The following is a 72,089-nucleotide window of genomic DNA, read 5'->3' as shown; positions in this document are numbered from 1 at the left end:
TGCAAAAACACATCTGTCCGGAGAACGTGGGATAATACTAGTTCACCAAAATTATTTTGGTTTTCAGGATGGCTATCAGAATTTTTTTAAGATCGGTTTCCAGAAATAATGGTAATGAAAAATGGTATGGCATTTTAAAAAATAATCTCCCTGATAAGCATTAGGTGCAACTAGGGGGCGAGGGGTGTGCAAGCTGTTTCTGCAACACAGCCTATCTCAGCTGTGGGGAATTTTACCTTGCTACAGTAGGCAACCCCCCCAAAAAAACCCTCATACCCCCCTCTGTCCATTCAGGCAAGTAAGGGGCATTAACAGGGCTCAAGAACACATTCTTGTCAGGCAAAAATACCCAAGGAGGGTGCAAAGGAGGGCTGATAAGGGGTGTGGCCAGGGAGAGGGAGTGTAGCCTGAGGTGATAGATTAGGAGTGGGGAACCTCAGGCCCAGGAACCAAAATTTGCCCTTTGGGTCTATTTATCTTACTCTTACGACCCTGCTTTCTGGCCCAGGTGGGTCTCCATGGCTGCTCATGATAATTTAAAACAACAGGCAATAAAATACAAAAGTGCAGGCAAAGAACAAAATTCAAGCTACTAACTAGAAGATTTCACAAGAGGGCACAAAAGCTCAACCCAGATTAAAGGGAAGTGTTTCTACAACTTCCTAAAATGGCCATTGAAGGAGCTGCAGCCTCCCTGGGAAGGAAGTGCCACAATCTGTGTGCCACGACTGAAAAGGCCCTGCCTGCATCCCTCAATGGATGAGACTCTAAAGCAGAGGTGAGGAAGGGCAAGCAGAGGTGTTGAAGTTACCCATCAACAGGCCCTCGAAGGACAGTCCTTATTTACAGAAGCCACCCCAGTTTCTGATTTGATCCCAGAATTCCCTGCTTCTCCTTAGGATGTCCCTATTTTCATCGGAGAAGCGTTGTGCTGATAGTCAAGGTCACAGATTCGATCCCCTTATGGGACAGCTGCCTATTTCTGCATTGCAGGAGGGTGGACTAGATGATCCCCAGGATCCCTTCCAACTCTACAATTCTATGATACCCAAGCCAAGGAGATAAGTAACTATACAATCTTTAGAAGACATCTGAAAGCAGCCCCACGTAGGGAAGTTTTTTTTTAATGTTTAATGTTTTGCTATGTTTTAATATATGTTGGAAGCTGCCCAGAGTGGCAGGAGCAACCCTGTTAGATGGGTGGGGTATGAAATAAAAATTATCATGAATATTGTTATGGAAGAGGACGTCCCTATTTTCACTGGAGAAATGTTGGAGGATATGCATCAACAATGTCTGGACAGCAGACTGAGCAGGCGCAGAGGGTGACTGATTGCAATATTCCTTGCTATGGTGAGATGATTCAGGACCCGAAGGAGCGTCTTCACCCCCATCGTTCTGCCCGGACACTGAGGTCCAGCGCCGAGGGCCTTCTGGCAGTTCCCTTGTTGCGAGAAGCTCAGTTACAGGGAACCAGGCAGAGGGCCTTCTCGGTAGTGGCACCCACCCTGTGGAACGCCCTCCCACCAGATGTCAAAGAGAAAAACAACTACCAGACTTTTAGAAGACATCTAAAGAAGGCAGCCCTGTTTAGGGAAGCTTTTAATGTTTAATAGATTATTGTATTTTAATATGCTGTTGGAAGCCACCCAGAGTGGCTGGGAAAACCCAGCCAGATGGGCGGGGTATAAATAAATTATTATTATTTATTTATTTATTTATTATTATTATTATTATTATTATTATTATTATTATTATAGCATGTAGAAAGCTGCCTTATATCATCAAGCCAGTGATCCACGCAGCTCAGACTGGCAGGGTCTCTCTAGGGTTTCAGACAGAAGACATTCTCAGCCTTACCTGGAGATGCTGAGCACTGAACTTGGGTACTTCTGCACGCAAAGCAGGTGCTCCACCACTGAACTACAGCCCTTACATTGTATTTTGGCTTAAATTGCTACATACAGGTATCTACAGTCGTACCTTGGAAGTCGAACTGAATCCATTCTGGAAGTCTGTTTGACTTCCGAAACATTCAGAAACCAAAGCACGGCTTCTGATTGGCTGCAGGAAGCCCCTGCAGCCAATCAGAAGCCGCAGAAGCTCCATTGGATGTTTGAGTTCCAAAGGACGTTTGCAAACTGGAACACGCACTTCTGGGTTTGCGGTGTTCAAGAGCCAAAACATCCGAGTACCAAGGTGTTCGGGATCCAAGGTACGACTGTATATGTATAAATTAGCACATGCAACTTTATGCAAATCTGTGTCTTCTTTAGCCTCTCTTTTGGTGATGGGTTTTGTCTTTTTTAGTGCTGTGTAAGTGGTTTTCCTAGACTGAGAGGACACAGTGGCGGCAGCTGTGAAGGGTGCAAGGCTGTTAATGAATGAGGCAGGCAGCTGCTAATACAACCTGTTCCTGTTTTTGGGTGATGAGTAATAGCTACCCTAGCTTCTCATTACATCTGGATTCAGTACCCTGGCCTGTTAAATAGCCATCATTACAAAAAACCTGTATCATAACTATGGTCGGTTAACAAGCCTGGATGTCAAACCACAGTTTGATCCAGGTTTGTTTGAACTAACCGGAGTTGCAATAATAATCCATACTTTCCAGTGGTTTGCTCAAAAGTGAAAGTTTCAGTCACTTCTTCTCAAGGACAGAGGAGACACTCAGGGAGATTATCATAGCTGCCAAGTTTCCCCTTTTCTCACGAGGAAGCCTATTCAGCATAAGGGAATTTCCCTTAAAAAAAGGGATAACTTGGCAGCTATGGAGATTATGAGTCAGAAGTTCTTGAAGGCTTGAGCTTGTGACAACTAGATATGGGAGAGAAATTAAATTCATTTTGTATTTAAAGGAAAACCTACCTAATCTGTACTTTGCAAAACATTAAGCAAGCCAAGGCACAGCCATCCTTCAAAATTCACAGTTCTCTGAATTTTACAATGCAGTTCTCCAACCTTGGAAACCAAGTAATAGGTCAAAAAATGCATATACTGTGTATAATGATGCGTATTTTAGTGAAAGTAACATACAAAAAAATTGCATTGTGTTAGGGGAAATTGCTTTGCAACAATATGTGTATGGCAAAATTGCATATAAGAATGTGCATATTAGGAAAAATTCACACAAAAATTTTCACGAAGACTTTAAAAAGAAATTGTAAAGTGATCTGGTAACGAAGGGAACTGAACTCAAAAATGGGAAGAAATAAGAAATTGAGAACAATTGAAATGGACCAGTTCACCCATCCCTATGAATCTATGTTTTGCTGCTGCATCTGAACTGGACTAGCAGCTGACCTGGGTTTTTATGGGATGGCTGTTTTCCTTATGTGGTGTTTTTCAGCTGGTAGCTTGGCGTGCTATGGTCCATGGGGTCACGAAGAGTCAGACACGACTAAACGACTAAACAACAACATTTCATTCAAATAGAATTATTCTATTGTTTTTAATGATTCCACTAGCTGCTCTGGACCTCTCCAAAAGAAAGAGAGAAGCATAATAATAATAATAATAATAATAATAATAATAATAATAATAATTTGAATGCCTGCACTTGCTTACTTTAGCCCACTGAAAATGGAGGCCTTTTCAGGATGTAAGATCTTCAGGGTTAGCCAGAAGCTGTAAAACATAGACCTTAGCTGTTCATGTGGCCGCTTTCTCTCCCCCTTGCCCCAAGCATTTGAAAAGATACCAACTCTGTTTTTTCCATACCCTCCCTCATTGGGGGAGGGGGGAAATGGGGGAGAACAACCCTGATAATAAAGTTCTTATTTCCAGCACATTTGCCATTTCCTGGTCTAAGTAAAGAGTGTCATAAGAGTGACAAGCTAAAAGCTACTGATTACTGTGGATTCATGGCATTTATTCTCCCAGTGAAAAGAGCAAACATCAGAAATAATGTGGTCCAGCCTGCCTTGGAGCCTAACCCTGCAATTAATCAGCATTCATGTGAAGAAGGTGCAAAGCACATCTGATATGTATGGGGGGAGAGGGAGAGAGAGAGAGTAATTAAAGGCAGATGCTTTGGGGGAGGCAGGGGGGGGATCAAAGAAGGGAAGAGCATCCTTAAAACATGCAGAGGGCTGAAATGCTCTGGAGGCAGCTGCTGATGCCAGCATTGCCTTTGTCCCTAATATTCAAGCACACTATATCGGAATAGCAAGCCCAGATCACTGAGTGAGCATCCTTATTTGGCAAAATGGCACCAGCTACGCACAAGAGAAGATGTACAGTATCAGCAGGCTTAAAGGTAAAGGTAAAGGGACCCCTGACCATTAGGTCCAGTCGTGACCGACTCTGGGGTTGCGCGCTCATCTCGCATTATTGGCCGAGGGAGCCGGCGTACAGCTTCCAGGTCATGTGGCCAGCATGACAAAGCCGCTTCTGGCAAACCAGAGCAGCACAGGGAAATGCCGTTTACCTTCCCGCTGTAGCGGTTCCTATTTATCTACTTGTATTTTTATGTGCTTTCGAACTGCTAGGTTGGCAGGAGCTGGGACCAAGCAACAGGAGCTCACCCCGTCACAGGGATTCGAACCGCCAACCTTCTGATCAGCAAGCCCTGGGTTCAGTGGTTTAACCACAGCACCACCTGGGTCCCATCAGCAGGCTTAGGAGGGACATTAAGGTTTCAGGAGCACAGGAAAACTTTAGATGAATAGCGGAGGGACCACCAAAACAGCTGAAAGAGCTGAAAAGAGAGTCATTGTGGCATAGGGCAGCGTTTCTCAACCAGGGCCCCGAAGGATATTCCAAGGGGGCCACAGGTGAAAATCTCATAAGTGTGGGGGGGGGGCATGGCATAAGACTACAGGGTCACAAACCAAAAACTCAGACAAGAATGGCAATGTTTTGAAGAATATATGGATAAAAACTGTTCCAAAAAAACAACAACATGCTGATATGCTTAAATTAAAAGGAGTAAAGGGAAATAGAACCTATTAATAAATCACACTATAAAGAGAACAAAATGCAACAACCCAAAAGATTGCAATGTTTGGTATCAAATTTAAAGCATACAGAAGTCAAAGTGGGGTGGAGGGAAGCCATGGTGGTGAGTCGTCACCATAGCTGTCAAGTTCTCCCTTTTTTTAAAGGGAAATTCCCTTATGCTGAGTAGGCTTCCTCGCGAGAAAAGGGAAAACTTGACAGCTATGGTCGTCACGGGGGTGGGTACAGTTTTTGTTTATGTAAGTAGCAGTTTACTTTCTGCATGTCTAAGCTCCCCCCCTCCGCTTTATTTATTTATAAAACTCAATAAAAATTTAAAAAATTAAAGAGACTAGAGGGCCACAGAGGGAAGTGAGAAGGGAAGGAAACAGAGAAGTAACCGAGAAAAGAAAGCAGAAAAGAAAAGACGCTGATGTTTCTTTGCAAGAAGTGTTCATAGAGCTACACAGCGACATAGCAGCCAAAGTAAGTTTCAGTCAAGGAAAACACCATTTTTGGATAAAGAGTACAATATCAAAAAAAAATTTCCCAGCTTTGGGATAAAGCGAAATAGTTTTTCATGGCATTTCCTACTTCTTATTTGGTAGAATCGGGTTTTTATGTAATTGTATTTTTATGTAATTGTATTTTGTATGAATTATAAAAATTATGAAGAAGAAGAAGAAGAAGAAGAAGAAGAAGAAGAAGAAGAAGAAGAAGAAGAAGAAGAAGAAGAAGAAGAAGAAGAAGAAGAAGAAGAGTTTGGATATTTGATATCCCTCTTTATCACTACCCAAAGGAGTCTCAAAGCAGCTAACATTCTCCTTTCCCTTCCTCCCCCACAACAAACACTCTGTGAGGTGAGTGGTGCTGTGAGACTTCAGAGAAGTGTGACTAGCCCAAGGTCACCCAGCAGCTGCATGTGGAGGAACGGAGACGCGAACCCGGTTCCCCAGATTACGAGTCTACCGCTCTTAACCACACTGGAAGAAAACATGTTCAATTTACAAAGAAAACATTTAAATAGGGTGGGGGGGAACACAGGAAGGAAACAAGGTCAGAAGGGGGCCACTGTCGAAAAAGGTTGAGAAACACTGGTATAGTGGTTCCGGTGCCAGATTTAGGAGACCAGGGTTCAAATCCCCACTCAGCCATGAAGCTCATTAGGTGACCTTGGGCCAGTCACTGTCTCTGGCTAACCTACCTCACAGGGTTGTTGTTAGGCTAAAAGTGGGGAGAACTATGTATGCCTCCTTGGAGGACAAAAGGTGGGATAATGAATAGAATTATTACTACTATTAATAGTAATAATATCAGAGATTAATACAGGAACATGATGGAATAATGTATGGGTAAATGTGGGACTTAGGAACACAGGAAGCTGCCTGATGGTTCATCAAGCTCATTATTCCCCACACGGGCAGGCAGCTTTCCAAGGTTTTATGGCAGGGAGCTTTCCCACCCCACCTGAAGATGATGGGGATTGAACCTGGGACCTTCTGCATGCAAGACAACTGCTCTGCAACGGGTGTAACTTTTTATGCCGTCTTATCTGAACAATGTCGCAGCTGATGTGCAATGGTTTTTTGCATTTGGCAATTGGCATGTGGTCAATACTTGACCCTGTTTGCAACATTTGCATTGTTCGATAGTTGGCATGCAATGGTAATAGTATGTGACTGTCAGCAGTTTGTGAGATTTCATAGAGGGGTTTTTTAAATAAAAAAACAAAAAACAAATCACATTCAAAATATGAGCTTGAATTTCAAATATGAATGGAGGAAATGGTGTGTTTTGGCAAATGTGCAAAATTTTCAGAAATTCATTTCGGGTCTAACCCCGAACAAGAAGTCATTTTGGGTTCAAATCTGGTATGGGTGCAATTTGTCCCAATTCCTTCACTCTCGTTCCCCACTGATTAACCCCCCCCCCCGGCAGATTGATCTTAAATGAGCACCAGGCAACCTTTGCTGAAATTCCCTGCAGCGCAGACAGACTTGCAGATCAGCCTATATCACAAGGAAAGGTGGAGGCGGGAAGGCCACCCTCTCATCTTCTAGCAAGTCCTTTCCTCTCGCAAAGGAAAACAGGCTGTTTGTTTTGCTAAGTGAACAAGAAGATTTTCAGAGGGACGCTCTTTAATTCAGCTTTCGAATCGATTATCTGAACCTTGTCACAGCTCAGCGGTGCAGAAAGGAGATGTGAGCGAGGATGTGGTCGGGGATAAATTGCTCTCCTCCTAGTCAGGCTGCCCTGCCCTATCGCTGGCTCACTCTGTCGGGCTTGGGGACAACCCCGTAGAGACCTTTAATCCACAGGGATCAGTAAATTAAGCCACTAAAGCATGAAGAGCCTGAGCTGTGTTTAATCGCCCTCTTTTGTGTACTGCAGTGGCTAAATGACCGTACAAAGAGAAAAACCCACATAGGGGTCAATAAGGGATGCAGTGGGCGATTAACCCTCCTAACCTCTCTGTTGCTAGGGCAAAGGGCCTGACCAGGAGCCAAGATACTGCTGGGGAAACAGGACTAGCGGTTGCCAACAGGTGAAATGGGAAAAACTAAGAAGAGACTTGCTGGAGGAAGCCAATGGCCAATCTAGTCCAGTATCCTGTTTTCAAAGCAGCCCAATAGGTGTGTGTTGGAAAGGCCCTAGCAAGACCTGAGCAGAAGAGGAGGGTGATAACAGCATAAGTCCGAGGGCAATAAGAATGATCCTAAACTTGGTTCTCTTGGGTGTGGGTCCCTATGTAGTCAAAGCAGCACCATTTATGCTCAAGGAGGAGGGGGGGGGTCAGCAAGTTAGGGAGAACCCCAAGGTTTGCAGAATTACCCACCAAAAAATAATAATAATTGGGTGAGGAGGAGACATAAGTGGGAGAAAATCCGCAAAGAAACATCTCAATAAGGACTCCCTCTGTGGTTGCCCTAGGGCCCATGGAATGACCACAAGGGGAAGCAGGATGGAAAATAATAATAATAATAATAATAATAATAATAATAATAATACCTTTATTGTCATTGTACAACCTGTGTACAATGAAATTAAACGAGCCTCCCTCCCCTGGCACAATCCCCAGCATCTCCAGGTTAGGCTGGGATAGACTCCCTTCCTAAAACCCTGGAGAGCTGCTGCCACTCAGGGCAGGCAACACTGAGCTGGATTGACTGGTGTGACTGAGTACAAGGCAGCTTCCTATCTTCCTATGTCTTCAGAGAAGGACCATCCTCACTCAGTGATGGTGGATAGTCTGAAAACCCTGCTGTCAGTCAGTGTGGATAGCATTGAGCAAGACAGATTCCTGTGTTCCTTCGTGTGGCCCCACAAGTGAACACCACTACGTGAGCAGCAAGCAACCCACCATTGAAATGCTTCTGTTTTTTTTCCCTTTATTTAAGACAGTTTACTTCTCCATACTCTTGCCAGCCACTGGCTTTGTCTGCCTTTCTGGTGAAAAACGGATGCAATTGTTAAGCCAGAGGGTGGGGAAGCACCAAATCTAAAGCATTGCTTTTAGCCTCTAATGCTAAGCAAGAGCTGCCACCTTCTGATGGCTGTCTGCAATATAAGTTAGCAGAAGAGCTAACTGATCTGTTTTCCTAGGGTTTGGCATCTACAGTCCGTAAACAATTGCAACCTGCCTCCTTATTAGCAGACCGGTCATGAAATCAACCCTCTTTTGTGGAGACTCGTTCTGCCATCATCATCATCATCATCATCATCACCCTTTGCCTGTCCCTATCCCAGCACTAAGAAATTCATCCCCCCCACATGGTGAGGCAGAGAAAAGGAAATTCATGTTATGGAAGCTCAGTGTTCAATGGAGAACATGTTCACAGCTGTGCGAGAAGGAAAACACTTCAACAAAAGAAAGCTTACCGATCACAACATCTAAGGATTGGGGAGGGATTCAATGCAGTTCACATTTAAAGGCGAATCTACCAAATTAGCTGTTTCCGAAACGCTACACAAATTGAAATGCAGCCATCTTTCGAAACCTGCACTTCCCTGAATTTTGCAATGCACTTCTCCAGTAATGTGTACAAAAATGCATAAACCAAAATGCGCAGGAAAATTGGAATGTTCATGAAATTAGCATGCAAAAAAGTGTTGTATTTGAGGAAATGGCTTTGCAAAAACGTGCATAATATGCAAAATTGTATAAAATTGTATGGGGGAAAAATGCAGTGCCATGCTGATGAATTTTCATGGGGACTTTTTTTTAAAAAAAAAAAATGCAAACTGATGTGGAAATATGGAGAACTGGATTTAAGATTGGAAAAATGAGAAACAGAGAGGAATGGGCAGAATCGCCATTCCCTAACCACATCTTGTTGTTAGGGAAACCTGCAACCAGCGCATTTCTGCCCACCATGCCACTTCTAACAAGAAAGGGCAACTCTAATAACTGGTCCTTCATTCTGCAAAATCACAGGCCAATGGGAGTCTGTGGCTCTGTCACTGCTTTGTTCTAAACTGGATCGTAGCATGAATGGAAAAAGCGACATTGCTGGGATGGGCATAGAATTTTGGGAGATTCAGAATGTTGGACCATTCCGAATGCTTCTGAATACCAATAGCTGGAAGCCACAGGAGAGGAGAATGCTCTTGCGCTCATCTCCCGCTTGTGGCATTCCCACAGGCATCTGGTTGGCCACTGTGAGAACAGGATGGTGGACTAGATGGGCCATTGGCCTGATCCCACAGGGCTCTTCCTGTGTCCAGTCATGCTTGCCATATTTTAAGAAGGACATTGATCAATTGGAGGGTACCCAAGGGAGGGTGTCCAGATTGGTGATGGGGTGAGGTAAGCAAATCCTATGAAGAATGTTTTTTTAAAAAAACTTTGAATGCTTATCTTTAAGAAGAGGAGACAAAGGGTAGAAACGACAGAGGTCTTCCCACATCTGAAGGGCAGGAGGTGGAGGCAAATATGTTGACCTCTTCTCTTTCATTTCCTCCTATTTTAGGAACATAGTAACCTGCCTTATACTGAACCAGGCTGTTGATTCACTAGCTCAGTGTTGTCTACACTGACTGGCAGCAGCTCTCCAGGGTTTCATGCAGGAGAGAGCTCAGTTGGTGAGAGTGTGGTGCCAATAATGCAGGTTTGATCTCTGTGTGGAACAGCTGCATGTTCCTGCATAGCAGGGGGTTTGACTAGATGATCCTCAGGGTCCCTTCCAACTCTACAATTCTATGATATTCCCAGCTCTACCTGGAGATGTTGGGGATCAAATCTGGGACCTTCTGCATGCAAAAAAAGATGCTCAACCCCTGAGCTATAACTCTTCCCCTTCTGCCCTTGCCTTCATATTACCTCCACAAACTGGGTTTCTGGGAACAAAGTGTACCCACCAGTGTAGTATTCCAACCTTTGTGATCATTTCTCTCTTTTTCTCTCTAAGCAGCTGGGTATATGCACCAGGAATCCTTTCTTCTTCAGAAAGGAAGGTGCCTGCTTGACCTTTGTTAATAATATCACTATAAATGTTGCAAGGTGTTTCATGAAAGAGGGGAACAGCCACAACAATGCTCTTCGAGTAAACAGTTTTATTGCAATTAAATCATGCACAGATTAAGGAAAGAGCCTTTTGAACCTCGCTGGGAGTGTTGGGCACACAAGCAGACACACATCGCCCATTTAAATCTCTCGTGAAATTTCAGAGACTCGCTGCAAAGTCACCCTCCACAAGTTAAAGCACACTGTAACAAAACAAAGAATATTTATGCCGCAACCAGGAGGCATAGAATATTGCTTTTGAAAAGGAATTCTGAAATTCTATGCCTCCACCCGCCACAAACATGTGTGAGTTATGTATCAAATGTGGGGAGGGGGGACGACGACGACTACATTTTGGTAGTCTTGAATGAAAAGCCTGGTTACTCATCCCCAAAACATCACTGGCCCATCCCCATAGCTTCTCCCTGCCCTTAATCCCTCTCCAGTTTCCTTTAGAAGGAGAATAACCTGTAGTATTCCTCCCTCCCCTTTCTAGAAACTAATGGACTCCTTAAATAGCAAAAATTGCACACTGTAATTAAGATCTTGCTTTTTAAATGATTAATCATTCTAACCCCTTCAAGCAGCATCCCACTTATTTCTCCTCACACGTTGAAATGCAGATCGGAGAAGCGGGGGGTGGGGTGCGGAGAGGCGGGGAGGGAGCTGAGGAGAATGGCTGCAGACTGGAGGAGCAATTATATCTCTCACAGCTGTCCTTCTGTGTGGCAGCCTCTCCAGATGTCCAGTTATCACAAGGCAGAAGGGTGTCTGAGCAGCACCCAGTGAGAGGTGTCGTGTCAGCACGCTCAGCCTGTGCTAGCAAATGGGAGGCCCACCCAGGGGCTTGTCACTTTGTTTTGTGGTAACCAGCAGTTCTCCATCATGCGGCATTGTCACAGATGGGGGTGGCTGCTCCCCAAGTAAGCACGCTACACCTCGTCCGGATTTTCAGAGTTTTGTTGTGCCTGCTATTTACAGTGCAAAGACGTCTCCTGCCATGTCTGCTCAGTGTGGAACAGAACCCTGCAATGGCTTCTGGCGGGCTCTGACCCAGCCTTTAAGACGGGGTACCGGAACGCCCCTCCTCTTGGCTCTACGGTTCCCCCGTGGTCCCAAACCAGGCTCCTGAGGTGCTGTTCTACCTACCCCCTCCTTTCCAGCCCCTGCTGAAGCTAGTTCCGCCCCAGCTTCCCTGCTCCCAACCTGGAGTTGAGCCTCCAGGACTCTGCAGAGTCCTGGACCCGCCTTTTCCCCTTCTTGGTTTTCCCTCCCAGACATGCTGGTGGACGTAAGCAGAGTGGGCTGCTCTCTGCATGCCCTCTCTCTTACAGGCATGAAAAATAATGGGGGCAGGCATGAGAATTCCCTTCCCTAGGTCAATCTGATTGAGGGATTTTGTTTTCTGCGGATCTGGGAGGAAGGGCCTAAGCTCAGTAGTAGAGCTCCTGCTTTGCATTCAGAAGGTTCGATTCCCGACATCTCCAGGTAGGGCCGGGAATGCCCCTGGTCTGAAACTCTGTAAAACTACTGCTATTCGGTGTGTAGACAACACTGACCTGGAATGGCCATTGGCCTGTCTCAATATAAGGCAGCTTTCTGCATTCCTAATATCTGAACCAAGAGGCTCAAACCATAATACATGCTGCCCTGCTGCTTCAGATGGTAATATTTCTCATTGCTTCACTTACTTCAAAATGTGGTAAGCCAGTCCTGATTTGGGTTTGGTCTCTAATGGCACAGATGTCCTTAAGTTTTAAGAGAGCTAATGTGGAGCAGTGATTGAAGCGTTTGCCCTTTGACCTAGGAGACAAGACTTCGAATCCCCAATCCACCATGAAGCTCTCATTGGGTGATCTTGGTGCCAGCCAATAAAAAAGCTAAGAGATAAAATCAGCAGCAGCGAACTGTAGCTGAAAAGGACTAATGGAGGACTAATGCCTGATAACTAAAAAAATAAAAAAAGGTTTTCTTCACCTGGTGCCAGAAAAACCATATTGTGGGCACCAGGTGAGCCTCTCTGGGGAGAGCATTCCATAACCAGGGTGTCACCACCACCATCCCCATCAGCTGGAGAGTCCCTCTTGTGCCTCCTACCACTGCGGGTGGCGCTGTGGTCTAATCCACTGAAGCTCTTGGACTTGCCGATCAGGAGGTCAGCGGTTTGAATCCCCATGACGGGGTGAACTCCTGTCCCAGCTCCTGCCAACCTAGCAGTTCAAAAGCACGTCAAGTGCAAGTAGATAAATAGGTACCGCTACAGCAGGAAGGTAAACGGCATTTCCGTGCGCTCTGATTTCCGTTGAAGTGTCCCGTTGCGCCAGAAGCGGTTTAGTCATGCTGGCCACGTGACCCAGAAAGCTGTCTGTGGACAAACGCCGGCTCCCTCGTCCTGAAAGCGAGATGAGTGCCACAAGCCCATAGTCACCTTTGACTGGACTTAATTGTCCATGGGTCCTTTACCTTTACCTTTACCACTGCATTAGGTGAGGTTGGTTGGAACTAATGAATGGGCCTTCTATATTGCTTCTCTTAAGATGTAGGACCCCCTGCTCTGGAAGATCTAACCAGCTTTTTCCCTGGTGGAGTCTCATTGCCTTTTGAAGGCTTATTTCACCAGATGAGTCCTTGGCTGAATCAATCTTCTAGTCTCTCTTCCTTGGTTCCTTTGTTACTTATTTTTTAACAGATGTTCCCTGTCTGGTTTTGTTTTCAATTTGTTTGCTTTTTAATTTGCTGATGCGAACCTTTTAAGTGGTTCCGTCTGGATCAGAAAAGCCAGGACAGAAAGACTGCAGCATATATGCATGCACTTTAAAAAAGCATATATGCATGTACTTTAAAAAAAGAAACAAACAGCACTGTCCTGCGATAAAGACTAACTAAAATACTGGGGCATAGGATTTTGTTGCGTCTTAAAGATTAAGCAATACATTGTCGTAACTCATACATATAAGTTTAAGCAATACATTGTCATAACTCTACATTCTGAAACCGCACAGAAACCAACTCTGTTTGACTTAGCATCCTGTGACTTCAATGAACATGGAATACCTCCTGCAACAGAACTGGTTGGGTTGTGTGTAAGAGCGCCCCCTGGTGAGAGCCACCTCAAGGAGCACCAAGGCCATCTTTCGCCAGTTGCTTGAGACAATATGTAATGGCATGTGTTTTTTTGCCCAGGCTTTCCCAGACACATAAGATTGAACCCTGCTATTAATGAATTCCTGTTTTTAGAGTGCTGTTTTATGGGGTTTTATGTTGTAGCTCTGTTTTTTTTAATGATAATATTTTACTGTTTTTATGTTGCATTTTTTCTGTACACTACTTAGAGATTTTAAAAATATTAAGTGGGTTAGAAATCAATCAATCAATCAGTAAGAGATTCACTTGGTTTCTAATGGGAATAACATACAATTAATACAGGAAGGAAGGGGAGGGAGGAAAGGAGGGAGGACCCACTTGGAGCAGAAGATTATTAGCAGAGAACTAGTTAGGTGGCAGTTTCAAGACTTGAGTGGAGCTTACTTGCAAGAAATTGGCTGTAGGATTGTATGCTTTACACTTTAGTGCCTATTATTATTTTTATTTTTATTAATACCCCACCCATCTGGCTGGGTTTCCCCAGCCACTCTGGGCAGCTCCCAACAGAATTAAAAGCACAATAAAATATCAAACATTAAAAACTTCCCTAAACAGGGCTGCCTTCAGATGTCTTCTAAAAGTCAGATAGTTGTTTATCTCCTTGACATCTGATGGGAGGGCGTTCTACAGGGAGGGTGCCACTACTGAAAAGGCCCTCTGCCTGGTTCCCTGTAACTTCACTTCTCGCAGGGAGGGAACCACCAGCATCTACTTTAAACAAAAAACCACCAGAATGGAGGGGACCTGTCTAGGTGACAGTCTGGTTTCTTTTTAGGTTGTAAGGGTAACTAGGTGAGTCAGCCAGTCCAGACCAGCAGCAAGCAAGCATCACTTGTCACTGGGAAGTGGGGTCAAGAAGACAGGAGCGGCTGCAACCAGCATCTGGTTCCTGAGGCAATCTGCCTAATGATAGGCCCAGCCTGATCTTAAGTTCATCCTAAACTCTAACGTCCTCCTCTCATTCCATGACAATTTCCCCATCGTCAGATATGTTGTGAAACAGCCTGAAAAGAATCATTCCCCGTATTTGTGTGTATGAAACGTATACATCAATAAATTCATTGGTGATATTTATAGAGCAGAAGAAAGAAGCTCTGTAATTATAGGCTGGAGTTCTAAAAATGATTTCTCTCTCTCTCTCCCCAAGGAGTACAATTCTGAAACAGCCTCTCTCAAACTGTCATGGGAATAAAGAGGTTTGTGAGCTTTAAAATGCTGCTGGATACATTTTGAAGGGTATTTGATTGCGTGATTCATCTGCTTCGTTTGATGGACTCCGCTGAATTTCCCCACACGCCTTTCCTTCCAAACATACCTCTTGGTTCATTGATGGACACAACTTGAGACAGGACCAGTGTTTGCAAGCTTTCTTTATCGTATTTTCCTGGTCTTGTCTGGGCAGGATATTGACAAACTGAAGACACATGGAGGGAAGAGCAAGACAGATGATGAGGGGCATGGAGACTGAGTCCTTTGAGGAAAAGTCGAAAGAACTATGTATATTTAGCTTGGGGAACATACAATTGGGAGGTAATAGAATTGCCATCTTCAAATATTTGAAGGGCTGTTACATACATGGACGGATAAATCTGTCAATTTCAGTTTCTCATTGTTCCAGTCTTCCATTCAGTTCCTCACATTCCCACCTCAGTTTGCAGTTGCTGCTTTTTGAGGTCCTCGCGAAAATTCACCACCATTTGGGTGGAAATTTCTCCTAATAGACATGTTCATATGCAACAGACACATTTTTTGCAAAGCGATTTCCGCCAAAATACTGTGATTTGTTGTATGTTATTTTCACGAATGTGTGTGTTGTTATGCTCACTTTACTCTAGCATATGCATTTTTGTACACATTACTTGAATGGAGACCTGCATTGCAAAATTTGAAGGAGTATGAATTTTGAAGGAATATTTTTGTGAATTAGGTACATTTACCTTTAAAGGTGAACTGAATCAAATTTCTCCCCCATCCTTAGTTACATAGATGGAGGCCATTTGTTTCCTGCTGCTCCATAGCAGGGGCGTCAGCTCCAGGGAGCCGAGCCCACCCACCCCTATATTTTGGGAGTTCGGACTGCCCCTCCCATATTCTAAAAGCACAGAGGTGAAGCACAGAGCCGACTGAATGTCCTCCCTTGAGGAGACCCTGTTTGGATCTTTGCTAAGGTGGCCATGTGTCCTGACTTCCAGAAGGCAACCTTCTGTTTGAAGGAGCCCTCAATTTGGAGAGCTGTCAAGTCCATTTTACAGATAAAAACCCATTACAAGGGAAAGCAGAAAAGGTCTTGAAGTTGCCCGTCAATAGTTATCCTCTTGATGGCAGATGGAGCAGGCAATAGGGATGGGGGAGAAAACTGATTCAGTTCACATGTAAAGATGAACATACCAAATTTTAACTTTCCAAAAACAACATACAAATTGAAACACAGCCATCCTTTAAGTGTTGCACTTTTCAAAATTCCGCAATTCAGCTCTCTGGCCAAGTAACACAATGCTGGATTTGGGGCAGTGCAAGCAGTTCTCCTGCACAGGGTGCTGAGCCAAGGGGGCACCGAGCAAGTGGGTGGAGGGCATGGGAATAAGAACTATTTAGGAGGACACCTAATTTTGTCCTCACTCAGGGTGCCATATTACCAACATCTGCCCCAAGTAATGTGTGTAAAAATGCTTATTGTGGAGGAAATTGTACATAAAAATGCACATTTTAGTGAAAGTCCCACAAACAGGCAGAAGAAGAAGAAGAAGAAGAAGAAGAAGAAGAAGAAGAAGAAGAAGAAGAAGAAGAAGAAGAAGAAGAAGAAGAAGAAGAAGGGGAGTTTGGATTTGATATTCCGCTTTATCACTACCTGAAGGAGTCTCAAAGCGGCTAACATTCTCCTTTTCCTTCCTCTCCCACAACAAACACTCTGTGAGATGAGTGGGGCTGAGAGACTTCAAAGAAGTATGACGAGCCCAAGGTCACCCAGCAGCTACATGTAGAGGAGCGGAGACGCGAACCCAGTTCCCCAGATTAGGAGACTATCGCTCTTAACCACTACACCACATTGGCTCTCGTGTAACACTCAAGGTAACACTGCTTTGCAAAAATGCACATACTAGGCAGAAATGCATACGAACATGTGTTTATTTGGAGAAATTAACAGCAAAATACTGATACATTTTTATGAGGAAGATATATGTATCACAAAGTGCTGCAGAAATGTGGAGAACTGAATTTAAGACTGAGGAAATGAGAAATGGATAGAAGCAAAACTGACAGATCAATCCATCTTTAGCAGGCAGGCAGGCCACCTGGTCACAGTTTGCACACCATGGTGAGAACCAATGCATTTCTCTTTCAATAATTATTTTGAAATTTGGACCTATATAAAGCAACATAGGACAGTTTTATGAACATCTGTGTCGTATTTTGTCCTGTTTTGGTGATGTGTTTCCTTTTGGGGGGCAATGAGTGTGTGGCCACCGTACTCTACGAAGCGGGTGGACAATGGTGGGGTCCATGGAGATAAAAACCCCTCAGTGAATGCATACAAGGAAGTCTAGAATCAAATGGTATATAATGACTTTCTTTCACCTTCTTCTTCCATTGGTAGTTTATCTGCTCCTCGGTGGGAGTTCCCAGTAGCAGGATCCCAGACTGGGATCCCTTGTTTTGTCTGACCGGTCTGTTCCTGTCAACTCCATTGTGACTTGACCAAAGTTGACTGGAATTTTTCCCCCCTTTTAATTTAAGCCTTAATGTAGTCAGAATGGCGATCCCAATAGAGCGGCGGGCGGGTTGAGACTTTGCCTTTCATTCCAACACTAACAAACAACATAGATGTCCTTTTCTACTGGGCCCTTCATTGCCCAAGCTCCAGACAACACGCCCTGGCCTAGACTAAAGTAATGCCAAATCAGTATGCAGAAGTGGAAGCCACGCCAATGGATTAGCATAAAGCACTCTAGGAGGTAAATAGACATACAAGCAGCCACTGTGAGCCATGAGGAGATGCCCCTTTGTTCCTGGACTTCTATTGTCACGGTCCCTGAAGAACAGTGACAGAAAGAGGCCTCTGTGTTGGTTTCTTACACTTTTGACTGCTGGATAAAAGGTGGGGGGACATAAAGGAATGGGGGAGAACTTTATTTCAATTTTTTTAAAAGTACAGACGAAGTTACGGGCGTCTGTTAAACGTCAATTATGTCTGGATAAAGACGTCTGCTTAAGGCTTAGTTATGGCCCTTTCTCCCACAGAGATTTTTTTTTTTAAAAAAAAAAACTAAGGCTAGCCAAGGATGCCTTTGGCAACCTAATTTGGAGATTGTAACTCTATAAACAAGCCCAGTATTAATGGAGGCTGGCAAGAATGCAAATGAACGAGAGTCCGTAGCTGTGGAAGAGGCGACAGTCTTGAAACTTCGAGGGTGAAGGGTGAGAGAGTAAATGAAAGGAGAGAGTGGAAAGGGGTCATCTCCAATGTTGCCTGGAGCTATAGACATTAGGGTACTATATTCTTCTGATTTTCATATTCACCCTCTGGGTTCTTGGGCTCATTAGAATATTTAGAAATCACAGCTTAAGTTGTTAATGTGGTTGAATTAAGAAGAGCAAGTTTTTAAATTCAGACACTAGCTTATGTGTATTTACAAACAGAAAGGGTTTTTTTTGGGGGGGGGGTAATCTACAGTCAAGGGACAATTTCGTCCCAATCCCAAATATGGCAATCAAACTGGATGACTTCCAATTGTGGGAGCAATCCAAACTGAATATTCACAAGCATGAGCAAGTTGGGATCCTGTGGATCTCTGACCCAGCTGGCCAGTTCATGGCACCATGCTGGCATTAGCCCCACATACTTGCTCAATCGCAGATACACCAGTGTAACTCTCTCATCCCGGCTCAGCTGGGGCTTAGCCAGCTGAGTTGAACCTGGTTGAATTTTATGCTGGTGCAAACCCTGAAAAATTGGCATTCTGGGGAAGAGGTGGGGATGAGACCAGGTGTTCTTTTTTTTACACTGGATCCTATCTTGGTTCGGCTCGGCCATATGACCTGACAACCCAGAGGAAATCAGCACCAGCAAAACAGGTGGTGTATCAAACTCAAGTTTAAAGGATTGTTTCCCTCTGTCAGACTTGAGTTGACTGAGCAGGCAGTAGCCTCACTCCTGATACAATCATATTTTACATTGACTTAACTTAAACTGGCATAGATTTCACTGGCATTATTATTATTATTATTATTATTATTATTATTATTATTATTATTATTTACTAAGCCTTCACCCTATGGTCCACTGAGCATGCTCAGTCCTCATTGGGGCAGTTTTGCTTGTTTGGATTTTCTTCACAGCTTTGGGTGTCCTATATATTGAGATATTAATGGTTAAGAGACCTGTGCTCTGTGAATTTGTCTAATCCCTTTTAATGGGCATCACAACATCTGGCAATGAATTCTATAAGTTGATATGGTAGCGTTTCCTTTTCTTTGTCCTGTATCTATTTCCAGCCAATGTCATTCAATGGTCTTGGATTCTTGGGTGTGTGGGTGCGTCCCATCTGCAGAGCATCATACCACTTTTAACAGACATTCATTCCCCCCAATGAATCCTGGGAATTGTAATTTGTTAATGGTGTTGGGTGTTGTTAGGACACTCCTTTCCACTCACAGAGCTACAATTCCCAGAGTTTCCTGGGGAAAGGGATCGATTGCGAAACCACTATGAGAGTTGTGAGAGGAATAGGAGTCTCCTAACAACTTTGTTGTTGTTGTTTAGTCGTTTAGTCGTGTCCGACTCTTCGTGACCCCATGGACCATAGCACGCCAGGCACTCCTGTCTTCCACTGCCTCCCGCATCAGTACCTTTTACAAACTACCACACCCAAAATTCTTTGGGGGAAGCCATGACTGTTTAAAGTGGTATAATACTGCTTTAAATTTGTAGTGCAGATGGGAGAGAGAGAGAGAGAGAGAGAGAGAGAGAGAGAGAGAGAGAGAGAGAGAGAGGAAGATGATAATGTATTTCTGTTGACTTCTCATGATCTCCACATTAGTCATCTTATTTTCTAAATGAAAAAGCCCCAATTCTTAAAGCATTTCCACACACACACAGTATATATAAAGCCCGCCATGGTATAAGCAACTGAGGCTGCCCTGGGACTGAAGTAAAACCTCAGTGAACTCAAAGGGACTCACTTTTGAGTTGATATGTATGGGATTGCACCATTGCACTCAGTGGGGCTTACTCTCAGGCAGGCATATATATGATTGCTGCCTTAGCTGCCATTTTTAATACCATTTTTGCAATGCGATTTTTGGAGCAATTTTTGTAATGGCACCACACACAGAGAAGAGAGTATTTCGCATGTGAGAGCGACATAGGTTTTCGATTGCTTTCATTTTTGTTCTCAAGACTAAGACTGCCTTTATTTTAACACTGCACTGAGCTCCCTGAAGGAATTTGACGCTTTCATGGAGTGGGAAAGTCTACCTTTGTGGGAATGGAAGGGAACAAAACAGCTGTTCCTCAGGGAAGGAGCCTTATCAATCAAAGCCTGGAAGTTTCTAACTGGGTTCAAACAAATTGTTATTCATGGCAAGCCTCCTCACAGATTCCTTTTTACGGTCATTGGGGAGAGGTAGGGAAGTGACACCCACCCACAGACCCCCAATACCGATGTCTCCACATTCCCTTCTCTAGCCCCATAACTGAGGAAGCTGTTGTGATTATCTGGGTTGGAATTCAAGGCGAGATGTTATCTGCCAATCAAACGCCAAGGAAGAAAGAAACTCTACAAAACAAGATGTTTGGTCTGAATCTCCTCATCCCGCTAACCTGAGGCCTGCCAGACTAGGCCCTGGCCTGCAACCGCCTCGCCTAGCAACCGGCCGCCGAAACAGCCTGAGAGAAAAGGCCCATTCTTGTCTGTGAAAGATTCATCGTTTGGGCTGAAAGTGGTCCCTCCCCTCTTTCAAATACTTGTCAGCAGGGAGAATACAGCTTAGATACGAAGCCGATCAGATCATGGCTAATGGGTTATTCGTTGCCATTAAAACTGCCAGCAGACTTTCAAACAACTTTACTGAGAGAGAAAGTGTGTGTGTGTGTGTTATGTCTGGGATTGAGACAGAGGGAGGCAAGAACGAAAGACAATAACGTCTGCTGAAGCCATATTCTGATTCTCATTTATTCCCTTCGGTGTCTACATTTCCAGATTGTTGCTCACCCACTGCATGAGTCTTCCAGTGAGATATCGCCATAATCTTGCCTCTGGCTTGCAACGTAAATCATGAACGGTTAACGTATATTATTGACGCTACTTTAATGAAAAATGGAAAGGGGGCTGAATATTGTGTCCCATTACTACCAAAGCTAGGAGGAAACAGAAATCCAAATTAAGCAAATTCAACCTTGCAAATAAAGGCAGAAAAGTTGTTAGTCTGAACATTCTAGCGTCTAGCCCATCTCTCTGTACAATGGGAAAGGTGTTTGTTTTGTACTTTCAGGCTGTTAACACACCAGCTGAAGTTATCTTTGACTATTAAGTGCTTGGGCGTATGGAATAACAAGCTCCCTTCCCATTTACAAACACTTTTCAAAGCTGGTTGCCTGCAGTACTTTTCTATTCGCCCCAGGCAAACATACAAGCAGCTATTTACAAGTCTTGAGCGCATTGATGGGGCTTGTGACATCTTTCTCTTGGTTCAAAAAACAGCAATTTGAACATAGAAATCATGTAGGAAGTTGACTTTAGGGAAGGTATGCCTGCTTAGACTCAGCTGCCTTGAAAGCCCAACATCATGGGAAAGTGTTTGTTCTCTCTCTCCATCCCTCACCCTATGAACAACCTAATATACCAGAGAATCTTTATATTTGTCAAGCAATAAAACCAGTTAGGTTCAGGACTAGGCTGGAGGCAACAGAATGTGCCGAGTGAATGCTTGGAGTCATGAGATGAAGGCAGCAGTCGGGAGCAAAGGATAAGTCACCACTAGGGAATCAGAGAATTCCATTGGAACCAGAAACAGGAGCGGAAATCCCCATAATTCACCTGTTCATCAGAGGTCGGGTTACATAAATAATTATGTTATTTACAGCATTGTTTTTGACATCTCCTTTCCACTGAAATTAATCAGAATGAATTGCATAATTATGCAATTGGTCATAACAGATAGCAATATGAATATTGTTGTTTCTAGCAGAAGCAAAACTGTAGCAGAACAGAAACAGCACGAGTTGTGACAGACTCAGAACAGATTATAATGCGCTTTTGTGTGTTCTTTTCATGTGTTTTTATGCCCCTGGCATGTGCTTTTTTCTTTTATTTTACACATCACTTGACTGGAGAACTGTATTGCAAAATTCAGATAAGGGCAACTTTTTGAAGGATGGCTGTGCTTTTTCTTCACATGTTTCTAACAGTGTGAATTTGATAGATCTGCCTTTAAATGCAAACTGAATCAAACTTCTCCTCCCTTTTGTCCATATTAATATAATTTGTTCCTTCTGTGCATATATATATGCATTAACATTCAAGTTGGTGGAACTGGACCACACCAAGGAAAGAGAGTAGGTGGGCTATTATACCATAAATCAGAACCTCTTCTCTCACTCAGTAGGAATTCTAATGCTGGACATTCTCTTCCTCCTTCTGTTACTCTGGACCACTCCCAAGACCCTCAGTGATCCCAGATGACAAACGTCCTTCAAAAGCAATTACAAAGAAGCCAGTTTACTATCTTACAGAAATCTTTTGGGGACAACAACAGCAACAACATGAGTCTTGTTTTATCACAGCTTCGAAGAGCAGATATGTAAAAAGTTCTATGAGCAAAACTCCCCAGAAGTCAAAGGTCAGCTGCAGGATTTTCTGACTGGTTCCTCACTACCCAGGAAGCACAGTTCCACTAAGAATTTGCAATAAGCTTGCCTATAGATAGTTTTGTTAATTGCTGCTGTCATTTTCTTGGCAGAAGTGTCGATAATTACTGTCGCCTGCTGCTTTGCATTGTGTTTGATTGATTTTTAAAAAAATATTATTATTTGGATTATAGCTTTTTTGTTACAGCTTTTAAAATTGTTGCTATCTATCCTGAGATTGCGGAAGTGATGAAGACTAAAATGTAAATTCAAGCAAATAAACAAATATGTGCATGGGTACAGTACATGAAAGCTATAAAGGACTGCTTTCCAGCGTGGTGCGCTCTGTGAACTGGTCAGGAAAAGTGCTCTGCTGCAGTGGAGCAGAACACTATTGTTGCGGTGCAAGGGAAGGGGGCACAAGAGCGAAGTAACCCCCCTGGAAAAATTGAAGAACAGGTCTTCAATTAACAGCACCAAGCTGCACAAAAAGGGGGCTCTCTGCTGCTCTAGCACTATTTTAATTCCAGTAAGCAATTGGTGTGGAAGAGAATGGGAGAAGCCCAGCGCTAAAGTGGTTGCACCCTCGACCGTGAAACGCCTCAGGACCCAATGAGATCTGCACCAGGTTTCTCAATTAAACAACTGACGCTGAGAACAGTTACCCCGAATAGTTACACTGCAAAATACTGCAAAATTAACTTGTGGGGGTAGCTGGAACTTATTTATATGCATGCACAGTAACGAAGCAGGATAAAGAAAGAGGAGGTTCACCGTGTGATGATTTTTAAAAAGTTGTGCTGGGAAACTTTGTGACGAGTAAAGAGTGGAGAAGATTATAGTTGAAAGTAATAAAAGGTTGGAGAAGGTTTGGGAGTGGAAGTACGGAGAGGAGAGAGATGGAAACAGATCTGGAGAGGTGAATGCAGAGGGGGGGCAACGTGGGAAGAGGCAGGACATTGTGGGATTGCACGGAGAGTGGAGGGGAAGAGAGGGGAAGAGAGGAGAGATAAAGAAGAAGGACGACAGTAAATAAACTGAACTGTGCACAGAAGGAGATAAGGGAGAGAAAGAGAATGGTGGGAGATACAGGGTGTCAGTAAATAGCTGAAAGGAAGGGGAAATGGCGGTGAGCTGCTGAGTCAGTCGCCTAAAGCACAAAGACTGGAGAGGCTCAAACAGGAAACCAGAGAGAACACTTATAATATACAAACAGATGATACAGCGACACCTGGAAGCAGGAGGAGAAATATAACCAGCCTCTTCTCTTCTGTCAAACCCAAATCCCCATCTGCCAAATCCACCTTTTTCCTTTATTGCTAACTAGTGTAAAGGTGGATGTAAAGAAAAAGAATTACTCAGGGGGATCCCACCATCAACCAAATGGAGATAAAAGAGAAGAGTTAATATAAATTAAGTGAATAAAAAGTGAATAAAAGGGGAAAATCTAACATTAATAAAATTGATGAATCTGGAACAGAATAGTGATATCAGAATGAGCACGAGAAAAAGACAAGCAACAATTACAGCAACCTTAGGATCACAAGTAAGAAGGCAATCATTGGTGGACTCAGATCCGAATGCTGATATAACAGAAATGCTAGCGAAAATGGACAAGAATCTGAATGATAAATTAGACGCAATGGATAGCAAAATTGAAAAAATGGATACTAAAATTGAACAAAATGCTAAAATAACCAAAGAATTATCGGAACAAATAAAAGACTTAACAAAGAAGCAAAAAGGCATGGACAATTCACTGCATGATCTTAAAATCAGATCTAACCAATAAGAAGAAATAACCAAGGTCCTAACATGTGAAAAAAAGAGATAAGAGAAAACCAAGAAATAACAAACGAAGAAGCACGAGAATTAAGAAGACTACATGAAGAAACTCTTGTCAATGATCGAGACACGTCAAAGAGAGACGGTTCGCTTCAGGAATGTTCTGGAACACCAAGATGAAAGAATTGAATTAAAATTAATTCAGGAAATTGTGAAATGGATGGGGCTACAGGAGGATGACCTGATGATGGATATTGACAAGATTTTCCGCATAAATACATACAGTACGAAATCCTTCAAGGGGCCAGGTGACTGCTTGGTCTTCTTTAACTCTAGGCTCTTAAAAGACAAAATCTTGTTGAAAAGTGAACAGACGAGGTTGATCACAGAGGACAAAAAATGTCAAAGTATTTAAAGAACTGCCCAAGAGAATTTTGAGGAAAAGACAAAATTACAATTGACTGACGTACTTTAAAAAAAACTCGATTTGTTTCAGGTGGAAATTCCCTGAGGGACTATCATTCACTTATAAAGATAAGAAAATATCCATTTGGACAACAGAAGAATTAGGGAAATTTTGGCAAGGCACAGGAAGGAGTTGGGAGAACCATCACCGAGGAGAAGAAGAGGGAGAGAAAGGCAAATAGATAAGTGAGGTCAACACAGCAACAACACAGCAACAAAATCAATTTGGAGTGGAGTATTTTTTTTCTTCCTTTCGTTGTACAAAATCCTGAGAACAGTAGTATACATCATATTAATTTATAAATAAAGAGTAAATTCAGATGAATTTAAAATTAATATCTTGGAATGCAAATGGGTTAAACGATAAAATTAAAAGGAACAGGATTGAATTTTTGAACAGAAAACTTCCTAACTGCAAAGCAAATTACTGCAGCCAAATAAAAATATAATATCAAAAATGTATAATTTACTTCTTGAGTGGGAATTGAAAGATGAAGTAATAAAATAAACAATGATAAAGTGGTCACAAGATTTGGGCAAGACAATACACTTAGACAGGGAAGGAAAATTATGGAGTGAGGATATAAATTTTACAGCCTGTTATGTGATAAGAGAAAATATATTGAAAATATGTTATCGTTGGTACCTTGCCCCAGTGAAATTGGCTAAGATTTATAAAAAATATTCAAACCTTTGTTGGAGATGTAAAGTAGAGGTGGGAACAATGTATCATATGTGGTGGGGGTGCAAGGTGATTAAACAATTCTGGACTAAGATACATGAAGAGCTGAAAAGAATATTTAAGAGCACAATTCTTAAGAAGCCAGAAGCATATCTGATGGGCTTAATAACTAATGATATTCCCAAAGAAAAAAAGAACATATTCCTCTATGGGACAGCAGTGGCGAGACTACTAGTGGCAAAAAAATGGAAAACAGGAGAAATATCAGAAATATCAGAATGGAGAATCAAGATTTGTGAATTTATAGCTATGGCAAAATTAACGGCTCCACGCAAAATTAGAGCAACTCCACGCAAAAAGTTAAGAGAGAGTGGGAGTGTGTAGAGACATATATGGAAAAATATGGAAATGGAAATAAATTTTAATATAAACATAAAAGGAAATACTCACAAGGATACAAGATAACCAAAGGATAGAATCATTAAGTACAAACAATTGTCAACACAACAAGAAACAATAATATAAATACCAATAAGATCGCACATGGGTGAGGGGAAGTTGGGAGGGAGGGAGGTAAGTAGAAGGTGGTATCTGAAGAATTATTAAGAACCTTTAAGAACGTGATATAAAAGCAAAATGATATACAGTGGTGCCTCGCAAGACGAAAGTAATTCATTCCGCAAGTCGCTTCGTCTAGCAAGATTTTCGTCTTGCGAAGCACGGTTTTCCACGGCAAAACAAAAAACCACACCGAAAAACTTCGTCTTGCAAAATGCAGCCATAGAAAACTTCGTCTTGCGAAGCGCCGAAAACATCTCAAAATTCTCGCAAGTTTTTTGTTGTGTGAGGCATTCGTCTTGCAAGGAGGTACCATTGTATGTACTTGGAAATATGTTGATTGATTGTGGCTGTAAGCTTTTTATTTTCAAATAAAAATGAAGAAAAAGAAGAAAAAAGCTCAAAAAAGAAAAGAAAGAAAGTTAGAAAGGACTTTGTTGACTTTCCACAACAGAAACCTTCTTTGTATGTTGTAGGAAAAGAAGCCCAGTCTTCACCTGTATCCTAAAAGCCCTCCTTGGATAAGGAGGAATCTGATTGCTGGACCGTTACAATCTAAATCAGGGATAGGGAACCTTTTCCCATCTCATAGCTGCATTCCTTTTTGGCCAACCTTCCAGAGGCAAGAAACCAAAGTGGGCAGAGTAGGCCTACAAAATGTTCGTTTCTGCACTTGCTCACACATCTGCCGCTCTCCTTCATTCAGGGAAGCAAGAGGTCTTATCAGAGGCAGCAGCGGGGGAACTTTTCCAGGTTGAGGGCCACATTCCTTTCTGGGCAACCTTCTGAGGGCCACATAACCAGTGGCGGGGAGGCGGAGGCAAATTTTACGTTTGTACTGTACAGGTGAAACTCGGAAAATTAGAATATCGCCGAAAAGTGCATTTATTTCAGTAACGCAACTTAAAAGGTGAAGCCAATATATGAGATAAATGCATGACATGCAAAGCAAGATATGTCAAGCCTTTATTTGTTGTAATTGTAATTATTTGTCATTAGGCAGGTCAATTATAAATGGAATGTAATTAATGAAATGTAATAGCGATGTTTATTTTATTTTTTTGTATTATTGTAACTATTTGTTTTATTACTGTGGAATTTCCAAAAGAAAGCATTTGTAAAAATTAAAAGAAAAATAAAAAATAAAAAGTTGCATTACTGAAATAAATGCACTTTTCGATGATATTCTAATTTTCCGAGTTCCACCTGTAGGCTCCTTTCTGTACCCACTCACTCACCTCAACTGGTCCCCCTTCTGGGATGCAAAAGTTCAAGGACACAACCGAGATTGGCAGTTACACTCAGGGAGGGTGCAAAGCAGGGACAGTGGCTGGGAAAGTCGGGAGCCCCCTGGAATCCTGAGGGCTGGAAATAGGGTTTTAGGGGGCCACATTCAGGTTTCCCACTCTTGATCTGAATGGCCCCTTCAGTTGGAATCCACAGTGCAATCTCCTCCCACTCTCTTGCACAGCTCCTGTTTATTTTAGTAGGAACTGTGTGGAAGAACTGCCCGGTTCTCTGTAGGGCCAGATCTATCTAGCTGTCAAACTGTGCTGCTTCTGTGGCCCTGAAGCTCCCCTGCTCCCGCCCGGATTTCTCATGCTCAGTTTTGTACGTGTGCGCATTGTGGTTGGGTGGGAGGCGGGATTTGCCAGCAGCAACATCTGCACAATGACTCCAAGGGCCGGCAGCATCTCCTGAAGTGAGGAGGCCGTGCTTCTCACTCCATTAGCACATGAATAAGGAGGGAAGGGGGTTGGTTGGGTGGGAGCAGAAGGGACAAGCCCCCACTGTCCACTCAAGCAAACAATTTGGCTAGTAAATTGACATAATTACAAGGGGGGGGAGAGGGAGAAGGGGGAAAGGACCCCCTTCTTCTGTGCTCTAGAGGGCCTGACCCCTACTGAGTTACTTAGACCCTTTGTGAGCCATGGTGCTAGGTACTGATTAGAAAGCATATGTCCTTTTCAAGGGCTCTAAGTGATTGGCTGCCTTAATCTGATTACACTTTTCTTTTACAGAGCTTCTTCTGAAAAGGCCTGGAGAGTCTTGCAGACACACTGCTGGGAGAGGATCAGTAAGAGGTGGACACACGGGCAAGGGCCCATGCAGAGACGCAAAGCCGAGCACACACACACACACAGACACTATACGAAGGAATATGACTATTGACATAGAATCATAGAAGAGTTGGAAGGGGCCACGAGGATCATCTAGTCCAACCCCTGCAAAGCAGGAATCTTTCGCCCAAAGTCGAGCTCAAACCCATGAGCCTGAGATTAAGAGTCTCATGCTCTACCAACCGAGCATGTGCATGCACATCCATGTATTCAGACCCACATGTACATTTTTGTGTGCACAAAAAGAGGTATGAAGGCGAGCCCAAGGCAACTGTCATGGGCACGCCAGACACAAGAGACAGAGAGAGCTTGCTGTATACGTAAATCAACACCTAGTACAAAGAGACGGAAGCAAAAAGAGATTAACATTCAAAGCTCTATAGCAAAATCTGCGTAAACATTGCACAAGGCTGATATTGTGGGCCACACACCTAAACAGGTACACAGGTGCTAATGTGCACTCAGAAGCACATGCAAAACCTAGACATGCCCCCTTCATTATGCACACAAATTGAAGGAGAGGTGCAGCATAGATCTATCATATATGCTCATTCTCACTGGGCCTGTAACTTACCGTAGTGGTAGTGCATTTGCTTTGCATTCAACAGCTCCCTGGTTCAACCCCTGACATTGCCAGGTAGGGCTGGGAGAAATGCCTACCTGAAACCCTGGAAAGCTGCTGCCAGTCAGTGTGGACAATACTGAGCTTGATGGATCAATGGCCTGATGCAGTATAAGGTAGTGCCTTCTGTTCCTAAGAAACTCACACAGACATGTAAAAAAGGCAAAAGGTAAAGGACCCCTGGACGGCTAAGTCCAGTCAAAGGCAACTATGGGGTTGCGATGCTCATCACGCTTTCAGGCCGAGGGAGCCGGTGTTTGTCCACAGACAGCTTTCCGGGTCATGTGGCCAGCAGGACTAAACCGCTTCTGGCGCAATGGAACACCGTGACGGAAGCCAGAGTGCATGGGAACGCCTTTTACCTTCCGGCCACAGCAGTACCTATTTATCTACTTGCACTGGCGTGCTTTCGAACTGCTAGGTTGGCAGGAGCTGGGACAGAGCAGCAGGAGCTCACCCCATCGCGCGGATTCAAACCGCTGACCTTCTGATTAGCAAGCCCAAGAGGCTCGGTTGTTTAGACCACAGCGCCACCCGCGTCCCTCACCACGTACCTGTGTACTCACCACATTGATAAATCATACATGCCATATATTTGACCTCACACAGAACAACTGAAGGTGCATGAAAACTCATCAGCGTATAATGACATTTTGTCACGCAGGGAAATAATAAGAGGCATTTCACAATGAAAAATTCACATACTAGCTGCGGGATCCTATATATGTCTAGTCAGAGGGGCGTTACAATAAATTTGATGGGGCTTACTACCAGATAAGTGGATACAGGATTGCATCCTAAGGCAGCAGTCAAAAGTCTTTGAAATTATTCTCCCAGGCCATGCAAGCCCTGAGTTTTAATAGAATGCAGAATGTTGAGGGCAGATGGACAGCAGCATGTGACATGTCTGCTAAAATATCTGAGCTTCAAGGCCCTTGGGTGGATACACAAAGCCCTGATCAACTTGGGACCAGGATACATTAAGGGCCATCTGGGCCCAGGATGCCAACTTGAATAAAATATTGCGGTGGCCCAGGTAAGCCCCGCCCCACACAATCGATCATATGACGCAGTGCGCACACACCATTTGAATGGGAATGCCCATCAACTTTGTGGGGGCCCGCCCCCTCAAATATTTTATTCTGGGGGCCGGAACCCCCCACAGCCCCTAGAAGTTGGCTCCTAGGATCTGGGCCCTTCTATCTGCAGAGGAGCACTATTTGATGTCTCCCATGTTTCAGAGGTCTGATTGGCCTCGACCAGAAATTGGCCATTTTATACTGTTGGTCCCATGCTGTAGAAACCTCTTCTAGCAGAGTTGTGGCAGCCATTCTTGCTTGTGATTTGCAGTTGTCTCTTGAATACAACTTTTTAATGCTGACAGGTTCATGCAGTTAAAAAAACTTCCCTAAGTAGCCTATCATTTTAATGATGGCTTTGTATTGCTTTTAAAAGGTTTTTACATTGTTGATGTTTCATGAGAGGGTGGTATGTAAACGCACACACAACTATCTATCGTCTACATCTATCTAACTATCATCTATCTTTTAATGTCTACCTACTGATATTTTTTAATTGCCTGTTTTGATTCTGTACTTGTAGTTGCCTATTTCAGCATTCACTGCCCTGTGAACCAAACCATTTGAAGGGTTCTATGTGGATTTATAAGCATCAGTAAAGCAAATAAGGAAGGGCTGGCCAAAGTTGACATAGGTGTGTTCAGCTACTTGAGGACTGTGCAGGACACAACTTTGACTTCCACGCGTGAAAGAGCCATCACAGATCAAGTACCAATGGCTAGCAGCTCAGATCACCTCCTCAAATGCAGTGCGGGTCATTTGCACATTCAGCTGTGAGCCCTGAAGTATCCCCAAACAACATGCATACGTTAGTGGAAGGTGGTTCATTAGGACACACCTGCTAGCCTTATTTGCATCCAATCCAGTGGGTGGCGAGGGATGTGAAAATATACCCATTTCAGTTTCTCTCAGTTTCTCATTTTTTCCAATCATGAATTTGATTCTTCACATCGGTTTGTCCGTTTTTTTAGGCAAACATCCTTGTGAAAATTCATCAACATTTCAGTGTGAATTTCTCCTGATACACATATTTTAGATGCAATTTTGCCTAACATTTTTGCAAAGCAAAATACAATGCTTTTTGCATGTTATTTTCACTAAAGCAGGCAATTATCTGCACACTTTATGCATTTTTTACACATTACTTGATCAGAGAATGGCATTGCAAAATTCAAAGAAGCACACATTCTGAAGGATGCCTGCGTTTCGATTTGCGTATTGTTTTGGAGGCTGCTAATTAAGAAGGTTCAGATGGGAACCGAACTGAACCTCCCCCCCATCTCTGAGGGTGACACTAGCTATGAGCTTCCTCCTCCTCCTTAGTCTCGGTGTTGCCTTTATAAGAATTTAGCGGGGGGGGGCAAAACAAAGACTTGGTGGTCCTGCCTGCCGTGGGCTCTGGCTCCCCCTACTGTTGGACTCCCTGCCTTGTGCCCAACCAGCCCCAATGGGCACCAGCCTCCATTGCCAAACATGTCCGAATATTTGACCCGTTCCTCTCATGCCTACAGGGATGAATGCAGCGACACTTCCCCCATAGCGCAGTCCTTGTTCTTAAAAGGAGGCTACTGATCTGAATGAGGGCCTCCTCTGTCTAAGTAACTCTGCAGGGATTGGATCATGATCTAAGCCCACCCGCCTGCCTTCTAACCATAGGATTAAGGGCTGCTGTTCTCTGGCCCGCCTCTTTCCCCGTCCCTGTGCTAACTAACATCATCCCCTGGGGTAAGCTACCATCTTTACATGATAATTTTTTTAACCTCATTTCTGCTTCTTGGCCTGCCGCTCTCAGGGGATTAGCTGCTAGGCTGGGCCCGAGAGCCTCCTTGAACGTGGCTTGCTTCAGCCACCCTCCACCCCCCCCATGGGAACCTGTCTCAGGACAGCTTCTGTCAATGGCTTCATCCCTTCGCATTCAATTTGTACCTCCTAATCCCCCACAACGACTTAGGCCCCAAGGTTTCAATGGCTCCTTTTCCCACATGCCTCTCGTCCCCTCCCCCCGTCCCCTCCCCGCATGCACTTTGCCCTCCAAAACAGGATAGACTTTTGCTCTGTACAACCCTCGGCGGGGAGGATACTTGCTTTCCCACTTTAGGCTCATGGCTGGCATTTGCTAGGGAAGAGGGGGAAGGTAGATGGGGGAGCGCAAATAGTAGACCGAAGCCTCAACAAATGGAACTCCACGGTCAGCTCGGTGTGAAAACACCTTGACTATTGAGGGAGAAATTCCTTCCTTCGCCAGGGTCAAGGGAACCCTTCATGGCAAGAACTAGCGGAGGCTGACTTCATAATTACGCACATGCATCAAATGTTTCCTGTGACTTGAGAGCCTGGGCATTTCCCACCCTTGATGAAATATTAAAATGGCTTCTCTTAGACCCTGCGACTCCCAAATTCTTTGCTGGATCACACTGGTCAGTAATGCGAGGAGGTGCTGACAAAGCAGCCATGTGTCCAGCTTTCCAGGGGATGGTCCTCTGGCAGCTTGGGATGGGTGCATCTGTCACGCTTTACAACCGTAAGTTTAATTTGCACAGCAGCTTGTGAATTACAGTCAAACCTTGGTTCTCGAACAGAATGTGTTCCAGAAGTCCATTCGACTCCCGGAACCATTCAAAAACCAAGGCGCAGCTTCTGATTGGCTGCAGGAGCGTCCCACAGCCAATCAGAAGCTGTGGAAGCCGTGCTGGATGTTCGGTGTCCGAAAATTGTTCAAAAACCGGAACACTCACTTCTAGTTTTCGATTGTTCGGGAGCCGAAACGTACGAGTACCAAGGCTTTTGGCAACCAAGGTATGACTGTATTTAAAAACAAGTCTTTGTGAAAATGGATCAACCTTTTAGTGCAAATTTCTCCTGACATACACATTTTTGTATGTTATTTTCACCAATCTATGCATTTTTATGCATAGAATACCCCAACATACCTATTTTTGTGCACATTACAGTGGTACCTTGGTTCTTGGACTTAATCCATTCTGGGAGTCTGTTCAACTCCCAAAACCATTAAAAAACCAAGACGCGGTTTCCGATTGGTTTCCGATCGGAAGCTGCGTTGGACGTTCGGCTTCCGAAAAACATTCGCAAACCGTAACACTTACTTCCGGGTTTGCGGCATTCGGGAGCCAATTTGTTTGGCAACTAAGCCGTTCGGAAAGAAAGGTTTGACTGTACTTTGCCGGAGACCTGCATTGCAGAATTTGTAGAAATACAAAATTGTAAGGGTGGCTGTGTTTTCGTTTGTGTATTGTTTTGTAAAGTGCAAATTAGGTGATTTGCCTTTGAATGCAAAACTGAAACATATTTCTACCTTACTGGCACAGCCACCTATTTCAGGGATAAGCAGAAGGTAGATCAGGATCTGCAAGCAGATCTCAGAGTGATTTGAAGCTGATCAGCAAGGATTTGTGAATCCCCCTTGTGAAAAGTGAGAACTTCAAAGGATAGGGTCACCTCAGCTCATGCATTGTTTCAGGACATGTGAGTTAGGGAGTTTTGCATTAAAATGCAAGCTGAACCAAATTGCTCCCCCATCCCTAGCTAGGAATTAAATTTCTGAATGCTTTCCTGTTAATAGTAGTACCGGTAGTAGTAGTAATAATAATAATAATAATAATAACAACACTTCCATGCAAGCAGAAAATTAGCACAGCAGAACCTTCTCCCTACCCACCCCCTTCCCACCCCCTTTTTATTTTTACTTGCAGGGAATTTTACACATCTAAAATGACATTTTGCACCTGCCATCTGAATTAGCACACAGCCCCCTCTGCTCCCTCAGGATTCTGCAGCCTCGTTAGACGGTACTTGCAGGCTAGATAAGAGATTCTTCATTGGCATCTTGTCTGTGTCTGATCTCACTTTGCCCACTTTGACATGCAGCTGCCCAGATTGTGGATCAGAACAGAAAATAGTAGTGCTTTTCTTTGTCTCTCTCTCTCTCTTACACATATACATACACACATGCAGTCCATGTGCAGAGGGCATGATAGGTTCATAAAAAAAACCTCTGCTCTAATGTCTCCCCCTTGGTGAGAAACAATTTAGCAACCTTGTTAAACCAATGTGGCTTGTCCAACCTTTTGACCACTGACCTCCCCTGGCCTTTGAGTAGGCCAGCTGATAAAATCCTTTAAAAGCAAACAGGGTGTAATGTTGTTCGTGTGGGGACAGGAAGCAGAGGAGAGGCAGGTTTGAACCAAATTTACATTCTAAACCCTGTTAAGGGCAGTGGTCAAATTACAGATGGAAATGAGGCAGAAAGGGCGGAAATGGAAATAGAGTTCATTGTGAAAACAGCACTGCTGTATTAGGAAGATGTTGGGAACCGGTGGCCTTCAGGATGTTGCTGGACTACTACTCCCATCATCTCTGACCATTGGCCATGCTAGCCAGGGCTGATGGGAGTTGGAGTTCAACAGTATTCTGGAGCACAAGTTCCCTATCCTTGCTTTATTGGAGCCACTGTCAAAGAAACAGCAGCATGTGAAAAAAATGAGATGTCCCGGTTATCCTGGGACAGTTGAGGGGTATGCAGGAAGTGCTATTAAACGCCAGTCCTACTCCGAGTAGGCCCATTGGAATTAAAGGCCCCAGTAGTACTATACATCCCAAGCAGTATCATACCACTTTAAACAGTCATGGCTTCCCCCAAAGAATCTTGGGAAGTGTAGTTTCTAAAGAGTACTGAAATTTGTTAGGAAGCCCCTATTCCCTGGGGAAAGGGATTGGTTGTTAAATTGCTCTGATAATTGTAGCTCTCTGAGGGGAACAGGGGTCTCTTAACAAATCTCAGCACCCTTAACAAACTGCAGTTCCTGGGATATTTTGGGGGGGGTGCCGTGACTGCTAAAAGTGGTATAATAGGACTTTAAATATGTGCATATATGGTTCAACACTCTATTTTCTCTGTGTTAGTTTCCTCGCTGATAGTGGACATGCACAGGGGTTCATAAGCTCCCTGGTGTGGAGGGGGCTAGTTCCTTGGCTAGTAGAGTTTTAGAATAAATTGGCTAGCCTTTTCTTGCCTGAGGAGAGTCCAGGTCCAAGGCCTCATTCATGCATCCACTTTCTGAGGTCTTACTGACTGAGAATTGTGAGGGCAACCCAAGTCTGATTAAGAATGTGTTGTTGAATTGCCCGGCATTCATCCTCCAGGGATGACAGAGGTAAAGCCACCAATTAGCCGGGGGCACATTTCCTCACTGAAAAATCACTAGACACTGATTTGCTCCTTAATTCAGTAAGCAAAGCTGAGGGCCTATCCACACATCCCTTTCCAGGCACAGATCTGCACTTAAAAGCTCAGTGTCCAAGCTCCAGAGCTTTCTCCATGAAAACCTGCTCTTTAGTGCTCAATCAGAGCAAATGTCAATTCAGGTTTTTGCTGTTTGCTCCAACTGATCTTTAAAGAGCAGGTTTTTCATGGAGAAAGCTCTGGAGGAAACAAAAAGGCACTTGGACACAGAACTTAAAAGCACCGATTGTGCCTGGAAAGAGTGGAGGAAAGATACTCTTTTGTATGGGCCCCACCTGCCAAAGAAACAGGGGCCAACTTTCATTCTTGGGGAAGTGGAGACATTCATTTTGATCTGTGTGGAGGAGGTGGTTGCTACTTATGAGGAAGTCCAGCCTGTGTAAATAGTCTTACTCTGCTGCCCACTGTCCACACTTACCAGAATGCCTGGGGAGAGATGTGATGTTGCTTTTTTATTGCGCAGTTTTGCCCAGCGTACTTTGCCCACTTTCTTTTTTGCAAGCGACTTCCCCTGATATATGCACCCTTGTAAACATCGCTTGGTTGGAGAACGACATCGCAAAATCCAGGTAAGACTTAAGAGCCAAGCAACCAACTTTGATACCTGAGGGCAAGCAGTTCAGCAAGCAAACCATCCCTTGATTCTATTCCCTTATAACTACACTTCCCAGGAGTTTTGGGGAGAAGGTATGACTTTTTAATATGGCTTTTAAATGTATAGTGCAGATGGGGCTTTACGGCATCTCTTTCATGCTATAGCTGCCATGTAGGCTTTTTCCTGACTGTTGCACCCTTAAAGAAAAGTTACCACAGGTCAGCTGAAGCCAGACCGTCCTGGATGATCACAGCATGCCGTATCGCCTTCATCTCCAATTCCCATGCCGTGCGGTGGGAACCTGTCGCCTTTGCCGCCACCTCCCCTCCCCATCCTCACAAAGCAAACTGTCCAATTAGAACAGGGTCTCTTTGCTTCCATCTTTGCTGACAGTTAATTAAGATGCGGTTGCTGGCAGCAGTTGACAAATCCCAGGACCGTGTTGTAAAGTGTGTGTGTGTGTGTGTGTGTGTGTGTGTGTGTGTCTTTATCCAGCACGAGAAATGAGGGTGTTGTATCCTAAGGGAACATGCACAGCTGACGTTCAACTCTCTCTCTCTCTCTCCTCAGGTGTGAGAAGTACAGGCAGACACAGCGAAGGGCAGCCACTTTTCCCTCTGTCTTTTGCATCTGGTCTCCTTTCCCACTCCACTTCTTATAAGCATCGCCTCCCATGCCGGCTTCCTTTCTCCAAACGCTCCCTTGTCTGTTGCCCCAGATCCATCTTACTGGAAGTAGCCTGTGAAATAAGTCTATGTAGCGATAACTGAAGTCGCATTACTAAGACACTTCTTCTTTAGATGCCACCCTGATTTCTCTATCTCAAGATCATCCTCACTATTTTGCCAAGACGGCAACAGATTCTCTCAAGTATAACATATACTTTTCAAGCTTGCGATCACCTACCACCAAGGTGTTGTTAGGGCTGGACTAGCGGGTGCCAGTCTGGGGCCCCATCCATCCAGGGAGCTCCCAAAATCCAAGCAGCACCATGGCCTTTATTTTTCTTTTGAGTGTTATGCTTCCTTCAGCAGCACAGAGCTCTGGTGCTGGCTTCCAAATCAGCAGCCGTTCCTGAGACACCTGGCATTGTGTAGTCATCAATGAGTTTCCTCCTCCCTCCCAATCCCTTTCCCTTTTGTGTCATGTCTGTTATATTAAAACCTACTGGAAGGAGCTGTCTTAAAAGAATCATCTCTGCAAGCTGCTCTGGGGGGGCCTCCTTTTTTTTAAGCTAAAGAGCAGGGTAGCAATGTGTGATATCCAATATAGACCCATTGAAATTAGGAACTTGCATTCAATAATTTCAATGGGAATACTCTGAATAGGACTAGCATTGGCTTAAAAGCAAATATAGTTTAATGAACTCAATGCCCTCTCTAATATACAGTGCTAAAGTTCCCCCAGTGTGACACCCCCTGCCTTTCTATAGAGCTTGTAACCAGGAAAAACATTCCAGTGGTTCTCTCCATACCATCAGGTTTCTGCTGTGTAGACAACATCTATGTTCTTAGTTTACAGCAAAGCACTTCAGTTCCCCCCATCTTGGCTCAGAGACTTCAAGAATTAGTAAATAAACAGCTACACATTGTCCCCTTTTCCAAAGGTTTCTGGCAGATGAATTTCACCCTGCGGCTCTTTGCAGGGATTCAAGCAAGGTTCTCTCCCAGCCATAAGGACATAAGGAGAACCTGCTGGATCAGGCCAATGGCCCATCTAGTTCAGCATCCTGTTCCCACAGGGTTCAACCAGATGCCTTTGGGAAGCTAGCTAGTAGGACCCAAGCGCATAAAAACCTCTCTGCTCCTGTGGCTTCCAGCAACTGGCATTGAGAAGCATTTATGCCTCTGACTGCGTGTTGGCAGCCCTACTTGGAGATGCCATTGGGAACTGAACTTGGGGGCCATCTGAACGCAAGGCAGATGCTCCACCACTGAGCTGAAGGTAGTGCCTTTGCTGGTTATTAGAAGAAAAAGAAGGAAAAACAAATTTGAGGGTACAGTCTAGCATTAAGCACTTTAATATCCACTGATTCCAAAAGGAGGGATTTCGACAGCATGCGTTTCAAGTCTCCCCTTCTCCAGCTGCATTATCACAGATCTTTCAGCACACTAATCACATGCTGGCTTTTGGAGCCTTGAGCATTTTGGTATTCCTGACCCTAGACGCTGCCACCACGAGTGGGTCCACCAGGCACTTAGAGATGAGAGGGTATTTGAAAGCTCTCTTCCAGATTGCCTCTGGCTCAGAAGCTTCCTAGGGGGCGGGGGGTGGAAGCAGAGAATCTCAGACCAATCTGAGGAATATGAAGGGGGCCGAAACACAGCATTGCAAGCTCTCCTCAGATCAGCTCCAGCCTAGGAATTTCCCAGAAAAGGGGACGGGGGGGTGGGAAATCAGAGGGAACATCCCAAGCCAATCTGATAGTTCGGGAAAATACATTACAAGCCACTTATAGGAGAGCTACATATTCCATCATTTTTCAAGCTTTGCCGCCTAACGATGCAGAATGCCTGGATGATGAGGGAGGGAGAGAAGGAAAGGACAATCTTCTTCCCCTCTTCTTTCTTCTGCTCATACCATTTCTGCTCTGGGCACCTTTAGATGGAGCTAGTCAGGGGAGCTGTTGTGGACAAGCAGGGGAGGCCAGTAATTCTCCGGGGCTTGCAAAGCTCACTTCTTATTAGGTGATCTTTCACAAGCTCTGCAGCTCGTATCCAAGTCCTGAACTTGGGGGAACTTTTCTGCCACTTCTAACCACATGATATTATAGATTTCCACTTGTCTTTGCATGCAGCAGGAGGATGTAAACATTCTCTTTCTTCCAGGCTAACTTCACAATGGTGCAAGATGCAGGAAGAGAAATAATAATAATAAGGGCACAGTATACTCCATGAAGAATCTTTGCATCCAGACAAATGATGGTAGCAAATGTTACAGCTTCCAGAAAACCACAAACTTCTTGTGTACTTGAGAGTGTAGGAGATTAAACAAACAAACAAAAACCACTCAAGGAATTCCAAAAGGAAAGGCTGAATATACTGATCTGGTTGTCTGCATTGTCCTATAAGAAAAGAAAAAGAGAGGCTCATGTGTAAAGAAAGGGGGGAAATTCCATTAAGTTTGCATTTATAATTCACTCTTTCCAAAATACAGTGGTGCCTCGCAAGACGAATTTAATTCGTTCCGCGAGTCAATTCGTTTTGCGAAAAATTCGTCTTGCAAATCGCGGTTTCCCATAGGAATGCATTGAAATTTCTTTTTTTGCCCATAGGAACGCATTAATTAAATTTCAGCGCATTCCTACGGGAAACCGTGATTCGCAAGATGAATTTTTCGCAAAATGAATTCGTCTTGCGAGTCACCATCAGATCGCATGATGCATTCGTCTTGTGAAAAATTTGTCTTGCAGGGCATTCGTCTTGCGAGGTACCACTGTAATACAAAAACAGAAACACAGTCATCCTTTGAAATTCTCTTAATTTTTCAGGGTATATCTCAAAGTAATGTGTACAGAAAGGCATATAAATGCTGGCCATTCGCTTGAACAACAAGGTTTTAATTTGATTTGCATATACTAGGGTGAAGTATGCATGCAAATGCATTATCTTAGGGAAAACCAGTGGGGGAGGGTTTCTGGGGGGACGCAGGTGTACACATACTCCTAAACATTTTGTGAATCTAAGTTTGGCCTCATTGAGGGGCAATATTTCAATATGAGTAGGAAAATGAGAGTACCCCAAAACATATTTTTTTTAAGAGGGGGAAGCACTGGGGGAAACTGATTTGCAAAAATGAGTCCATTAGGCAAAATTGCATCCCCAAAAGTGTGCATTAGGAGAAATTCACACAGTTATAAACAACTAATTAAAACCTTTTTAAAACAATTAAAACCAACGATAAGCTAAAAAGTCAGACTAGAACACATGTCAATGTTCTCCATGTCTGGGCACACTTGCCTAAAGAAAAATGGTTTTAACAGGCACCAAAGAGAGCACATTGAAAGCACTTCTGAAGTGCGGGTTCTGTGACACTAAAATATCAGTTTATTACAAATGAGGGGAAAGCATTATGTGGCACTTGTAATGGTGCCGGCTCTGCAGATTGAAGGGGCTGAGTGAGCATATATGGGCAAGGTGAACTTTCATGTACTGTAAATTGGCCCCAAACTGTTAGACGAGAACAGATGAAATTGTGTGTGCAAAGTGGGACTAGGTGAGATCGTGTACAGGTTATGTATACTAGGAGAAACCTGGGTGAAAACACACACATAAAATTTCCTGCAGGTGAACTGAACGTAAATCTCGAAAAATCTGAAATTGTCAAGATTCATTTGTCCCAAAACAGGGATCCCATTTTACCCTTGGCATCGACTCCAGTGGATTAAGGGTCTGTCACAGGTTTCACGTTTGAGTCGTTCATACAATACAGGCTGCTCTCTTCATCCCCAGGTACCTGATAAGACGAAAGCATCTATTAGGTCCCAACTTATTTATTTATCATGGTTATCTGTCGCTTTTATGGCCCTGGAGAAAGGAGAGGCCCGGAAGATGCACAAATAGGGAAAACAAAACAAAACTGTTATACAATGAAGTCCTCATGTGACAGGGAACAGCACCATCTCGTGGCTTAAAGAGGCTTGCTTTACTTTCCTCACCATAGAGTCCATACAAGCCTTAGATGTCTTGGACTGCAACTCCCATCAGTCCCAGGCAGGAAAACCTGTGCTCACTGAGGGTGATGGGAGTTGCAGTCCAAAACTTCTGGAAGGCAAAAGCTTGTCAAACGGCTGGTCCACACCAATATGATCTGCCTAGAACTGTAGTTGTTATTAGTATGGATAAAGGTAAAGGGACCCCTGACCATTAGGTCCAGTCGTGACCGACTCTGGGGTTGCGCGCTCATCTCACATTATTGGCCGAGGGAGCCGGCGTACAGCTTCCAGGTCATGTGGCCAGCATGACAAAGCCGCTTCTGGCAAACCAGAGCAGCACATGGAAACGCCGTTTACCTTCCCGCTGTAGCGGTTCCTATTTATCTACTTGCATTTTTATGTGCTTTCGAACTGCTAGGTTGGCAGGAGCTGGGACCAAGCAACGGGAGCTCACCCCGTCACAGGGATTCGAACCGCCGACCTTCTGATCAGCAAGCCCTAGGCTCAGTGGTTTCACCACAGCGCCACCTGGGTCCCTATTAGTATGGATAAGAATGGATAATAAGAACAACAATCTACATATTTATTTAGTTTTGTTTACTGGATAACCTGCAATATGGACCGAGTTTGGTCATATTTTTGGTAAAGGGAGAATTTTGTATCAGAGCAAATTTATTTATTTATTATTCCACTGTTTAACCACAAATGGCTCCCAGAGTGGCTTACGTGTGATGGAAGCAAGACAGTCCCTACCACATAACACAAAGAAAAAGGAACAGGGAGGGAAGAGGAAAATCAAAATCAAAATTCAGGCACCAATTTCCAAACAGTTCTTATAATAACCAGCTGGTCCAGTTTAGGGGCAGAGGTTTAGCAGGAACATGTGCTACATCTGTCTATTGCAGGGGGTCAGCAAACTTTTTCAGTTTCACTGTCCCTCAGATCTTGTGGGGGGCCGGACTATATTTTGAAAAAAAATATGAACCAATTCCTATGCCCCACCAATAACCCAGGGATGCATTTTAAACAAAAGGGCACATTCTACTTATGTAAAAACATCAGGCAGGCCCCACAAATAACCCAGAGATGCATTTTAAATAAAAGGACACATTCTACTCATGTAAAAACATGCTGATTCCCAGATTGTCCGTGGGCCGGATTTAGAAGGTGCATAGCTGCCAAGTTTTCCCTTTTCTCGCGAGGAAGCCTATTCAGCATAATGGAATTTCCCTTTAAAAAAGGGATAACTTGGCAGCTATGAGAAGGTGATTGGGCCGCATCCGGCCCCCGGGCCTTAGTTTGGAAACCCCTGGCCTATTGCATAATCTAGCATTGCTCCAGATAAGATTTGACTTGCATTACATCAAAGATGGGAACCTGTGGGCCTCCAGATTTTGTTGGACCACAAATTCCATTATCCCTGGTTATCGGCCAGGCTGGCTGGGACTGATGGGAGTTTGAATCCAGCAACATCTGGAGAGTTACAGCTTTCCCCAGCCTGTGCTAGATGCCCCATGTTCCAAATACTCAACGAGACAAAAGCTTATTCCACACTTTAGAGTTGTGGATCAAGTCAGCTGAATCAAACTCTGCAAAGACAGAATCCTTCAGGTGTCTGGTCACTTACTTCCCAGTAAACATTATCCTCAAAGCAGTTTTCATCTGTGGGGTCTCCAAAGAAAGGCAGTTTCAAAATGCCACCTGAAGGAAAGATAACAGAGCACAGAGTTCATTCTATTATTATTATTTTTTATTTAATTTATATACCACTTCTGTGCCAAAATGGCTTCTAAGTGGTTAACAACTGCTTAAGGGTCCCGGGCCCTAAGGAAGCCAGATTATCCTCCACCAGGGCCAGGGCCTTTTCAGTGATGGCACCGACCTGGTGGAATTCTCTTGTCCCATGAGACTAGGGCCCTGCAGGACTTGATCTCCTTCTGCAGGGCCTGTTATTCCGCCTGGCCTTCAATTTAGCCTGATCCTTCATTTCTTCTTCCATTCCCTTTTTATATGAAGAAACCCTACTGGGTCCCCACATTTAAATTCTTCCCTGGTCTCCTTGCTGGCCTTAGCAGGACTAACTTGGCCAGTTAGCCCTGATGATGTTACATTTATGCTGTATTTTAAGCTGGTTTTTAAGTCATTTTTAATCAATGTTTTATATTTGTTGTTAGTTAGGTTTCTAAACCGGGAAGGGTGAGGTATAAATAAACTAATAATAATAATAATAATAATAATAATAATAATAATAATAATAATAACAACAACAACAACACACGGATTATGAAAACAGCTTTAATTCAAAAATAAAAGAGAGCCCCAGTTAAAAAGCATGACAATTAAAACAGTTAAAAAATAATTAAAGCAACATGACACACATCTCAGGGCAAAATGGTTTTTCATTAGCCCCCTGATTGCAGTTTGGTGGGACAGGCCAACTACGAAACAGGGATGCGGCAGAAATTTGATTCAGTTTCATTTGATTCATTCAAAGGCACAACTGCCCTTTCAGAAACAATGAATCGAATCGCAGCTATCCTTAAGGATTTGCAGTTACCTGAATTTGGCGATCTAGTTTTTCAGCCAGTGTTTACAAACATGCAGACATACCGGTACTAGGGGACTAGATAGAACTGAACATATTAGTGAAAAAAAATGTATTTTATTAGGGGGTATACTGCTGGCCAGGGTCAAAACTGCAAAAAGAAAGAAAGAAAGAAAGAGTGCTCATGAGATGAGTAATGCCTCAAGAAACTAATTTTGGGCCCAAGACTGTTTGAGGAGTGACAGGTAACAGTAAACATTGGAAACATTGCAAATAGTTTTTTTTTAAAAAAAAATACCCCAACGTGCCACAAGATGGCAGTAGTGAAACACCACAAAGAAACACGAGGCTAAAATTGTAGGCAGTTGCTGGGAAAACAGGATGGTGGCGCAGGCTGGACTTTGAATACCAAGGAAGCAGATCAAAGCCTGATCTGACAACCTGGGCTCCCTGGATCAGTCACATAAAACAAAGACCATATAACACTGGCCCTGAAAGACCTACATTGGCTCCCAATACGTTTCTGATCACAATTCAAAGTGTTGGTGCTGACCTTTAAAGCCTTAAACAGCCTCAGCCCAGATGCCTGAGGGAGCATCTCCACCCCCATCGTTCTGCCCAGACACTGAGGTCCAGCTCCGAGGGCCTTCTGGCAGTTCCCTCATTGCAAGAAGTGAAGTTACAGGGAACCAGGCAGAGGGCCTTCTCGGTGGTGGCGCCTGCCCTGTGGAACACCCCCACACACACAGATGTCAAGGAAATAAACAACTACCTGACTTTTAGAAGACGTCTGAAGGCAGCCCTGTTTATCAAAGTTTTTAATGTTTGATGTTTTATCATGTTTTTAATATTCTGCTGGGAGCCGCCCAGAGTGGCTGGGGAGGCCCGGCCAGATGGGTGGGATATAAGTATTATTTATTTATTTATTTATTTTATTATCATTATACAGGTGGCATTCCTGTTTGGCAGATCAGAAAGAGACGAAAAGACTAATGCAACACACAGCCTGAATTCCAAGTGAAAATGGAAAGGGACATTTGGACTCAATCATGACTGACATTCTCCAGAGTCTTGGGCAGAGGGGCCCTTCCCATAATAATAATAACAACAACAACAACAATAATAACAACAACAATAATAATAATTTATTTATACCCCGCCCATCTGGCTGGGTTTCCCCAGCCACTGTGGGCGGCTTCCAACAAAAATATTAGAATACACTAATTTCTTAAAGATTAAAAGCTTCCCTAAACATGCCATCACCATAGCTGCCAAGTACCCCGTTTTCCCCAGGAAACCCCCGTTTTTACTTACCTTTTCCCGGTGGTCCCCCGTATCACTTCGTCTCCTGTTTTTCTCCGTTATTTTCTCCTACCGGCGGCCATCTTTTTTCTTTCCGATTTGCCCTTCTATGGGCACCAAAAATGGCCGCCGCCGGCTTCAAAAGTCGCATCTACGCATGTCCGGAAGTGCATAGACGCGACTTCCAGTGTCGGCGGCAGCCATTTTTGGTGCCCATAGATGGGCGGAGTGACACCGGAAGTTGCGTCGACGCACTTCCTGACATGCGTACAAGCGACTTTTGAAGCCGGCGGCAGCCATTTTTGGTGCCCATAGAAGGGCAAAGCGACACCAGAAGTTACGTCGACGCAACTTCCGGTGTCACACGGCTGCTGGTCCCGGATTCTGCAGTCCGGGACTTGGAAGGTAAGGCCATCACTCGCTTCCTGATTCTTCTCATTGGAAATGCTGAGGATTGAACCCTGGGGCCGTCAGCATGCAAAGCTGTGGGTCTACCACGCACCTACAATGGCCCCTCCTGTCAAGGCCATGCCCAGTGATACAGCGATGCCAGCTGCCTGGAAGCCGCCTTGGACGCTGGGCGTTCTGTGGCTGAAGTCTCCCGTGAAGTCAAAAGCACGGATGAGCCTGCACGGAAGGAAAGTGTTATAAGAATTTTAACATCATATATATAATAAATGTTCATAAATGTACCAAGCAAACACATACATAAAAATATGAACCACATGTCTGAAACCCACAGAAAAAGTCCTGAAACCATTTTGTCTTCCCCCAAATTATCTCAAATATTTCTCTGCAAGGTGGAAGGAAATGGGAAGCCTCCCCGTTGTCTTTTTGTTCACAAATCCTGCCTCAAGGGCACATTTAAGATACGAATAGGGTGAGCCTGTGACCTGGATTCAGGAATTAAGTAGTTATCATAACAAAAGAGGGGCCAGGATGCTCAGGTAATCCAATCAGGTATCCTAGCAGACAGGAAATGTACGTTTTGGGGGGTGGTCTTGGGCTCCAGGGTGGGCAGTTCAAAAGTCCATATAATGGCTTGCACACCTTTGTTCTGGGTCCTCCTCCTCTCTCCTGCGTGTGGGGGGAGCACCCTGTTGCAACAGTTTTAATAAAGATCAGGCTTACTAGCTGCTTTGGTTCTCAATATTCTCTGGTTGGCCTCTGTTATTTTCTCCTACCGTTGGAGAACCTACAAAGTACTCTATAAGGGCTCTTGTGTACCCCATATGGGAAAGGGGGCAGTTTTTGTTTACAACAGAAGCAACAGAGGAAAGGAAGGGGAGTCAGGCTTTCCCACATGTTCAGAGAGAGCAACCCAAAGTCCTATCAGAAGCGTTTTGTCAAAGCAAAGTTCATACTTTCCTCAGAACAGTGAGCTTTTTGTTAACACATGACGCAGGGGCGTAGCAAGGGAGGGGCGTTCGGGGCGCTCCACCCCGGGCAGTGCGCGATCCCGAGGGCGCCATGTTGGCTGCCCCCAGAATGCGCGCCCCGCCCCGCGGGCAATGCCCCGCCTCCAATATGTGCGCCCCGCCCCCAAAACATGTGTCCCGCCCCTGAATGTGTGCCAGCCCCACCCCTGCCTGCTCTCCGCCCCTGGTGGCAGAGCATGAAGCTACGCCACTGACGTGATGATTCGGTTACACTTCAATCAGGGCTCAGAAATCCCAGGCCCCTTTGGCCTTTTTGCCTGGCCCTTGTGCCACACCCCATACCAGCCCTACTTTGTTTCGACTTGGCTGAACTGCACCCTTGAACTCTGATAATACCTCTTTCCATCACAGGGGGGGGGGGGATAAGAGAGGTGAGTGTGCGTTGAAAACTAGCCTGCTGTACTAGGGTTAAATTTGCATTTGTTGCTCCGCCCACATTTGCCTCTGGCCCTGCTACCACTAGCATACGGCCCTAGGAAGATTACCCTGAATGGAATGTGGCTCTTGAGTTGAAAAAGTCTTCCAGCTTCTGCTAAGTAACAAGCATTAGAACGAAAATAAAAATGCAGCTGAATCACCGCCATAGAGTCAAGTTCTATACCCCCTTCATCCCCCACCCCAAACAAAATACACCACCCTTCAGAGATGCTCACCCTTCTGTCCCGTAGACTCCTTCAGTCGCAGCGGCAGCCGTGACGGCCCCCACAATGCCTCCAATCAGTCCTGGCATCCCATGTAGGTTGTGGATACCGCACGTGTCTTGAATACGCAGCTTGGACTCCAGGAAAGGCTGAGAAGAACAAAGCAGAACCTGAAATATAGTGTTGCGGTGTGGGGTGCTCCTGTTCAGCCATGACCCTCTTCTAGAATACTCCACATAGCTGCCAAGTCTCCCGTTTCCCCGGGAAATCCCCGTTTTTCCAGCTGTTCCTAGCTGAAAAAACGGATTTTTTTTTGTTTATTCCCGGTTTATTCTGGCACGGCAGCCATTTTGGAACTGGGCGGAGCATGCTCAGAAGTGACTTTTGATGCTGCTCTGCCCAGTTCCAAAATGGCTGCAGTGTGACTTCTGGCGCGGCGGCCATTTTGGAACTGGGCAGAGCAGCATAAAAAGCCACTTCTGAGCATGCTCCGCCCAGTTCCAAAATGGCGGCAGCGCTACTTCCGGTCTGCTATTTCTGGCCCAGTCCCTTATTTCTCTGACAGCAACTTGGCAGGTATGATACTCCATTCCATGGCCACCACCACACACTGGTTTTCTGTTCCCAAATAGTCAGCCAGTGACTGCTCAGTTAGCTGTTTCAAGGTTCCCTCTCCCTTAGGATGCTTATCTTTTTTAATAAAAAAAAGTTGTGTTTCAGCAAACCTCGAGGTTCCCTCAAGCCTACCAGTACCACCTGCTTGTGGTGAAGGTGCTGCTCTGGCTACACAGGGATTCGTACCTGTGCGCTGCCCCACCACCACACCACCAACTGTTATTGGACTGCAGCTCCCATCATCCTTCACCACTGGTCATTCTGGCGAGGACTGATGGGAGATGTAGTCCAACGACATCTGGGTTCTCCGTGCCTAGTGCAGGGTAGAGGTTAGGCACTAGGAAACCCAGGTTCAGATCCCCACTTGGCTAAGAAGCTCACGGTGGGACTTGGGATCTCTCAGCCTAACCATCCTCACAGGCTTGTTGTGAGAATCAAATGGAGGGGGAGGAGAGCCATGTATTCTGCCTTGAGCTCCATGGAAGGAAGCCAAGATACAAACATAGTGAAGAAATAAATAGGCACCAAAGCTTCTACGCATTGCCGAGGGCTCTGGAACATATTATACCGTAGATCTATGGCGGGCAGAATATTGGAGATTTCCAATCCACAAGTGCAATTGACCAAAGGATCGTGTCACTTGTGGGACATTTCACAAGCTGCCAATAATATAGTGGCATATGCAGAAGTGCAGGGTCCTTACATGATAGTCACAGCCATGCTCCCTCACACCCACAATTACAGAAGCCTCTAAAATGATACAATAATCTGATAATTGTGCAATAATAATAAGGAATGTGTTGCAACATAGGAGCCGACTCGTAGGGGCCAAGGCAGTTTCACCCCCCTCAATTTTCAGAGGAAGTTTGGCTCCGCCTCAGCTCTTTGCAACATTGCATTGCACACACACACACACCATCACCAGGAGAAGATGGCGCCTCTGCATTGCAATGATCACTGCAGATCTCCATGTGTTGCCTTTAAGCTAGATCTACTGTTTTCTGTACATGTACACGGGCAAATGATTTGGAATGCTCCAAAATCTTCTTTCGGAGTGACTCAAGTTATGCTTTCCCCGAAGTTCATTGTACGAATAGAACTTGTACTCGATTCTCTTGAAACAGAAGCACCTTGTGTTTTCAGTGTTCCTAGATGCTTAGCTTTGGAGTGTACGGAGAAACTCCCCCCTCAGTGTTCTTCCCGCAAGTCTTCTCCAGGGTGCTTAGCCGCCAAGTATCCCGTTTTTCGCGGGAAACCCCCGGATTTTAATCCGTTTCCCACTGTTCTCCCGAATGGAGAAAAATCCCAGAAATCCCCCGGATTTCCTACCTGCCGGGGAGCCTCCATTTTGGGTGCTGCTCTGCCCATGTGTGGGCACCAGAAATAGGGCAGAGCGGCACCGGAAGTCGCTTCTACGCATGCCCGGTGGCCATCTTGTTGGTGGCTGCATGGCGGCGGCCGTCACCAAGATGGCCGCCAGGCATGTGTAAAAGCGAGTTCCAGTGTCGCTCTGCCCTATTTCCGGTGCCTACACATGGTCAGAGCAGCCCCGGAAGTTGCTTCTACGCAACTTCCAGTGCCACGCTGCTGCTGTTCCCGCATTTTTCAGCGGGAGACTTGGCAGGTATGCCAGAGTGGCCCTTGGAGCCAATCCTCTGCAGCTGACTCGCCTCCTTTCACTCTGATTGGCTCCAATCAGCACAGAGGGGGAGAAGACTTCTTCTCAGTGGCTAAAATGCTCCCCTCTCATGCTGATTGGGTGCCTCCAAGACACTGGAGACAGGTTACTGCTGCAGAAATGGTAATGGGTCATTAACCCTCTTGCAACCTTGGACTGCCACGGTGCCCTATGGAGTCAAAGCAGACACTAAAAGACTCAGAGGTGCCCTTACCGTGAAGTAGACAAACCCAATGGTAGACACAATGCCACAGATAAACCCAACAATGAGGGAGCCGTATGCGGTCAACATCATTTCTGCCGCAGTGCCCACAGCAACGCCGCCTGCCAGGGTGGCATTCTGGATGTGGACCTGCACAAAACAGAAAATTCAGTATTCAATAATAATAATAATAATAATTTTATTATTTGTACCCTGACCATAGCTGCCAAGTCTCCCGTATTCCCCGGGAAAGCCCCGTTTTTCCAGCTGTTCCCATCCGAAAAAACGGGTTTTTTTTTGTTTTTTCCCGGTTTATTCTGGCACGGCAGCCATTTTGGAATTGGAAGCGACTTTTGATGCTGCTTTGCCCAGTTCCAAAATGGCTGCAGCGTGACTTCTGGTGTGACGACCATTTTGGAACAGGGCAGAGCAGCATCAAAAGTAGCTTCTGAGCATGCTCCGCTCAGTTCCAAAATGGTGGCAGCGCTACTTCCGGTCTTCTACTTCCGGTCCAGTCCCTTATTTCTCAGGCCGGAACTTGGCAGCTATGACCCTGACCATCTGGCTGTGTTCATGAAAGAACCTTAAGGACCACCATTTATAGCACAGGACTTCCTGTTTACTGCGGTGCAATGAGGTCTCACATTTTGGACTCCCAACTCCCATCATCCCTGATGGTTGTCCACTGCTGGCTGGGGCTGATGGGAGCTGGAGTCCAGCAACATCTGAGCGGCCATGGGTTCCCCACCCCTGTTTTACAAGGGATGGAAGTGAAACTCACATCCTTTATCTCTCACATGCTGGTACGTACAATCTTAGGATGTGTACATTATACTTCTGAAGTACAAGCGAAGCACCTTTTACCCCTCAGAGAATTCTGGGCACTGTACTTTACCCATCACAGCTACAATTCCTGGCAATTATTAAAGAAATTACAGGGCCCGGAATTCTTTGAGGGAAGGAATGTGCTTGGAATGTGCTTTAAAGGTACAGTCGTACCTTGGTTTTTGAACAGGCTAGTTCTCAAATGTTTTGGCTCCCAAACGATTGAAACCTGGAAGTGAGTGTTACCAGTTTTCAAACGTTCTTTTGGAAGACGAACGAACAACGGGGCTTCCGCAGCTTCTGATTGGCTGCTGGAGCTGCGCTTTGGTTTCTGAACGTTTTGGAAGTCGAATGCCATCTACCTCCCCTTGTCTCAGTTGCCCCTGCTGTTTGCTAGCGCTTTTCTCCTGGACATTTGTGGGTTAGCATCAACTAATTTTTTTACTCAGAACAGACCCCATTGAAATGAATGGACCTAAGTTAGGCCATTAATTTCAATAGGTCTACCCTGAGTAAAATTTAATTAGCTATAACCATATGTTTACTTATGATTGCACATATTGTTTGTTTTTTAAAATGGCAGCTGAAATTGGAGCCTTCGCAGTTCATGGATCTTCGACAGCCACCTTCACTGAATTGTTTTCGGTGCCTGATAAAATGCTGGTGTATAATATGTAGTCTGGACATGTGGTTTTAATAAGGATAAGTGTTTTATTAGAGCATGGTGCTGATAACGGCAAGGTTGCAGGTTCGATCCCCATATGGGACGGCTGCATATTCCTGCATTGCAGGTGTTTGGACTAGATCATGGGTAGGCAAACTAAGGCCCAGGGGCTGGATTCAGCCCAATCACCTTCTAAATCTGGCCCATGGATGGTCCAGGAATCAGCGTGTTTTTACATGCGTAGAATGTGTCCTTTAATTTAAAATGCATCTCTGGGTTATTTGTTGGGCATAGGAATTTGTTCATTTTTCTTTTTCCCAAAAATATAGTCCGGCCCCCGACAAGGTCTGAGGGACAGTGGACCGGCCCCCTGCTAAAAAAGTTTGCTGACCCCTGGACTAGATCATGGGTAGGCAACCTAAGGCCCAGGGGCTGGATCCGTCCCAATCTCCTTCTAAATCCAGCCCACAGATGATCCAGGAATCAGCGTGTTTTTACATGAGTAGAATGTGTGCTTTTATTTAAAATGCATCTCTGGGTTATTTTTGAGGCATAGGAATTTGTTCTTTTTCTTTTTTCAAAATATAGTCCGCCCCCCGCCCCCACAAGGTCTGTGGGACAGTGGACCGGCCCCTGCTGAAAAAGTTCGCTGACCCTTGGACTATATGATCCTCGGGGTCCCTTCTAACTTTACAATTCTGTGATATGATTTCATTTTATATTTTAATTTCTTTTATATAACTTGATTTCTTATGTTTGTTTTTATGTTTTTTAATCACCATTTTAGATCACATTTTGTAAATCCCTGGGAGGAATTTTATTCTAGTAAGTGACACATAAATGTTGTTAAATAGGATAAATAAACTGAGGTGTGCCCAGACTGTCAGTAGGGGGTGGGTTCGGGTGCACACTGAGAAACTGAGCTTTGTGCAGTTAAAGTGGATTAAAGTGCTTGGGTGACCTCAAAAAATCACTTAACGACAACAACAACTTTTGTGGTTAGGAAAGTGTTGGGGGAACGGGTTGAAAAATGTATGATGAGCCAATGATTCACAGGATATAAACACTGCAGAAGCAAATCGGGATGAATAGTCATTGTCATATATAGCCTACCAGGAAATGAATAAGAATGAAAGTTATAACCTAACCATGTGAGCTTTCTTCAAGCAAATCAGGATGACAGCTCAATGAGCATGTCATGCAGAGGATTCTGATCAGCTTAAGTAACAGAATTCCAAGCCTTGGATCACGCCTAGCCAACGCCCATCAGACCCAGCCAGTATAGTCAAGGATCAGGGATGATGGAGGTTGCAGTTGGAAGAATATCTGGAGGGGGACCACCTTGGCTACCCAAGGAATGTGAGAAGGCCTGTAGCTCAATGGCAGAGCACATGTTTGTTCTCCAACTTTGTAGAGTTCAGTTACCTATCAGCATAGCTGCCAAGTTTTCCCTTTTCTCACGAGGAAGCCTATTCAGCATAAGGGAATTTCCCTTAAAAAGGGGATAACTTGGCAGCTATGTATCAGGCGTTAGAATCAAAGTCACAGAATCAAATAATTGTAGCGTCAGAAGGGACCAGTGTGCTGCCCCTACTGCTTATGGCTGTGGGATGTAGTCCACTGGAGCAGTCAAATGCAACATTCCTTGTTTGCCTAGAGTGGACACAGACAGAGGGATCTTGAACCAACCTGTTGAACTTCCTGTTACACCTGGTCTGGAGCATCCCCCCCCCCTGCATGTGACCAGGTAGGTGGGCGTGACCCTGACAGACCCCACAAAAGTTCCAGTCATGCAGGAATCCTCCTCTTTTGATGCCTTTTCTTCTCTTGGACTGCATTGCTGGCTCACTGCTGGCTCTCTGCCAGCAGCACATGGTCCAATCCTTACAAGGATGTAAGCCACACTGTATCTGTATCTGTAAGCTAAAGCCTGCCTTCAGGGATCCAACTGTGAACTGAATGTGAGTAAACTTCCTACTTTTAAAAGAAGCTTCTTGTGTCTTTATTCTTTTTAGGAGGGATAAAAGGGTACTTACCAGGAACAGAACCCAATCTGAACAAAGCCAGATTGGATTGCTTAAGTAAAGAGATTCAAACGAATCTACCAACTAGCTCCCTGCTATGTATTTCAGGGGTCAGCAAACTTTTTCAGCAGGGGGCCGGCCCACTGTCCCTCAGACCTTGTTGGGGGCCGGACTATGTTTTGGGGGGGGGAAATGAACGAATTCTTATACCCCACAAATAACCCAAGAGATGCATTTTAAATAAAAGGACACATTCTACTCATGTAAAAACATGCTGATTCCCGGACCATCCGCGGGCTGGATTTAGAAGGCGATTGGGCCTCATCCGGCCCCGGGGCCTTAGTTTGGGGACCCCTGTATTGGGGAATGTCGCTCTGCTGCTGACTCACAAGCGTGAGTTAGGAAGGATACGATGAAATCAATATATCCTCTCCTAGTATCTACAACATTCCCACAATGGCACCCATGAAAGGTCTCAATAAATGTCCTTTCAAAAATCCACAGAGTATGAGAGGTTATTTGCTCTTCCTGCTCAGTTCCTGCTTGCACTGACTCAGTCCCTCCTAGGCTGAACACGCCTCCTCAGACATATTCAGATTCCATTGGATACCAGGATTAGGCACCTACCTACCCTCTCTTCCTTTCTGAAAAAAGGAGACATGCAAAGAGGTTCTCTCTGTGGGCAAACGTGGCAGTGCCTGGTGCTATGGGATTTGCTCCACCAGCTTCAAAAGCTTGGTGACCTTGCCCTACATCTGCACTGAAATAACCTCAAGATTAGAAAGACCTCTCTCTGAATCCTTGGAGAGTTGTTGACAGTCTGAGCAGACAATAGTGGACTGTAGACGGTCTCAGTATAATGGAGTTTCCTGCATTCAGTAGGCTATACTCTTATCAAGGGAAAGCGACGCTCCTCCTCTTCCTCTTCAGAACCCAATTCTGTCTACTGTACTTGGTTCCATTGATTATCCTTCTGTTCTTTATTTTCCACTGGTGCCAGCTGCATGGCTGAAGAGATAAGCCTTCTCAGCTAAAAGGCACACTGAATAGTGGCTTGCCTCTTCAACATTTAGCGGAAAGTGTTAGCATCCCCCCCCTTGCTTTTTCATAATGACCATGGGCGGTCCTTGGAAAAGTGGTTTCAAATCACTACACCCAAGAATTTTGGAAACCTTTAATTTCTCTGCAGCTCCCCCCCCAAATAATTACTTGCCAGAGGCGTGTGTGGATGTGCATCTCCCTATAGTTCCTATGAGTCCATAAAACACATGGAGCAAAGAAAGGAGCGTACTTATGTACCCCATGCTATTGGTGGCAATGTGAAGATCATCAGTCTTTGCTCACCATGTTCAGCTTGCCTTTCTTCTGCAACAAGCTCGAGAAGGCCACAGTTGTGAGGACACAGGCCGCCAGAGAGCAATAGGTGTTGATGGCAGCTCGGTGCTGGGCATCTCCATGATCAGAAATGGCAGAGTTGAAACTGGGCCAGTACATCCATAGAAATAAGGTGCCTGGAGGAGGAGGAGGAGGAGGAGGAGGAGGAGGAGGAGGAGGAGGAGGAGGAGGAAAGAACTAATTTGCATTATAAGATCAACAGAAGCATCTAGATCAGTGGTTCCCAACCTTTTTGGTATGTCAACCCACAAATCCAATTTACTTAGGTTCATGACCCATTCATTTGTTGTAACATGAATTTGGGGCTGTAGTTCTTCTTTGCCACCAGCGAGTGGTCCCCAAGTGTTAAAATATAAGGCTCAAGCCTTGGCCAGTGGTCAGTTGCAAGTGTCAACACAGTGTTATATAATATGCCAACGAAAGGAAAAGTTGTAAGACATACTCATCGTGCTAGTTAAGGATTGCAACCAATAACTTTTTCTCTTGCTTACTTATAAAACCCATGACCTGAACTGGCTTCACGACCTGCTTGCAGGTCACAATCCACAGGTTGGGAATGCTGATCTAGAACACTGTTTTTTATTTATGAATCACCTTCTGTATTAATCACAAGGTGACTCACGATCATACAATAAAGCCAAACCATGTTTATGAAATAGTACAGGACAGCAATCCTGAAGCCATTTTGTCTCTCCCAAATTGACCAAAAATATTTCTCTGCAAGGAGAAAGGAAATGGGAAAGCCTCCCCATTGTCTTTTGCTTACAAATCCTGTCTTAAGGGTGTATTTGTGCATGAACAGGGTGAGCCTGTGACCTGGATTCAGGAACTAAGCATTTAGCATCTCAAAAGGAATGGCTAGACTGCCCAGGTAAAGCAATCAGTGACCATTATTAGGTATCCTGGCAAACAGGATTTCTGCTGTAGACTGCCTTCTGTGATGTATTTCTGCTGTAGACCGCCTCCTTTTATGATGTACATATGATGTTTTGGGGGTTGGTCTTGGGCTACAGGGTGGGAAATTTCAAAAGTCCACATAAGGGCTTGCACACCATTGTTCAAGGTTCTCCCTTCTGTGTGTGGGGAGTTGCAACAGTTTAATAAGGATCAGGCTTACTGGCCACTTTGCTTCTCAGTATACTCTGGTTGGCGTCTGTTATTTTCTCCTACCGATAGGTGACTCACTCAAGGACTCTATACGGGCTCTTGGATACCCCATAAGAGAAAAGGAGCAGTTTTTTCTATAACACACCGCTGATGTAGAACATGCTAACATTGAGCCTTGTGAGCTGACAAAGAAGCATGCTGTCATCTGCGGACCATTTCATTGTTCAGTCTGTCTCTGAGCTCCTTTGGCAGGATTAAGGATGGAGAGAAGGGACATTCTTCTCATTAGCAACTGGGGCCAATCTTCCCTAAGCCTGGCCACCCTGCAAGCTGAAGGCGGAAAGCATCAAAAACTAAAGGCAAATCTTACCAATCATAGAGAAGAGATCTGAGTGGTAGACAGAACCCTGTTTATCTTTGGTCTGCTCCAAGTTGGGCCGATACAAAATGGCGGTCACCACCAGCCCAAAGTAAGCGCCAAATGTGTGAATAGTCATGGACCCACCAGCATCTTTCACCTGCAGTGATGGGAGAGAACAAGGGTCAGTCTAGGGAAGGAACGGGAGGGTTGCCATGACTGTCCCACAAGCAGCTAGACCACAATGAGAAAATCCCCTCAGAGAGCAACAATTCTCAAAGCGGTCTGACAATCCAATCCCTTTTCACAGAGAACTCTGGGGATTGTAGTTCTGTGAGGGGAATAAAGGCCTCCTAATCACTCTCAGAACCCATACCAAACTACAGCTCCCAGGATTATTTGGGAGAAGCCATGACTGTTAAAAGTGTTTTAAATGTGTGGTGTTTTAAATGCATGCCCTCCAACATTTCCAGGCCAAAAACTGGGATGCGCATCTTCCAGGCTGCGCTCCCAGGTGAGTCACGTGACCAGTGCAAGAGTACACAGCCAAAAAACCTCACATTTTGGGGCTCCGTGATCTCATGAGATATCGCGATCTCACGTGTTTTCAGGTGCCGTGCTCTCACGCGAGAGCACAGAGCCCCAAAATGGGGTGTTCCCATTTAATCGGGGCAGTTGTGTGGTATGTAAACAGGCGAATGTGGCCTGTGATCTTGGCAACAGTGGAAGCTTTCCTCCAATGCAGTCAAGGCACCCTCCTCAAGCTCAGGACCACAACAGAAGTCAAAGGCTTAAAGCTCCCCAACACCCTTCTTTTTTGCCAGAGTCCAGATCTAGATTGGGGGAGGACTGTGTCCACTCACCCTTTAAAACAAACACTATTTGTGCAATTGCTAATCCAATGAGTGGTGTTTTATCCAGTTTGGTTCTGAGCTTGGCACACAAAAACAGCATTTTTGTGAATGTTATGTGGGAAAATACTGTATAGGAAACTAATTTGGCTTTCCATTTATGGAGTCAATTCATTGTAATCTTATTTGGTGCAACTGATATGAATTTGGCAACCAAGTAATATTTCCCAGCACTTGCAACATTGGTGGGCCTGAGTGAAGCCCAAGGCTGTCCTTGCATCCCACACAGTGACCAAAAAAATCTATTTTTGAGCTTGCCTACCTCAGGGCACAGTCCAATTCCTCTATCTGATGGTCTGAGGAATGTCTTCCTCTGGGGGCCTTTACACACCATTGCCCTACTTGCGCAATCACATTCCACAAAGGCCAGGACTGACTCCAGGTTTTTGTGTGTTTTGGATAAGAGACCTGCGCTGGGCAGGTCTTAAAGATTAAAGCTCCCCAACACCCCCCCTTTTTTGCCAGAGTCCAGATCTAGATTGGGGGAGGCCTGTGCCCACTCACCCTTTAAAACAACTACCGTATATTCTGGCGTATAAGACGACTGGGCGACTTTTGAGAAGATTTCTTGGGTTAAATATTTCTTGGGTCTTATATGCAGGAATATACAGTACTATTGTGCAATTGCTAATCCCATTATGTCCCTCAAGCAGTTTTCCTTTCATCCCTCCCACAGGTGGGTTACTTGGCTGGTTGGCTGGGGCCCCACTCTGCCCCCTGCTAGTCGCTCTGCTCCATCTGCACTATACATTTAAAGCAGCATCATACACAGTCATAGCTTCCCCCAAAAAATCCTGGGAAATGTAGCTGGTTAAGGCTGCTGAGAGTTGGAAGGAAATCCCCTATTGTCAGGATGCTGTCAGCGGCTCCCGGCTGGTTGCCCAGGAAAGTATAAAGACAAGGAAACGTTTCATACAGTCCTTTTTTATTCCATACTTTACAGGGAGAGGCTATAGAACCCAGCCTCTTGGATAACGGCGTGGTCCTGAGTCAATCTCCACTCCCCTTCTCTCCCACTTCTTCATTCGTCATCTCTTCTACGGGTGCTGATAAATGCCCTCTGTCTTTGAGCTCTTTGCTCTCCTACTTTTAAGGCACGCCAACTTCTGGGAGATGGTGGGTCTGGAATGCTTTCTAGTGATAACGTGCCAGCCAGCTGCGGCTGCAGCCCTGCCTGCTCCTCCTCTCCCATGATTTCCCAGCTTCCCCCCTCATCTGCCTCTGAGCTGCGACCTCCCTCCACCCCCTTGTTGTAAATCTGTACTGTCTTCCTCTTCCTCCTCCCTGGAAGGGTCAGGATGGGGAGGCGGTCTCCACCATTGCTCTTGTGCCCAGTCCATGACACCTATTCTCCTTACAGAGCAGTGGAGGACTTTGGGCTTTCAGATTTCAGTGGCGCCCTATGAAATACCAAAATTTGGTGCCTCCCCCTGCTTCTCGCCTTCCTTTGTTTGTCACTGTTACAATGTCTCTGCAAGCCTACAACTAGGCTTGGCGCCCAGTGCGGGTGAACCAGCCACGCTGCCCCAAATCCACTTGTGTGCAGAGCTGTATTTCTCAAAGTTTCCTGGGAAGAAGAATTAATTGTGAAACCACTTGAGCACTAGTAAGTGTCTGTGGACTCAGCTACATTGGCAAAGAAAAAGTGCCTTGTATGTGCATAATAACACTGTGACACCAGGTGGCGCTGTGGAGTTCCTTTTTTGCCACCCGATTTCTCATACAAAGTTTACGACGCGTTTAACTGAAACGCTTCTTGGATGTGTCTAGATCCAGCCTCTCTCTCTCTCTCTCTCTCTCTCTCTCTCTGTGTGTGTGTGTGTGTGTGTGTGAAAGTTGAACAGCCTTACATGGAGCAGGTCCAATAGGATGTATTCATTAACGGAGAAGAGAGTCACTTGAAACAATGTCATGATCAGCAGCTGCACAGGACTGATTTTGCCCAGGACGGCACCAAAGGCGATGCAGACAGAACCCACACAGAAATCTGCACCAATCATGCTGAGAGGAAGAAGAGGAAGGTTAGAAACGAAGCACATTTATGTATATACTGTACTGTATATCAAAACCTGTATAAACCAGTGTACTTCCACGTTGAATCCCCAGATGTTGTTGGACCAGTAGCAGATCATGTGTTGGGTGGCAGGCAGGCATGGTGCAAGCAGACCCGCGGGAGCCCTGGGTGGGCTGTACCGTGTCATTTTCACCACACCATTGTCCTTCTGCCTCTAATTCCACCCATAGGACTGACTGGAGATCAGGCAAGCGCCACTGCCTCGCTATGCCACCGGCTACTGCGTTGGATCACAACTCCCATCATCCTGACCATTAGCTGAGCTGGCTACGGTGATGATGGGAGTTGTAGTCCAACATCTGGGACCCAAGGATGAAGCAAAGCTGGTATAAACGGAATCCCTTCCATACCAGGAGGCCCTCAAGAGTCACAGGGAGGACAGCAACACCACCCGTGGATCTTCCATCTTTCCTGGTCTCCTTTTGCCTCTCCTTCACTTTCTTTCCTATTATTTGTTTTCTAAATGCCTGTTTTAAAGTGTAGATTCCTTGCGGCAGGTTCCTGTATTTCTGACTTAACTGACCCTGTGGTGGTATGCTACAGAGATATAGTAAATAACAGCTGGGCCATTGGCCTGATTCAACTGGCTTGTCTTATGTTCTTCTGACTATTCAGACTCTTAATACCATATTTTAATGCTCCAAGCATTCATTTTGTCCTATTAAGAATTCTGTGAAACTCAAAAGCTTCCATATCTTTCTGGTTCCCTATAGGGCGAAAGGATTCCATCTCACTCGCCAGCCCTCCTTCCCTGTGTGTATCTTTACATTCAAATACAACAAACTGGTTCTTTTCACCAGTGTATCACACTAACCTTATAGTCCAGCCAAGAAATACGCCCCCCCCTCCACCCACCCCAGCCAGGTTCCATACGTGCAAACTTACCTTTCCACTCCAATGAGTATCTTCCCGTTCTCAAAGGTATGAAACCAGCCCTGAACCAGGAGAGCCCACTGGATCCCAAAGGCGGCAAGGAGGAAGTTGAATGCGACAGCTCCAAAACCGTAGCGTTGAAGAAATGTCATGAGGAACCCAAAGCCCACAAAAATCATCACATGAACATCTTGGAAAGCTGCATTAAAGAAAGAAATTTCATCATTAACATTGGTTCAAAAACATGTGTTCAATAGAATAAGAAAACAAGAAGAACATAACGTTTAGATAAGATTGGAAAGCGTTTATTGTCAAGGATATAAACAACTACCTGACTTTTAGAAGACATCTGAAGGCAGCCCTGTTTAGGGAAGTTTTTAATGTTTGATGTTTTATTGTGTTTTAAATTTTTAATATTTTGTTAGGAGTGGCTGGGGAAACCCAGTCAGATGGGCACAGTACAAATAAATTATTATTATTATTATTATTATTATTATTATTATTATTATTATTTATTGTTACTTCCACTTTGCCTGGGGAAACCCAATCTTTAGCGCTCAGTCAGAGCAAATATTAATTGGGTTTTCCCTGTTTTCCCTGTGGGTTAAACCACAGAGCCTAGGGCTTGCCAATCAGAAGGTCGGCAGTTCGAATCCCTGCAACGGGGTGAGCTCCCGTTGCTTGGTACCAGCTCCTGCCAACCTAGCAGTTCGAAAGCACGTCAAAGTGCAAGTAGATAAATAGGTACCGCTACAGTGGGAAGGTAAACGGCGTTTCCATGTGCTGCTCTGGTTCGCCAGAAGCGGCTTAGTCATGCTGGCCACATGACCTGGAAGCTGTACGCCAGCTCCCTCAGCCAATAATGCCAGATGAGCAGCGCAACCCCAGAGTCGGGCACGACTGGACCTAATGGTCAGGGGTCCCTTTACCTTTACCTTAAAGCTAAATGGTAGGGTTTCCCTAGGAAAGGAGCAGGGCAAGATGAAAACAGCTTGGACCTATTCTTCAAAATTTCAGGTCAAGTGGAAAAACTCACAGGACAAGCAGAAGTGTGGATGAGAATTCTGTGTTCTTCCTGTCCAGCTTCTTCAGAGTGATCCTAGGAGCCAACCCTCAGTGTTTGACTCACTTCCTTTCACACTGATTGGTTCCAATCAGCACAAAGGTTTGAGAAGACTTCTTCTCAGTTGCTTAAAGCTTCCCATTCATGCTGATTGGGTGAATGGAGGCAGGAACCCTGCTGCATAAAGAGTAATGGGCCTTCAGCTCATTGCAGCACCTCTGTCTAAGGATCCCTATCTCAGCAATGGGTTCAAAGTGTTGGAGCTGACCTTTAAAGCCCTAAACAGCCTCGGCACAGTATACCTGAAGGAGCGTCTCCACCCGCATTGTTCAGCCTGGACACTGAGGTCCAGCTCTGAGGGCCTTCTGGCGGTTCCCTCACTGTGTGAAGTTACAGGGAACCAGGCAGAGGGCCTTTTCAGTAGTGGCACCCGCCCTGTGGAACGCCCTCCCACCAGATGTCAAGGAAATAAACAGGGCTGTCTCGAGCAGGTCGGGCGCCCTGGCGCTGAGATCGCTCCGGCGTCCCTGCCCTCGCAGCGCGCAGCACGGCTTCCGCGCGGCTTCGCCGTGCAGCGCCCCCCCCCCCCCGTCGGCCTGGCACCCCGTGCCACCGGGACTGCACCTAGAGCCGGGCCTGGAAATAAACAACTACCTGACTTTTAGAAGACACCTGGAGGCAGCCCTGTTTAGGGAAGTTTTTAATGTTTAGAGTTTTATTCTGTTTTTAATGCTCTGTTGAAAGCCGCCCAGAGTGGGTGGGGAAGCCCAGGCAGATGAGCAGGGTATAAATAATATATTTTTATTTTTACTTGAAAGCCAGCAGATTTGTGAAACCCCAAACTATGGACTTCTCATTCAGAAACTGCTAGAAGAGACCGGAAACATCCTGTTATTTGATGTTGCCATTGACATATCGTGTGTGTGTGTTTGTGTGTGTGTGTGTTTGTGACAAAATTATTAAAATGTATCACACACCGATATACTGGCCGTTTGCACTACACAAGGTACACAGCGCACAGCAATCCCCCCCCCCCTTGGGCTTCTGCAACTCTGTCTGCATTACGAAACAAGTTTATACATTTCCAGCCACTTGCCATCCATCATGTCCTCGAGATAGAAATCAGCTCCAGTGATGTAAAATGACACTTGGCAATTATCAGTGGTCCAGGAGTTCCTTAGGCTGCTGAGTAAGACCAAGATGAGGGTTATGTTTCCTCCATCATTTGGCCTGGGAATTCCCACCATACACAAACAAGTAAACTTGCATGAATCAGCCCATATTCTGCCCTCATGCATTTAAAAGGCATATGCACTGTGGCTTATTTACTTGCATTTCTAATCTGTCCCATCCCTAAGAAATGGAACATGAATCACTGGGCTAAGCATATATTCATATATTCCTGTTCAGAATGGAAAGAAGCAGAAGTCCCAGTAAAGGAAGAATGGATACAAAAACTTATGGAATATGCAGAAATGGCAAAACTCACCGGAAGAATAAGAAATCAAGATAACAAACTTTTTATAAAAGAATGGAAATGGTTTATTCAATATTTACAGATAAGCTGCAAACAGATAAAAGCATTGGCAGGATTATTATTGTAATAACCTGCAGTTTTGTAAGAGTTTATATTTAAAGTAGATACCGGTAATTAAATGAATTTGGATATGCAGAAGGTATTAAAAAACAAATTTAAGGAACCGCAGAAAGAGGTGGGTGGAGGAAGTCAAACTTTGAAATGTTAAAATGATTGTAAAATGTATGAAATGTATAAATTTGAAAAGTATGAATAAAAACTTTTAAAAAAGGAATGGATGCACAGCTGGCAAATCAGCTGAAGCTAGAAAGCACACACTTTGTGCTCCCAAGATCATCTGTGCTTCCTCTTCCATGGGGGATTTAATGGTGGGAATTGGTAAGAGATATATTAATCATATTTAATCCTCTAGAGACCTGCATGTGTGTGTTAATAACAAAGGGAAATGGCAGCAAGCCTGTATTCCAAAGTGAGGGGCTTTAGCAGTGTCTCTGATGGGGAGAAAACTTCATTCTTATCCTTAGGCAGAATGGCAAAGCATGGGAATATGCTGTTAAACCTTATTTATTCCATTTCGCTGTGAAAAGCAGCTGAGCCCCTTTCTACCCCTCCTGCAATGAAGCAGACCACACACTGAAGTAAGTTTAAAATACTTTACTTACATATTTGATGTCACAGTCCTGCATTATTATATGCAGGCATATGAGTAAAAAAAAAAGCAGTAAGATAGCTTCAGACAGGTGTCTGGAGCTGGGAGCTATTGAGAGACACATGCTGCTTCCATAGCTACATCGTAAAGAAAGGGGAATGGGAAAAGAAGATAAGGTATACAGCATTTCCTCCCCCACTGGGGGTGAGGGGACATGACTTAACTGAACCTTCTCTAGAAATTAGAACTCTGTGGTCCTTGACCCCTTTCATATACTAGCAATCATGCAAAATCTGACTGCAAAATCTCCCAGTGATCTGGCCAAGTAGGATCTGTAGCCCCCAGAAACAGCCCAGAACAGTAAAGGGGGAGTCAGGCCTTTGTGGGAGACTGGCGGAGATCTGTCCCCCAGAAAGGGAGCTTGGCCTCCGAAGCAGAGGCATAACAACCTCCAAGACCCTGGAAGTGATGGCAGCAATGCCCTATCTATTCCAGCATCCTGTTCTCACAGTGACCAACTCCAACTGGGTGCCCATGGGGAACCCTCAGGCAGGATCTGAGCAGAAGATCACTCTCCCCTCCTGTGGTTTCCAGCAACTGGTATTCAGAAGCATCACAAAAAGTATGTGAAAGATGTACCTCAAGGCTGTCAGAGGAAGGGCAAAGGGTTGTTCAATGAATCCCATTAAATCTTGCCTTGTTTTCGCTGATGTTTGCTTCTGCTACCAGACAGGCTGGATCTACCAATGTATTTAGAGGAGGCTGGTCAAAGTTAACCTGCAGAGGTGGAATGGATGGTAGCAGGACCAAGCAGGATTGAATTCCCCAAGAACATGGGTAGGCAAACTAAGGCCCAGGGGCCGGATCCAGCCCAATTGCCTTCTAAATCCAACCCGCAGACGGTCCGGGAATCAGCATGTTTTTACATGAGTAGAATGTGTGCTTTTATTTAAAATGCACCTCTGTGTTATTTGTGGGGCATAGGAATTTGTTCTTTTCTCCTTTTTTCAAAATATAGTCCGGCCCCCCACAAGGTCTGAGAGACACTGGACCGGACCCCTGCTGAAAAAGTTTGCTGACCCCTGCCCAAGAGGATAATTTTTTTTATAAAAGAATGGGAAAATTTTACAAGTTATCTAGGAGACCACTGTTAGTTGATGGAAGCAAGAGCAGGATTTTGACACACTTGTAGTGTAAAAAATATTATGGACCATATGGTTCAATATAAAAACTGGAGTACAGACTAATGTGCAGTTGTAGTTGTTTTAAAACAAGACCCCATGGACGGGATGGGGGGAAGTCGTGAGATTTGGAGAATCTCCACATATAGTATTTCTTTATTGATGTGTGATTATTTGTATTTTTTATTTGTAAAATTAATACCGGTAAAATGTTTTGTTTTGTTGTTTTTTTAAAAAAAGAATTCCCCATTCATGAGCTGATGGGCAGTGGGCGCTGACCAGCTTTTTTTAGGTACATGAAAGATTTCCACACAGGGAGCTCTCTCGTACACCCAGACCCAACAGCACTGGACTCCCCACAAGGTGGTACAGTCCTTTCTGCAGGGATTGGCTGTGTAAGCAGGCAATCCAGCCGCTTTTCTACCAGTCCCACACTTGATGTACTGTAACATTTGAAGCCAACAGCTGGGATAGTTCTGTCGATAGAGCTTGAGACTCTTAATCTCAGGGTCATGGGTTCAAGCCCCACATTGGGCAAAAGATTCCTGCATCACAGGGGGTTGGATTAGATGACCCTGGTGTTCCCTTCCAACGCTATGAATCTATGAACAGTCATGGCACCCCCTCTTCTTGGGGAGGGGGAAACTTCCTGGGATTGCTTTGGGAACTTGTGTGATTTAGAGGCAAAGTTAAAATGTGTCAGTTAAATTTCAAGTTAGTACAATAAGTACAGAAAGAATAAAGTAAGCGTTGTCTGGTCTCCTAGCAGAATACAAAGGAATGTTAATCCTATGCAAAAGTGGAGGAGGAGAGAGATAAAATTGTACGTCAACAGGAAACAGGATTGTCCAGTTTGGATTGTATCCCTTAACCGACACAAATGAAGAACTTTGGCAGCTGAGTCAATCATAACCAGCATATTTTATCCCTAATATAATACCTATTTATGTAGACTCCCAGAAGGAGAACATGTTGTAACGCTACTACTGCCATCAGTAGAGGCAGTTTAATGATTAAACAGTGTCTGGCTTAATCCAGGATTTCTGCTGAAGTAACGGTGAGACTGAGCAGCTAAGCTTTCCAGGGACTGAGGGAACTAGCTGAGATTCTCATCTCAAACTCGTGTTTAATGAAGTGAGGTGTTTTGTTTATGAAACCCAAGTGAAGAGCGTGTGATTTTTCCCCAAGCACCTCGCATCGGAACTCTGTTAATACGGTATCAATGCCACTGTAAAAGTCCTGGGTGAGTGGGAGCGTTTGAGGGAGGCTGCGTAATAGGGGAAAAAAACACCCAGGCTCTGCCGTGCTCCCAAAGCGGTGGCAGTTCATGAATGAGGCAAGACATCCAGTGACATCATACCCAGCTGAAATTAAGTAAGGGTCTCATCAGCAGTATACATTTAAAGCAACAGCATACCACTTTAAGCAGTCATAGCTTCTCAAAAAAAAAATCCTGGGACAGGAAGCTTTGCTCAAGGCTGCCGAGAGTTTCAATTCTCAAGAGTGGTTTAAAAATCAATCCCTCTTCCCAGGGAACGTTGGGAAATGTAGGCCATTTCCTTCAAGGGTACAGTACTTGGAACTGCAGCTCTCCGAAGGGTAAACTACAGTTCCCAGGGTTCTTTAGGGGAAACTATGTGTTTTCAGCACATGGTGTTGAATGCGTGTGGCCTCAAAAAACAGGGTGCCTCTGAGCAGATGCTTAGACTTGCAGTTTGTTTTCAGTACCAGAACTGAACTAAGCTTACGGTCCATTCACACAAAATTCCCCTCCTGGTTATCTTTCTTCCGTTCAGCAGCCTACTTTAGATGGGAAAAAGTCAGCTTGTTGTTGCTACTGTTAAACAACTGGGAGTCAGAAATCCTTGCCCAGGAAAAGCTAACATACTGCCCTACAGATGTTGTGTGGACTATAACTCCCATCAGCCACAGCCGATGATCAGGGATGATGGGAGTTCCGGTCCACAACAGCTCGAAGACACCACATTGCCTACCACTGTCCTTGCCAATCTCCTTCAAATTAGCCCAGTTGACTTTAAAGCAAACTAGTTGGCCCAACCAAAAGATCTAATGACTCCTATTCAGTCCCTTCATATTCTGTGGAATCCACAGGGCTGCAAAGACCAACAACAATACTACTAGTCACTGCTATTTTTCTATAAAAAGAGGTGCCATGAACTAGTGCATATAATAATGCATGTTTGCATGTATTTGAGAAAGGGTGGTAGTAATTCTCTCCTTGAAACTTGAGAAGCAGCGCACCGTTTCTCCCCAATCCTCTGACTGCTTTTCTCCTCCAGCCTATACCGCTTGAAGTGAGTCTGGCTTCACCTTCTCTCTGTTTGGCACCTATCCAAATCGGGCAAAACAACACACACCCTGATACACCCATTAGCTTCCATCCCCACATGGTTGTATACAGGGAAGAACCAGGCACAAGAACCAAGACAGGTAAGATGAGACGGAATGGAGAGGATGGGCTGCTCAGGGGCGATGGGCACAGAACGGAGAAAGCGCTCCAGACATTACAAAAGAGGGATGGGAGAGGAATTTCCTTTCCTTTGCAATTTAAGGTGAAACTACCCAATTCACACCTCTCTAACCGATACATGAACATAAAAGACATTTATCCTTTGTAAGGTCTGCTTTTCAGAATTTTGCAATGCAGTTTTCCAACCAAGTTGCATATATTAGAGGGAGGTGTGCATAAAAATGCATATATTAGTAAAAAAAAAAGCACATTCTGCTTGCCCAAATGAGTATGTTGGTCAAAACTGCCTGCCAAAACATATCATTAGGAGAAATTAGTACTAAAGCATTGACAAATTTTCATCAGCATTTTTTAATAATTGCAAGCTGCTATGGAATTGCAGATAACTTGAGTTTAAGCATAGCTGCCAAGTTATCCCTTATTTTAAGGGTTTTCCCCTTATGCTGAATAGGCTTCCTTGCGAGAAAAGGGAAAACTTGGCAGCTATGGTTTAAGATTTGAAAAAAATTGAGAAACTTAAATGGACAGTTTCTACGATAATGAAGTTGTTCAGCATATGTGGAGAATAGCTGCACCGCCTAAGATTTATCTTCAGGCTTGCTAACAGTGGCCAGTTTTTCTCTGCTCTGTTCTTCCCTATTCTACCAAGGGACCACGATATTCCTTTTGGTATTGGCAAAAGAAGCACCATAGCCTTTGGTGCAAGTGGAAATCTTGTTTTGCTGACCCCAGCCCAATCAAATTCAGTATTCATTTCCATGCACATTTACCTGAACTCAGTGAGCCTGACAGTGCAATCCTATGCGTGACAAGGAAGGCCCATTGATTTACTCTCTGGTAAGAGATTAAGAGTTCTGTGGAAGTCAGAAGCTTACTCATTTGTTGATGACTTTTTGAAGTTTTTTTTTTTCGCACAAGTATTGCACCATTGTGGATTTCATCCCCACGCACCCCCTTGCCCTTTACATGTGGCAATGTTAAGGCACCCAGGCTATGAGACAAGAATAGGAAACTTGTGACATTTCAGATGTTGTTGGACTCCAACTCCCAGCATCCTTGGCCAGCGTGACCAATGGTCAGGTAATGATGGGAGTTGTAGTTCAGCAACTTCTGAAAAACCACCCTGGTCTTTCCTCTTAGTGCTTAAACTGGTGAAACCATCATTCTCTCCCCACATGGATTTCTAAGAGCTGTGGTCCTGTGTGAGTTGCATACAGATTGATAAGAGAATTCTCAGCATCCCCACCAAGCTACAGGATTTATTTATTTATTTTTTGAGAGCCATGCCTGCTAAGATGATACAAAACCAATTCTCCATTAGAGTGTAATCAATACAGACCATAAATTTAAAGCCCATGGCTGCCCCCCAAAGAATCCTGGGAACTGTAGTTTACCCCACACAGAGCAATAGTCTACAGTTCCCAGGGAACTACAGTTCCCAGGATTCTTTGGGGAGAGTCACATGCTTTAAATGTATGGCATGGATATATCGATTGCACATTTAATCAATTTCCATATTTGGCTGCTGCTGATGCAGAGATTTAAATCCCACTCCAAACTACTAGCTTGTCCACCTTCCAATTTTCTGAAACGTGGGATACAATTTTTAATATAAATAATACTGTAATGCAAAATTATATATGCAGGGTGGTTTTTAAAAGCCTTTATCTCAATGAATTATAATTCTCTTGTTTCACATTGACAGTATTGGCACTGAACACAGGTACATGCTGGTTCTACACATGTACAAGTGTTTGTGAGAAAGAGTATACCTTTATTGATTTGTACAGCTTGTGTATGTAGGTACACAGACCGTACACTTTGTGAACATTCCATGTGAATAACTGTGCATGTGTACAGCTCAGGGTCTGTGTACTCAGGCACATGGATTGCAACCCATTGAATATGAACACCCCTATTGTATTCTTGCTTTGTAATCCTTTTATTTCAGACCGGCAACCTTGAGGTCAGTTACAGAGTGTCCTGGAAGTTTGAAAGGTTCTCCCGCTGGTTCATGGAAATTGCAATTTCATTACACGAATGCAACACATTTTACTTTGTTTCATCTTGTTAACTGTTTTCACATTTTGGCTGGGAGGATGGGGAGGAATGTTGAGATTTGTGCCCACTTATTCTTCTGCATAGAGATTGGCACATCTGTCCTCTGTAGAATACCGATGGGCATTGCTGCTACATGATGGCACAAGGGAGAGAGAAAAATCAGCATTCCAAAACCCCTTTGCCAGGGAAGTTTTTAATGTTTGACGTTTTATCATGTTTTAATATTCTGTTGGGAGCCGCCCAGAGTGGCTGGGGGAACCCAGCCAGATGGACGGAGTATAAATAATATATTATTATTATTATTATTATTATTATTATTATTATTATTATTATTATTACAGTTGCCTCTAGGATTGTTTAAGTAGAAGAACTTGTGGAGGCCCAGTATGGTGTCCTGAACAGACTATTCACTTGAGAAGAAAGCGTGTTTGGCCATGAAAAGTCATTGGATAACCTTTGGACAGTAACTACCACCTCAGCCCAACATACCTCATAGGATCCCATTTAGACATAATGGTAAAGCCAGTGAATGGTACAATCAGTGAGGGGTCTGGATGGGGAGAGTTTTGAGGGCCATAGAGAGATGCCTAGAGGGCCACATTTGGTCCTCAGGCTTGAGGTTCCTCACTGCTGTCCATAGAGGTTCTTACTTGACTTAGGCTCCATCCACACTCAAAACTGAAAGCCCATAACTTCCCCCCAAAGAATCATGAGAACTGAATTTGTAAAGGGGGCTGGGAAATGGCAAGCAAACTACAATTCCCAGAATTCTCAGGGGGAAGCCATGACTGTTGAAGTGCTATAAATGTGGTTTAAATGTAGTGTGGATGTGACCTCATCCTCTTAACTTGGTTTTAGTTAGTAAGTTAGTTAGTTGCATTTATATCTGAAGGAGCGTCTTCACCCCCATCGTTCAGCCTGGACACTGAGGTCCAGCTCTGAGGGCCTTCTGGCGGTTCCCTCACTGCGAGAAGTGAGGTTACAAGGAACCAAGCAGAGGGCCTTCTTGGTAGTGGCGCCCTCCCATCAGATGTCAAGGAAATAAACAACTATCTGACTTTTGGAAGGCATCTGAAGGCACCCCTGTTTAGGGGTTTTTAATGTTTGATGTTTTATCATGTTTTAAATATTCTGTTGGGAGCCGCCCAGAGTGGCTGGGGAAATTTTCCAGCCACATGAGCAAGATATAAATATGTAAATTATTATTATTATTATTATTACTACTACTACTACTACTACTACTATTATTAGTGCTTTTTCTCTGGGGGGATGCAGAGGTATGCATACCCCTAAACATTTTGTGATTCTAAGTTTGGCCTCATTGAGGGACAGTATTTCAATATGAGTAGGATAATGAGAGTACCCCTAAACATTTTTAAGCGGGAAAAGCACTGTGTTTTTTGTTGTTGTTGTTGTTGTTGTTGTTGTTGTTGTTGTTGTTGTTGTATCCCACTTTTTACTCCCAGGAGCTCACAAGGTGGGGTACATGGTTTCCCCCCTGAATCCACACAACAACCCTGTTAAGTACCAATAGGTTAAGCTGAGAGGCAAGGTGAGGATTTGAACCCTGGTTTCTCAGGTCTGATCCTAGTTCAACATCTCATTGGCTCTAATGCCCATAAGCATTCTCTTCTCACGTTATGATCCCTCCTGGGAGGAGACCATCAAAGCCTTCCCATGGCACTTAGGAGATGCTTCCCTGAGCAGCGTCATCTATCCCTTTCCCAAGCTGCCCTTGCCTTCCAATATGCACACTTAGCTACAGTGATGCCTACAGGGCAGGAGTCTAGCTCCCACTTCTGCAGAAGGAGCAGAAGGACCCTCAAAAGTCAGTTGGGAGGGCTTACCATGGTCTCCCATCCAAAGAGCACCATCCCCTAAGAACATCAAGTCTCCAGTTTAACCTAACCTAACCGTACCAACTGTTTGACCGAATAAGCACAAGGATGGTCACTGGCTCAGAATGCTTCCGTAAATCAGGTGTGAGGATAGCTCAGTCTGTAAAGCACAAGACTCTTAATTTCAGGGTTGTTGGTTCAAGCCCCACGTTAGGGAAAAAGAGTCCTGCATTGCAGGGGGTTGGACTAGATGATCCACGGGATCCCTTCCAACTCTACAATTCTGTGAGCCTTTGGCCCTCCAGATGTTGCTGAACTACATCTCCCATCAGCCCCAGCAAGCATGGCCAAGGACCAAGGATGATGGGAGTTGCAGTCTAGCAACATCCGAGGGGAAGAGATAGAGGTTTCCCACACCTGCAGGAAACGCTTTGCTCTCTGTATTTAACCTGTATCAGGACTCCTTTGTTCAAAACTGCATTAAAGCTACGTCTTTGCTGCTAGAAATAGCTTATTTCTGTATCAGAATGCCCGAGCACACTGCCCACCCCTTCCCCTAAGCGAGGAGGAAACTTGCCTAAAGCTAGGACTGGCCCGGAATTCTTTTTGGCCTGAAGCAGAACAGAAAACAGAAAACCTCTCCCTGAGTCAGGGTATACAGTATTTTGGCGCCTGAGAAAAATCCCTGCCTCAAAATACAATAAAAAAATAGATAGTTGATCATTGTTGCCCTTTCACAGCACCTAAGATCAGCTGCCTGAAACAGCCACGGCACTTTGTGTAATGGTAGGGCTGGCTGTACATGACCAGAACACTGAAAATAAACAGACCTGGGACCGAAATCATTCCTCTGTGATAACTTGCCTCACCAGTGCAGGATCTTGATTGCCAATTAACCACTTTCCTCTTGGCTGCTTGCCAACATCAAGTGTGCAGTGGTTGGGGTCCCAAGGTCTACATATAGATGGTGCCCCATGGGTGGGGTCCAGTGGGAGAAATTAAGAACCACTGGGCTCCACTGGACCACCTGTTTACTGAGTAGCCATCCTGATTCCCTTGCACAAAACTTACATGGAGGCTAGTTTATACCTGGTGTTTCTTGAGCATTGATTCTGATTTGTTTGCAGGAAGTTTATACAACAATGAGCATTCATCCTGATTTGCTTGCGGGGTTTTATGCAGCTTTCTGCTAAATCATTTGTGCACCCCTCACTTTCGAACACCGCCACTCTCCTGTCACTTTCCTAACTGCAAACAGCCTGTTTCTTTTCTTTAACCAAGTGCCTATGCTGCACCAGAGTGACAGAATGCTTAGATCCACATCAGTCGCCCAAACCTAAATTTCCTGGTATGCAGTAAGAACCCCTCCTTCAAAAAATCCTGACAATCTGGAAAGGCCGCAGAACGTTAATGGCCAAATGTCAGCATTACTTACACGGGTATCTGAAGTAGAAGTCATTCTCGGCGTCGCTTGTGATGTTCTTCTCCTGCTTCATCTTCTCCCAGCCGGCTATGTCAGATTCTGCGTTGAAGCGCACAAAGACACCAAAAAGGATGATCATGGCAAGCTCCCAGAGGAGGCAAACCAGTGGCAACCGCCAGCGCATGTCGGTGTTCCTCGCCATCATAGTCCTCACGATCAGTTTATCATTTGTCTGCTTGTTTGGTGAAGTTGTCAGGAAAGAGGAGCTGTGTGTGAGCTGGGAAGTGCAAAGTTACAGTCCCAACTGCTGGGGGAAGTTCATTCATTTTATGTCATCTGGGGAGATGTGGGTGTGACTGTGCAGCTGTCAGTCATCACTTCAGACACTCAAGGACACTGGCAACCAGTCCCATTTCAGAGCTCACTTAATAGATCAGGGCACTCTCTCATATAACCAGCCACAAACAAAGGGGTGAGGCACATGTGACAGGCCTCATTAAGAAACTGAGTGCATTCTGTGTGCTCAGCATCACAGATGAATAGATTCAGCATCATGGCTGGATGGATTCCATGATTAGCATCACAGCCTCCTAAGGTGGGAGGGGCTAGAGGTTGATAAGCCAGGGTTATCTGCGGGGTACACACAGCGGCTGAGTTTGTGTTGGTGCGGGGAGGCAGCCGCAGTGCCATCACAGCTAAGAAAATGGCCACACTATGTATCTCATCTACATTTGCACTCTGCTTAGAAACCGTACCTGTTGCACTACGTTCTCATGTGGACTGTTTCAGTTTGCGAGTTGTATCTTCTTCTTCTTCTTCTCTTATTCAGTCATTTAAAAACCCTTACCTTTTGCTGCTCTCAGCAATGAAGCTGAACGTTCGAAGATTCAGGACAGATCAAAGAAAGCACTTCTTCATGCAGTGCATAGTTAAACTGTGGAAC

General features: G+C 44.6%; 1 protein-coding gene across 1 annotated transcript; it reads right to left on the bottom strand.

The window, feature by feature from the left end:
• Positions 1-37,573: 37,573 nt before the first annotated feature.
• Positions 37,574-71,626, bottom strand: RHCG (Rh family C glycoprotein). Its single transcript, XM_035131747.2, has 11 exons — positions 71,159-71,626; positions 58,916-59,102; positions 57,807-57,957; positions 55,058-55,205; positions 53,530-53,696; positions 48,685-48,822; positions 46,190-46,326; positions 44,600-44,724; positions 41,878-41,951; positions 39,958-40,051; positions 37,574-38,660 (listed from the first exon to the last, which is right to left on the bottom strand). Exons 1-10 carry the CDS (start codon positions 71,349-71,351, stop codon positions 39,980-39,982), a joined length of 1,392 nt encoding a protein of 463 aa, XP_034987638.2. The 5' UTR covers positions 71,352-71,626; the 3' UTR covers positions 37,574-38,660; positions 39,958-39,979.
• Positions 71,627-72,089: the final 463 nt, after the last annotated feature.

The sequence above is a fragment of the Zootoca vivipara genome, chromosome 14 (genome assembly GCF_963506605.1).
Source record: "Zootoca vivipara chromosome 14, rZooViv1.1, whole genome shotgun sequence".
Lineage (NCBI taxonomy): Eukaryota > Metazoa > Chordata > Lepidosauria > Squamata > Lacertidae > Zootoca > Zootoca vivipara.
This window is presented reverse-complemented; position numbering and strand designations above follow the sequence as displayed.

Excerpts from the sequence above, each read along its gene's own strand:
- RHCG (XM_035131747.2), bottom strand. The coding sequence starts at position 71,351 with ATGATGGCGAGGAACACCGACATGCGCTGGCGGTTGCCACTGGTTTGC. Across the intron at positions 57,958-58,915 it reads ATACTCATTGGAGTGGAAAG|CATGATTGGTGCAGATTTCT; the intron begins GTAAGTTTGCAC and ends TCTTCCTCTCAG. Across the intron at positions 46,327-48,684 it reads TTGGGTTTGTCTACTTCACG|CCTTTCCTGGAGTCCAAGCT; the intron begins GTAAGGGCACCT and ends TGTTCTTCTCAG.